A 72,089-nucleotide genomic window follows, 5' to 3' on the forward strand; every position below is an offset into this window, starting at 1 on the left:
GTTTCAAATTTTTGCAAGATTAAATATAGAGCTAATTGCATTAAACAAGAGAACAAAGTAAAAAAAAAATGAAGCAAAACCTCAAAACTTGATTTTTTTGTTCGCTCCTAAATGAGTTTACATTTCACCATTTAAAAAGACATACAAAGAAATAAAAGAAATGTACAAGTTGTTGTTTAGACGACGATGAACAAGCCCAATCGTTGTTGACTCATTAATTTTTTATCACCACTCATCCTCTTTTAAAGCAGACCAGTGAAATATTTATTATATCTCTTTATATGTGCTATTCTTTTTTTCCACTTAAATTAGTTTCCAGTAAAAATTGAGATTTAGACGACAGCACTTGGTTGTGCTTCGTGTACAAAGAATCAATGTGAAAGTTAGAAGTTTTGAACGAAACGCTTCATGTGCTTTGTTCGATTTGTTTTAGGTTTTATTAAATAAAAACTAATTTCTTTATTGTAGAAAGACCGTATTTTTTTGAAATAACTTTTCAAGTTTTTGTTTAGTGTTACACGCAACGTTAGTAAAGAGTTATTTTTTTAAGCATTTTATTTTCACTTTTTTTCAAAATTTTTTTTGTAATAAACGAAGAAATAGAAAACACTTATTACTTTTTTGTCCAGTTTTATTACATGAAAAATAAGTCCGATCGTTTTTAATTCGATTTGTTAGGCGTCAATCCGGCTCGGATGTCTTTCTTTCTTAACTTATTTCATTTTCATTTTCGAAGTAATAACAATAAGCAATTTAACTGCGCATAAGAAATACAAATTAAACAAAAGTTTTGTACTGTTTCTGCTTATTAAAAATAATTTAAATAAAAAATTCACAGAAAAACCAAAAAAAAATCTTATCATAAGCTGAGTAGTCTTTAAAAAAATTGTTTTGAAGGAAAATAAAATTTTAGTGAATTATGGTCTAAAATATTTAAAAAAACACCTAAATATAAACATTAAGAGATAAAAGCAAAACAAATGAGTTTACTAAACTTTTTAGGTAGTTAACGAAGGATTTTTTGTAATTAAACATTTACTTGTAGGATATGATCAACTTATTTTTACTTTTTTGGTTTTTACTACATTCATGTAGTCAGTACATTACTTTGTAGTTAATATTATAAACTTTAAAATTATTATATTTTTTTAATTAGTAATTTTAGACATGAATAAGCTTATTACTCAGGGTCTTAGTTTAACAATTTTATTCGACCATATTTAAATTTAGCTGACGAAAAAAGTCAGTTTATGAAAAAAATAATTTTTGGGCAAAAGTATAATTACAAAATGTATGTTTTATTAATAGTTTATCAAATTTTAGTTTTATTAGTTTGCAACAACTTATTAAGTACTTTTTGTTGCTTAAATATATTTTTTCAAGTATGTTAGGTTTAGTTTATGTTATTTACAGTGCCATAAACATCGTATAAACTTTTTTTTGCCTAAATAAACGATTACCACAGATTGTGTTGTCAAGAAAAGCTTAAAATATGAATATTTACTGGTGTTAGAAAAAAAAGCTCTATTTAATATCTGTTCTATCTCATTAATGGTTGCAAAGTTTTCATTTAGCATATGCCTTGCTTTGCTACGCACTGAAATTACAGTAAGCCTGCTGTGAAAGTTTGCATTTGTTTTTTAATTAGAGAAAGCAGCTATTTGTCGTCAAGTGAATCAAGAGCTTCATGCAATCGATAAATGGATAAAAGATGCGCATCAAAAATTTTGATGAAATTTAAGCTGTCTTTTCTCACCCCGTTAAAGCGATCAAACTTCACAAAGCAGGCACATTAAGAAAATGAAGTTTTAAATGTAGTACAACAACTTCGTTGATTAGTGATTATTAGATATCAAGTAAATTTTTTTACAATGTGATTATAAGTTAAACCTAATAATAACAATGTTTATTGATTGTAAGTATTATGTGACTAGATTTTCAAATAAAGTGGTTTCTGATTTTTAACTATGAATCTTAGAGCTTTTGTCATTTAACACTTTATTCTAATAAAACTAGTTTTACAAGGTGTTACAGTTTAATTTTTTTTTAACAAAGAAGAAAAAATTTGAGCAAAAAACAATTGTTTTAGATTGTATTTAAAAATAATAAAAGATACCAGCTATTTATATTTACCAACTTAGAGTTTTGTAACGAGAAACTTCTTTTTAGAATTAGAAAAAAAAAGACTAACTTTTAAAAGTTTTTTTATAGTCATTTATTTCAACATTAATTAAAAAGAAAAACTGAGAAAAACACTTAAAAACTTTTATGAAAGGAAATAGCTACCTAAATTGTGTATGCAGATTTTTATATAAAACATTTGAATATATTGATTTCTGAGTGGCATGGAATAGATACATACTTCTTTAAGCTCTAGATAAGCTGTTTACTTGCAAATATGATATAATATTTTTGTAGTGTAGAAAAAATATGGCTTATTTGAAATCAAAGCAGTTATAAGAGTGTGTATTAATCTATTTTATAAAGAGAGTAAATAAGTTCTCATGGTTTTATTCTAGTTTTATGTATTGTTTGTGTTACACAGTAAAACTAGAAAAAAAAAGTATTTCTGTAATTAAATAGACTGTAAACAAAATTGCAAGTCAAAAATATAGAAAACTAACTTTTAATTATATTTTAACCATTTTCAAAATAAGGTCAGTATTAGTTTTTATTTTAAGTTTGCAACATGTTTCAATTTTGTAAGAGTTCCTAGGTTTATAATTTTTGTAGGATAAGATAATAAATTCTAGTACAGCTTATCTATCCTACTACTAATTATCTTAAAATGATAAAATTGCTTTTGCGCAAAAAATAGTTTTTTAAATTACTTTTTAATGAAAATAATTAATGTTATTTTAGTAAGATTTTTTTTGTAATAGACGACTATTAATATTTTTTTCAGACTTAATAATATACATTTACAAGACATTTTCATTGAATAATTGTTTGATAAGACTTTAAGCGTTAGAAAAAGTATAAACAATGTTTTTCGTTCAAATTCTGTATAAAAAGCTAGTTGCTAATTTGAAGTAAATTCAAGGATACTCTTTTACTTAATTTTTTTATGGTCACTTCATTTTTTTCCAAAAATTTCAGTCTAGAAAGAAACTATTTTTACTGAAGAACTGTTTTGTAGTTTTAAGACTTAAAAAGATGTATTAGATATGAAACTATTTAACCAAAAAATTTTTTAGTGTAGATAAGACGAGTTAATTGTTGTGTTATCGTTAACTTTAAGTAACTACTAAACAATAATTTAGATATTTGTAATAAACAGTACATTATGCAATAAAAACATTTACAAAATTTAAAACATATTTCCAAAAGCAATTAAATTAAAGCTAAAAAAAGCAATGATTAGAGGTAGAAAATTTAATAGAGCTGTCAGTAGTAGTCCTAAGAAAAAGAAAAATGTTCGAAACATTTCGTCAAAGATCTCAGATTCAATTTTACGGAAGGTAAACTGTATTTTATAAAAGTATCTATAAAAACTATAAAAACAACTTAATAAAAAATGTTAAACTTTATTCAGATTTACCTTTTTCTTGTAAGTAGAGCCATACTTCAAAATATTATTGTTTTGGTTCTTTAATAATTAATACTGTTTAGTTTTTAAGCGTTAGATTGATTTATCATAAATAAATGTATAATAGTTGGAGTTTTTTAAACTAAGTATTTTAAATAAGTACAAAATCAATAAATATTTTGTCTGAAGGAAGCTGAGAAGTATTCTTTAATCATCAACAGAATTAAATCTACTTTTGTCTGCTCTAAATTAAAAAATATTTTATACTAACATTTTTGTAATTCTGATTAGGACAAAGCAAACAAATAAATTTAAGTTAAGTTATGTTTAAAAGTATAACTTTAAAAATAAAGCTTTAAAGAGAGTATGAATATAATTTTTAGACATAGTGTTTAGATAAATTAACTTTGTAGTAACTAAGTATCGTTTTAGAAATCATTAAAGTTTTTAATGTACACTGATTGTCAGTAATGATGTAGTAAATCTTTATGTTGGCGATTATTTCATTTGGTTAATTAAGTAGTCTAAATATACATATTTAACATAAAATACCTTTAAAAAAAACTTAAATTTTAATAAAAATGTAACACCTTCATAATTTAAAAGCTGTTGTATCTAATACAAAAAGCTAAAACTGTGTTTTATATTTCGTTGTTTTAAGTCATATAATTGAAGATTTTTAACCTGTGTTACACATATAAGAAATGAAAACAGCTTTAATTCTTTATTTCACTTAGCAATGAGCTTTTATTTGCTAACTTTCTAAAGTCAATGTAAAACAATAAACGATTTTTTTTAAGTAGCAAATTTATTAGAAGGTACGTTTTTTAATTTATAATATTTTTTAAGATTATTTTATTTTAATGCTAGCTTTTTTGAACTAAAAAGTATGTTAACTATAACGAATTTTATAATTTATGGATTAATAGTTAAATTAAATTGTTAAAAAAAAGTTTTTTGTTTATAAAACTAAAATTCGATGCATTTACAGTTAAAAGTGTTTATATTTTTATAGTTTTGTTAAATCTTTTTTTACTAAAAATATATGAAAAACTTTAAATGTAACAATGTTTAAACAATAAAGTAAATGTATTTAGTTTTCTAATATTTTAAACAGTATAAAAACTTAGCAATAACACAACATTTCAATAAATTTAAAACGATAGTAAGTAATTATATTCTCAAATATTTTTGTAGCCGCGACCAATGGCTCGTTTTAAAGAGCAGAGGAGATTAACGATAGGTACAAAAACAACTGAACCAGTGAGAGTCCCAATAAATGACCCCGACCCGTTTTACAAAGATAAAAACGTTTCTTCTTACTTATATAGTAAAATATGTTAAATAACTATGATAAATAAACTAAAAAAATTATTCTCTATAATCTGGGTTTTTTGAAACTTGAACTTTTTTTTTTTTGATAATACTGAAGTTAAATTTTTATATATTAATTTTTTTTTTACAAAATACTAACGTTTGCTTTTAAAAAGTTAAGGAATTAACTTGAAAATATAGTTAAAGATGCATATAATACTTTTTATCAAAATATTTGTGTTTTTTATGTGGCTAACTATTATTTTTAGGTTAAAATTTCTACACATTTTAATTTTAATAAAAAAAATTATAACACCATAATCAATTCTTTTAGAAAAAGCTTTGAAAAAACACTTTCTTTGTGGTCAATTAGAGATTAGAACTAGTTTAATAAAAAAAATTAAAATGCAATATTTTAATGATGTAATTAAGTTAAAAATTTTCTTTTGTTACAATTAACGATCTAAATTAGAAGAACAACTTATCAACATATCTAACAACGAAAATAGTCATATTAAAACACATTTTTTTAAATTTTGTTGTAACTTTTCTACAAATTTTGTTGTAACTTACACATTGATTAAATAGAACTTTTTTTCACAGACATTTATAGTCCTTAATCAGAATAGATTCATTTTCCGCTTCAATTCAAAAAATTCCTTGTTTTTCCTGGGCAAGAATAGCAAAATAAGACTTGCTTTTATACGAATTCTAATAAACAAATGGTTTAATGCCGTCGTCATTGCTACAATACTTATAAACTGTCTTATTATGATAGTTAATGGAAATAACGAACCAGAATGGAGTGATTATATCGAGTAAGTGTAAAATTAAAGAATTGCCTTTTAACAACTTGGTGTTCATAAGTTGAACTTAAATATAGTATTCTACTCTATGTTTGTTTTTATTTTGCATTATAACTAACTAAAATAATACGAACAACAGCTTTCATTTTCAAGTGACTAGTTTTTAAAGCATCTTTCATACATTTTATAAACTAAGATTTACGACAATAATAGCTGTAATCAAATTTAAAAGATTAGATAATACAATTTTAATTAATGTTTAACTAATACTTATTATTCCAAATATTAGGTTAAAAATTAAATATTCTTTAAAGTGAAAATAAAGCTTTTAGTAATTTAAAGTCTTTATTGTAACAAGTTTACACACTTTTATTGTAAAAACGCATTACTAACTTCATACTTTCAATCTACAAAAAAAAAAAGAATTCTATTTGTTTTTTTACTAAAACAGAAACATATTTACGGCAATATACACGTTTGAGTCAGTAGTAAAGATAGTCGGAAGAGGGTTTATTTTGCACCGGTTTAGTTACTTAAGAGATCCGTGGAACTGGCTTGATTTTATTGTTATCTTAGCTGCGTAAGTTTTTTTCTTACTTTTAAAAACAAAATAATAACACTTTATCCACAAAAAACATTGAATAAACATTCAAATAAATGCTTATTTATTTAAACTATTTGTTTACTTATTATCGTTTTTAAAAGTTTATACTGAAAAAACAAAATAAAACAATTACAGATACACAGTAATTATCTTAGCACAAATAACTGATAACCCGCCTTCAGGACTGACTTTTCTCAGAGCTGTTCGTGTTCTTCGGGTGTTTAAAACTGTGTCTGTGATACCAGGTATGATGTAATAAAAATAAGAAGTATTATAGACTTTTAGATGTTTATTTAAAAAATTATACTGTTAGAATAAACAAATTTTTACATACTTTTATGAGTTCGAAAATATTCTCTACCTAAATTATACTAACTAAAAGCAATTATATTAATGCAATCAAGTTTATAAACATTTTTTTCAAGTTTTTAATAGTTTATTTCTATCTAACAAGAAAGGTTTAAAAATAAAAAGTTTTTTTGTTCAATAATAAACGCTGTTCGAACTATTACATAGCTACAGTTCATTCCCTTAAACTAATTTTTTTTAGTTATAGTTTAAATCTAATAAGGACAATGTAAAACAATTATTGTTAGATTACCTAACAAGTTTTATAATATTTTTTTGCTAGAATGCTACACAATTTTTTATAAGTCTCTTGTTTTAAACAATCAGAATTTAATTGTACAAAGTTGAAATACGAAAACTTTTAAACCATGTTACACCAACCCCCCAACGAATTGAAACAAAATTAGAAATACTTAGAATGAAAATAAAACAAAATATATTATTCATGTATCACAAAAAAAAGAACGAATATACAAAATAAATCGAGTGTGGAGAAAATATTTTTTTATATATCAGTTTTTCTTTGTAGTTCTACCGGATTGTTATCCTAGCTTTACAATTTTAAACAGCAAGTAACCTTTTGAAATTTCGTATGTTATCAAAAATAATTGTGTAACTTCAATTATCCGAAACCGTTTTAAACTTTTTTTAAAGCTGTTGTTTAACAAAATTTACAAAAATAAAAAACTTATATACTTTAGAACTTGTTGGTTTACTAACTAAGTTTTTAAACCTGTTTGGTCAAATTGGAAACCTGTTATATTAACCTAAATCTTTTAATAATGCTGTTTAATTGCACCTTAGAGATAATATTTTTTGTGATAGGCTAAAAAAAAAATATAATTATGTTAAATAATTCTAAGAATTATATCTTAATATTTCTATAGAGTCTTATTGTTTCTTATTTTTGTCATTGAACGAGTTCTACTCATAGGGAAATTAACTTTCATTTGGAGGTATTTTTCTCTCTAATATACTAAATATTGTTTGCGTTATACTTGTGATACATAATAGAATTTTACATAAAATTAGAGGATAAAATTAATCTTACTTTTAGCTATTATATTTTAAAGAAAGTTTAGACCTTTTTTATAAAGAGTTTTGTAAGGATAAAAGAACGCACACTGTAGATGACATGACACCAGTTGTTTTTTAATATTTTCTATAGTAGTTTTTATTACTTGAGTTAGTACATTAAGAAGAAAAAAAAAACTTTTTTATTTACACAGGTTTACGGATGATCGTGTCTGCATTAGTTGCTTCTACAAAAGCTCTTAAAGACGCAACACTACTCAGCTTGTTAGGTTTTTCAATTTTTTCTTTAATAGGAAATCAATTGTTTAGTGGAATACTCCAGGGTAAATGTGTAATAAATCCTCCATGGGAGTATAATTTAACTACGAACAATTCTTGTCTACGAGACCTTTTCAAAGATCTTCGAACAAATTTCAGCTCACAAACTTTTGGATTAGAAGTTCAAAATAAGTAAGATGTATTGCTTTCTACTTAACTTCTACAAAACCTATTTTTCGATTATTTTATTCTTTTTCTACAGTAATTGTACTAAAGGTTTTGAAATCTTTATATTAATTATTATGAAATATTTTTTTCTGTTTGAAATACCTTGGTTAAATATATTACTTAAATGTTGTTTGTATCGTTGTTATATTAGTTAAAATTTGATGAAAAATTATTGCTTTATTTACTTCAAACTAATGATAAAATTTAACATCAAGACTTATTAATGCTATATATAAAAGGAGACTACCAATGAAACCTCTTCTAGTATTACTATTCGTTATCTTGTAGAGATTGAAAACTTTTAATACAAGTTTTTGCATTTGTGAGCTTCTTAAAAATGACAGAAGTAGAAGAGCAAGTTTTCGTACAAACTTGTCGAAACAAACAATAACAAAAATACTTGGCTTCTCTATTTTTCTAACAATTACAACTACAATATTTTTATGTTATGTTAAAATACTGCATAATAAGTGTGTACTTAGAGGAGGTTAAAGTTAGTAAATAATAGCATCGTCAAAACAGTTTATAAATGTTTTCAAATTTTTAGTACAAAGTTATAAAAACTTAAATAAAGTCTAACACTAAAAGCTTTTATTGAAAATAAAAATAAAAATACAAATTTGACAACAGAGTATAAATTAGTGATAAGTTCAAAATACTTTTAATAAATTTTGAAAGCTTGTTACAGACATTGAATTTAAATTAAACTTGTGTTTATCTTTGATGTATCATTTAATATTTATTTCATTTAATATTAGTTATGAAGAATATTTTTTTATAAACAAACCAAAACTAAATTTAAAATATCAAATACTTACATACTAACCAAATTCAGCATGTGTTTAGTTTTACTTTAATTTTTCTCATTTTATATTTACTGTTACACTTTTTTTTTAAACTATTTTACGTTTAAATCAGCAGCATGACTTTATTTCCGCAATATTCTTCAACTTTAAAAAATTTGCATAAGCGTTTTTATAGTAAAAAAAAATGTTTTGTTTCTCCTTAGGTTGCATTTAAAGCGCCTATCTTCTCTGCTGGGCAAAAGTTTACTGATTGTATCGTGATCAATAATTGGCGACGTTCGCTCTATGTCGTCTTTTGTTTGTTAGAATGATTATATTTTCATTCTGATATTAATTTCTAAATTAGTATGTGTTTCGAGACTAAAAAAATATTACTAGTTTACCATAAATATTTTAATACAGCAATTAGAATATCATTAAAGTTATAAATTCTGGTTTGGAACTAGGAAGAGTTAAAAAACATAGTTTTTGTAACCACAAAACAAAGCTTTTCAATGTAAAATCATTATTATCTTAATTTAAAATTTATTAACGGAAGACACGTAACTTAAAAATATATAATGAAAATATAAACTTTTCTAAAGCGTAATGTCTATGTAGTAATCTTTAAGTTATCTTTACTAAAGACCAAGTTTTTGGATATTAACAGTTATTATTACATTTCAAAAAACTTGTTAAAAAGTCTAAACTTTATTTATTTTGCGCAAGATGTTTTTAAGCTAAATAATACGTTGCGGACCAGGATTTTTGTTTGGTGGAGCAGATTCGATCTGTCTGCCGAACGTTACCTACCCCTATATTAACCTTTTAGTAATATCAAAATTTCAACTTAGATACGTTTGATTTTGCAAACCTCTTAACGTGTTTTAATTTTTTGTGTCAAACATACCCTGTTAATTTTTAAGCTAATGAAGTTAATATGTAAGAGTTCTTATAAACACTACGACAAAACCTTACTAGAATTCTTTATGAACAAAGTTGTACACTGCTAATGATCTATACCAAGTTTTTATTAAATAATGTTAGATAAATTGAACAGTTTAACTAAAGAAATATTCACAACCCAATCTCCAAAGGTAAATTGTTTGTATAGCCAATGGTACGGAAGTGAAAAGTTTAGAATCTACCAACATGTTGAAGAAGAAATAAAAGGTCATATAAAAGTGAAATTAATCAAACTGTTAGTAACTCTAAAAAGTAACTATTAAATCTACTCCTTACCGTTTTTAAATCAAATTGAATACACTAAGTTCTGTTTTTAAACAAGCTTAAGTTATTTAGAAAAAAACAATGATTATGCTCTAAAAACATAATTAGCATTAAGGATATTATAAAAATGTAAAGGTGTAGTTGAAATTAAAGAATAACTTAATATTTTGACTTTAAAGTTATATTTAAAATATACAGGCTAAAATAAAAGTGTTTTTTTTTTCTTATATTTTAAGTAAAACGTTAAAATAACAAAATAACTAGTTTATCAATGTCACGCAATTTTCTATAATAAAAATCTGATAAGCAATTATTGTAAATATTATTCTTGGAAAACAAAAATGCTTTGTGTAAACTCATAACATTTAGCATTGTTTCTAAAACAATGATTTTAACGCCAGTTCGTTTCTAGGATTGTTGATGACAAAAACTTATCCAAAACAACAAACTCTTCGGTCTCAGATAACCTTATTAGGTCTTTGGTTTATAAGCGCTGGGAAGAATTTAAAGAAGCATCTAAACATACAAAAAAACCATGGACATTTAGGAACATAAAAAAAGTTAAAATTACTAATGATAGCCTCAATTTAAATTACACCTGGTGGACAAATAATGAAGATCATTTTGTTTTTGACCAGCAGCTTGGAAGTTTCCATTTGTGCGGAAACGAATCAACAGCACTGTTAGTAAAACTTATATTTATTTAATAAGATAGTTTCTGAATACTTTAAATTTAGTTGAATACATTTAGTTTATAAAGTTTTTTTGTCGTAATCTTAAAGTATAAACTGATTATAGCTTTAATTATTTTAACTTGATTAAATTTTTTCAATTTAAAAATAGCTTAAAAACAATTATTTTACAATGATTTTCCAGTTTTTAGTTTTTTAATATTATTTAAAAAATACAACAAATTCTTTTTTAACGGTTAAAAACATTTGACATTAAAGTATTATTCATGTTTAGTTTTGTAGTCTTGTGTTATTAAGCCTATGCAGTGATACTAAACGACAAAACTTTTGTCATGATTTTATTTTTGTAACAACTTTCAACTGTTGTTTCAATTAAGATAAGTACGGTTATAATTGTATTATTTATTTAACACTTTGCCTTTAAATTTAAAGCGTGAGCTCTTAATGTTGTGCTAACAATGAAGTTAGCTAATTTTCATTCTAGTTCATTTTAAATTGTCTTTTTCGTAAAAGCATATCTATCAAAAAAGTTTAATTTAATTTATTTTTTATTTTTTATTTATTTCATAACGTAATAAGATTTTAACCTGCATGTACTTTTACTTAAACCTTAAAAGTTTTCAGTTAATAAATTTTGATATACCGCTACGTAGCTCACATGTTTTAGTACTTAAGTGTATTTTCAAACGATGCAAGACTTTAAACGAAATAAACTAAAATATAGCAACGCATTTTAAAGCTTTGATAGAAACTTTTCAGACAGTGTCCAAAACATGCAAAGTGCCTAAAAAGAGGAATTAACCCGAATTTCGGGTACACAAGTTTTGACAATTTTTATTTTTCCTTTCTTTCTGTGTTTCGTCTTTCAATGCAAGATAACTGGGAAGAACTATTTCTCCAAGTTTTGCAATGTGGAGGTTAGGTTCAAATAAAAAGCAAAAAAGTTAAAAATAAAACTTATATAAAGGGGTCTAACTATTTGTAAACAATTAAAAACGATATTGGTTACCTTAAATTGAAATGTAACAAAATTTAAATCCAACACTTAGCTTTATATGCAAACTAAACTAAGCTTTAAGACACTTAAAGTACGCAATACAGTTTTATGACCAATGTCTCAAACAAATGTTACTTTGCAGGGAAATATTCATTTGTTTTTTTCTTTGCCATGATTTTCCTAGGTTCTTACTATTTGGTTAACCTAATTCTTGCCGTTGTCGCTTCTTCATACGAAGAGCAACGAAAAAACGTTGAAACTGCACTAGAAGACGAAAAACGAGCTTTACTCCAGGAAAATGTTAGCTTTACAAGATTTTGTTTGATATAAATTGAATGAAATGAAGTTTGAATTAAATGAATTTAAACACCTCATGTAACAGCTGTAAATTCGTCTTTAGTTTGAATTAATAATAACACAGACAAAAAGTGAGTTTACTTTATTAAATTAAATAAGTATTTAGTTTTTATAAAATTTAAAGTTACATTTTTTAATATAAGCTACGTATAACCTTTAAATTAACCTCACACAAGTACGTTTTACCCTCGACCAGAAATAAAGAAAATCAAATAGCATTACAACTGCTGTTGTACGTAACAGAACACTTAGCCGAGCCTTTAAGCATGCGCCAGCTCACTTGTGCTTGTTACAAAAGTGTATCTTGTGAATAATGCATCGGGCTCGGTTACCGATGTTTTAGCGATCGTTAAACATTTATACCTTTTGTTCAAAAGAGTGAGTGTTGATTTTTTTCGCAGGAAATTTTGAAGAACCGAAGGCACGGCAGACAGTTGAGCGACCTGGGAAAAATGAGCATAAAGCGGTCTCGCGTGAGAAGTTACCCCACTTGCCTCACTTCGTTCGTTGACGTTTGCTTCAAGTTTGTTCGAATTCATATTTTTATGAAAAATGCAGAAAAAATGCGCACTGCACTTTTGTGTAGGGTGTAAATAAGGGTTGAACTTGAAAAAATATTTTGCTATTTTTACAGTGTTATTGGAATAGTGAATTTTTATTAAAATTTTAAATTTTTACAATAGAAAAGAAAAGCTATATGCTCGTTTCAGATAATTGTTTTTGTTTGAACCACAAGTATATGGTACCGACAGTGTTTTAATTTTAGCTAATTGGTTTGTTTTTAAAAGCATATTCAAAATGTAAAAAGGTTAAAACTTATTAGTTAGTACTAGTTAAGGTGTTTTGATTAAGTTAATATGGTTTTATAAACAGTTTAAATTACTAATGAGTTTGATTAAATTCTATAATCGAAAAACTCCAAAAAACTAAATACTCTACACATAAAAAGTAAAATAAGTGAATAAATCAGAGTATTTTATTAAAAATTACCACTTTTTAATTAGTTATATAAAACTGAAGTCAGTTGTTTATAAGTAGATATAACTATAAAGTAATCGTATTATGTTTATAAACTACTTAATTAAGCGAGAAAATTAAACATAAATTAAGCATATTAGTTTGTTTTTTCCATAAAAGTTATGAAAAGCATAGACACATTATCATTAGTTTAAAAATATAGTTTATTAATCAAAAAAGGGCAATAATAACTTAAAAGTTTTCAACTGTTAAAAAGAAAATTAAATTATTATAAAAATGATGAACCAACATTCTTTGATGTTTTGGTGTGCAAACGGATGAAACTATACTTTGGAATATAAAATCATCTTACTTTAAAAATTTTTAAGTTAATTAAATTACACGTAATAACTTTTTTTTTAACTAAAACTTATAAATAGTATGTTTATTTATTTATTTTAATATACACGTAACATTTGGAATATTCTAAATAGTGTCAAAAGAAAAACGTCTGTTTTTACTTAAAATATCAAGAAATTATTTATTTTTGTTTCATAGACTATTTGCAACTAAATTAAACCAACACCTTTTTAACTGAGTCAAGGCAACCTAATTATTTTTGTGCTACTGGAATGTTACTTTTTTTCCAAAGTGATGTTTTTACATGTTGAAAACCACTTGTCAACAGATGGGAATGCTGCGTTGGAGATAACTCGATATGCAGGGCGAGGGAAAGAATGCGAGATTTTTTTCTCGGTTCGAAAGCTGAAATGATCACAGTGGTGTTGGTGGTTCTCAACACTTTTTGTATGGCGATGGAGCAGGAGCCGAAAACAGAGCGACTTAACAATTTTCTCATAAACTCAAACTATGTTAATAAAATTGTTAAATGTTTTGGTTTTAAGAAAACAAATAGAGAGATCTCAACTACTGGAGGAGAAATAATGAATTTATTCTTTCAATAATTTATTTTACAAACTAAGTTTCGGTCAAAGACCTCGTCAGTGCTTGAATAAATCTTGTTAAAATATAATTTGAATAAAATTTATTAAAACACTGACGAGGTCTTTGACCGAAACTTAGTTTGTAAAATAAATTCTTGAAAGAATAAATTCATTAATAGAACTATCATAAGTTCAAAACATTAAATTACTTTGTTTTAAACAGTTTGTAATTAATTCTTAGATACTTAAGAAAACAATAATTTCTGAAGTAAAGGACATTGATGATTAAGTTTTTTCAAAATGAGTTTTTTGTATTTCAAAGAAAATAAATATTTCCAAACACTTTCATACTATTTTACACTGTTTTATACTTATTCATAAAATCTTCGGTTATAAAAATAACATTAAAAATATTTATACAGGTATTTACTTCTTTGTTTGCGTGTGAAATGGTTTTCAAAATGATCGCTTTGTCTTTTAAAGAATATTTTTCATCAACTTGGAATATATTTGACTTTGTTGTTGTAACACTAAGTTTGCTGGAAATCGCTCTTGAAGATCATTTACCAAGTGGACTGTCTGTACTACGAACATTCCGCCTTATTAGGCTTGTAAGTTGTCCATAAAATTTAAACAAATATACTCAATTCGTCTTTTATTCTTATGATATTTTTTTATAAACTGAATGTTGAAAAATATTAAAACTAAACTTTAGGATTTATTTTTTTTCAAAGTTTTATAGTTTTACGAGCTAAAGTTAATTATTTTCTGTATGCAATGACACGAACACTACATTGAGCTAAGTTTTGAGTGTGTTTACTAGACTTAATACCTTCAAAATCACTATAATATCTTTAGAGTATTATAGCGATAAAAGTCAAAAAAAAAAAAGACAATAAACTTAAATACAAAGGTACGCATACTAAAGCTGGCAAAATCGTGGCCTACTTTAAGTAAGCTGATGCAAATGATAGCTGATTCATTGAGCAAAGTGGGATACCTGACTTTAGTGCTGTTGATTGTTCTTGTGATTTTTGCAATGGCTGGCATGCAAACGGTTGGGAAAGAATTTTACATCGAAGACAAAGATACAGTAAGCTTTGAAAATTTTGATTTATTTCTAGATATAATTTATTACCCATTTATTGGTTAATAATTTTTGTTAAAACTTTTTCAAGTCAACCATTTAAACTAATATTTATTTGAAGTTGGTTTTTGATATAGTTTTAGACAAATGTGTTTAAACAGAAATGTTAGAATTTCAGCTCATAAGTTCTTGTTTAAACAAATTTGTCTAAAATTTTTCACAATTGTCACATTTTGGCGCCAAATTTAATTAAAAGAAAAATATAAAAACGACCCATTTCTTAACAAATCAGAAAACTTTATTTTTTACGTTTACAACTAAGTAAGCACATGATTTCTTAATAGTGACACTTGTGGTCTTTATTCAAGGAAGTTTAATTTTCTTTAATAAAAAAAAGGAATTAGTTATTCACGTATTTATAAATATTTAATATTTTGATTAAATGTTTTATCAAATAACTTTGTTAGGGTTATATTTTTTGTATTGTAATTACCCTAAAGGTGGTAAAGTTTAACTTTAGCTTTTATATTTTATTAATGTTTTATATAGTTTTTGTATGCACAAACGTATGTAGAAAATATAGAAAAGCAAGATTTGTTAGTAAATAAAGTTTTAAAAATGATAGTTAGGATATTTGTTCAATTTTTAAGTTATAAAAAATATAGTGTGACTAGAATCACGAGTTTTTTAAGTTTTACTATTCAAAGTTGATATCTTAAACTTACATCACATAAGTCTACAACTAGTTTTATAGTACTATTCTTCATATGATAAAACTTCTGTACAATTGCAAAACATTGCTTCATAATTAAAACTTAGACAATAAGACTTAAATAATCAAACTTTTATAGTATATTAATCAAACAAACCTAATTATGTTTTAATTTTTTACAATTCAATGTTTTAGTTTATAAAAATTACAACATAAAAGTAGCTTTTAGCATAATATTTCTTATTTGATAATTAATATTTTAAACAAGTAATTAATGTTAAAACAAAATACTAATCATTTTAGTAAAAAGTATATCTTTCACAACTACAGTTTATTACTTTTTAACAATAAAAACAAAACTTACAAACAAAAAGAAAATTTATATATAAAGTATAAAGCTTAAAGATAATAATATTACTAAAAAGTCATGTAGTTTAGTAGATGTAAATTTTCTAGTAATCTAATCTATACATGTATCCGTGGTTGAAGTTTAAGTACTTTATATCTGCAGTTTGTTAATAAATATATAACTTTAAATTTGTATAAACAATATGAAATTCAAAAACACAAAGTGAAAATGTAAAAACAATATAAGATATGCTACGCTTTATATAATTGGTAAAGTTTTATGCTGAACGACGTCGGCAATCAATAATATGCAAAGTTTTCCGGTTTAAACATTCCAATACAAAATTTTGACATAAAAACTTGATTTCAGCAGCGAAATCTTTCCTTCGTGTATCATAGTTTCATAGCCTTAAACAAAAAATACAATAATTTTGCGAGAAGACTTTAGTCTTCTACAAGTTTTTTTAATTTTCATCAGACGATTAGTAAAAATTTGCTTTTCTTAGTTGTGTAGAATAAGGGATTAGTAATTTTTTAGCGTTCTAGTTTGTACTTACAAGCGCCTTTTGAAAAATAGGGTGATTCGAATTTGTTAAAGAAAAAATTCTGATAATTACAACAGTTGTATTTGCACGGAAACGTATTATTTAAGCATTTAGAACATGTAATGCTGCAATAAGGTTAAAACTATAGTTTTATATAAATATTTTTTAATGCATTTAAACAGCTTACATGTTTAGAATTTATTTACTTAGCAATCATCTTGTTTATTAACTAATTAAAGTAAGCTTTTAAAAATTTATGTTTAATAAGCTGCATAGGTTAAAGTTTGCAAATAAAACAATTAAAGCTAAATAGCAACAAATTAAACATATTTCAAAAATCTTTATAATCAATACAATGTAAGATGAACTGATTTTAAATCTACCAAAGTTCATTTTATATCTTTAATGCGTAACTTAAGTTAGCAATTTTCGACCTTACAGTGTATATAAACAATTTTTATGGCTAAGGATGAAAAAAAAAGTATGTGTACATATTTTACCAGCATTAAAGACCCAAAGACTAATACTTTGAATATTATATTTAAGTTATAAATCGAATTAAAACAATTTATTAAATTCTTCATTTGCAACCAGGGTATGCAAACTATGTAAACAACATGAAAAATTCCATTTTGCAATCCTGTAACTCCTTGAAAATGTCGACAAAAAACAAAGCACCTTGTAATGTTTTATTCATACATCATTTAAAACTTTCACAGGGGCTGCCTCTGCGATGGCATATGCACGACTTCGCTCACGCATTCAAAATGGTGTTCAGGATTCAGTGCGGAGAGTGGATACAAAACATGTGGAGGTGCATGGAAAGTGTGGAGAAGGAGGGAAGATCCGAACTGGTGCCGGTGTGCATATTCATATTCCTCGGTGTCGTTTTTGTCGGAAATTTAGTGGTAAGTGGTAAAGTTGCTTGGTGTCAAAGAGAAATTACAAAAACATAACTTATATGTTTTATTATTTGAAAAACGTCATAGATAAATAATATTGCTTTTGTTCATAAAATGCATTTATTAAGAAATTAAACATTTTAAAATTCTAAAAAAGGCTATATTTTTATGAAATACTATTTTTTAGGTCCTCAACTTGTTCTTGGCTTTGTTGCTTAACTCTTTCAACGGTGACGCGTTGAACGGCGGTGGAAGCAAAAAGGGTGGCGCTCGAATAATAATAAAATCAATTAGAAAAGTGGGGAGAAAGGCACTGAACAACATATCGATATCTTCCAGTCGCAAAGAAGTAAGTCTTGTATACAGAAATGCGTATTATATAACTGAAACTGAAATTGGTTCTGGTGGATACAAAGATTACTTTTATCACAAATGTTATATAACTTTTTACGCTTAAATAGAATACTTTTTAAGACTTCTGTATACATACGATTTGTTTTGTAAGTAAAGTTATATACGACTTTAATTTTTTTTTATATACTTAAGTATTTCTAGTATACTTAATTAAAGATTTTTATAAGTTATTTTATACCAGTTTTAGTAATAGTTTTTTTTATTGTAAAAACAGGTTAATAGTGTATCGATAGGTATTGCAGATCCCAAAAAATAATTAAAGTGAGGAATAATAAAATAGATTTTAATAAAAAAATAAAAAAATTGATTTACCAATTATGAAAGTAAATACATTGTCAAATTGATCTTCGGTATTAAGTAAACTGTGACATATATATTTTTTAATTTATAGCTGTAGAACTGTATTTTAGTTTATCTTTTAAAATTTTTCAGAATAATAAAATTAAGCCGATCATAAAAGAAATAAAGGTTAAAGATGACGAAGAAAGTAGCATAAAACAACAAGATAAAAAGAAAAAATTACTTAATGGCAATAATGAAGTAAGATTATTTTGCAAAAAATATTCTCATTTGTTACAATAACGCTACTAACTTTTAAACATTACAAGTTAAACTAAGTTTTCATAAACTTAAGTTACTCTTTAAATTGCATTAAGTTTTTGTATTTTTAAAGTTTTTATTTTCCTTCAACTACATGATGTGTTCAAAAAAATCACTGTTTGTTTATTTGTATAAAGTTGAGCCACAGTAAAAAGAAAAAAACTTTTAATACCACTATGTTTTTGGCGATTACAACAAAAATGCTTAAAACTTTACAAAATGTTTGTATAAAGGTTTATCTTTATAAAGTCATAGCAAACGGTACATAAAAACGGTTTATAAATCAACTTAACTGTCTTCTTTTTATTTTTTTTCAAATGAGTAGTTAAATGATAGCTGTAATTGCTGGTAATAATTAAAGTTGAAAATGTTTTAGATTATGTTTGTTATGATTTCTTATTAAAAGTTAAAAAATATTTTGAGTGACTTTTATGCACTTTAATAAGGTTTTTTACTTTATAAGATATGTTTCAATTTCTTAGTATTTATTACCAGTTTTATAATTTATAGTTTCCAAACAAAAGTAGTTAGTTTAATTTTTCAAGTATTTATTCAATTTAAATGCACAGTTTTCAACTGTTGCAATTTATATTTTAATACTTTTTTTATTATTAAAAGTTAACTTGCCTTAATTTCTATTTTTCGGTGATTTATTTAGCTTGTACTGTTTTACTCATGGAAATTTGTTATTAAACTAACAATTTCATTTACTTAAGCTTTTTTTTCACAATGTTGTTCCTCCTTTCCCTGAAGGTTAACTTTTTAGTGTTAAAGTTAAAGTTTTTTCTACTTTTATAGTAATTTCAAACATGTGGTTTATAATTTCAATGACTGGGAGCTCTTTTGTACACCAGATCCTTAGATTTATTTTAGACATTACCTAAAAAGAACAACTAAAGTGAGGTATAATACAATGCTTTAAAATAAAATAACAAAGGTGGTTCATGAGAACTTCAGCAACAATAGCGGTGATACATCGATAACGTTTTCACCGCAAGACACAGATTTTCACCAGATACGTCAGAAGAACACTCTCCTAAGGACTCTAAGAGAGGAAGAGGTGAGCGGTGAAGATTCGAAAAAAGTAACATTTTAAGCTGATTGTATGAATAAAATACAAGAGGGGAAATTTCAGTTTTTTTTTTAACTATTTTAAAGAGATATACGTTGCAAATTTGAAGCTTATTAGACGCCGTTTCGATTTTTCATCAGTTATTATCATTAACAAAACTGTGCAAAATAACTAAAAATTAGTGTTAAACAACTTAATATTTAAGAAAAAATGATTAATAAGATATAAAAACAGTTATATATTAAAAATTTCAAACTATAGTAAAATTACAGGTTACATAAATATTTATACATGGTAAAAAAACAGTATATATATACAACTAATCAAAAATTCTTTATGACTTATATAATTCTTAAGAGTTTTTGATTAGTTGTATATATATATAATTTTTATCATGTATAAATATTTATATAACTTGTAATTTTACTGTAGTTTATAATTTTTAATATTTATACTCTTACGTTTATACGTTTATATACTCTTATTACTTAATTTTCTTAAACATTTTGTAGCTTTAAACTAATTTTTAGTTATTTTGCACAGTTTTGTTATTGATAATTACTGATGAAAAGTCGAAACGGCGTCTAATTAACTATAAATTTGCAATGTGTGTCTCGTTAAAATGATTATGTAAGTGTTTAAAAAATATTTTTATGATTTTAGTCTCGTAAGTTTTTTAAAATAGTAGTAATTTTGTTGCTTTTCAAAAAAAAAAACTTGTACTAGTTACCGTACAAAGTTTAAAGAGTAAGGTTTAAACTAATTTTCGATATAATCAATCGGTCTAAAAAGGAGTTAGATCAAACATAGACTAAAATAAATAAAAAGTATATATATTGCTTTGCTATATTGAACGATATTTTTAAGAAGAAAATTTATAACTGATCATGCAAAATTACATGATAAAAATTTTAGACTTAGAATTTACATTTATACGAATGATTAATAAAAAATTAATTAGAAGAAATATCATTACTGCACTTCAACCAAATTTTTAAGATACTTGAAAAAATACAAAAGTGTTTTGCGAAAATAGTTTTCTTATTCATTCACAACAGTTAAACTTACATAGCCAAATCAAAAAAAAAATTATTAATTAAAGATTAACAACATAATTCTGATACAGAATTATAGATAAAAAGTAATTTTGCTATATTTTTAATGTAATTTATAAATATTTACAAACTTAATCTAAAATAAAATTAAATTTCTTACATGTTCCAGCTTAAGTTTTTCGGAAACAACGCGAATGAAAATATATATTCAAACGGAAATGGAAAAAGTATGGATAAAGTGAGTGTGACACCACCAAACGGAATGGTTAAAGTAAACAAATTGTGCTCTTGGAAAGAAGTTATATACAAAGCTTTGTGTTCCTGTTCATACGAAAGCGTTAAAAAGCGCTGTAGAAACTTTCAACTAAGAATGGAAAGAATTGTCAATCACAAAGCTTTTGAAACATTTATCATTTTAATGGTGTTTTTAAGTAGCGTAGCACTAGTAAGTATTAAAAAGTTTTTTTTATATTAATGTATAAAACTTAAACCCATCTGTATTAAATAAAAGTTTCGTGCTACAAATGTTCTTTTAAAATTAGACTTCTTTTATGAGGTTTATTTTTCCTAATGTTTGTAAGGTGATTGTAAAACAGTATTAAAGTTTTTCAGCTTAAATTTTTTTCTTTTCTTAACAATTAATCTTAGTAAATAAAGACATTTTTCTTGATTACTAAAATAAATTTTGATTTGTCGATTTTTAAACATTTTCAAGTAGAAAAATTCATTTATATATTCATTTACCAGATTTATTTTTAATTTATAATGCATAGTAGACTGTTTCTATAAAACTTTTTACATTATATCTGATTTTGTTAGTTTGGTTATTTTAAGTAAACTTAACTCTTTAGGCATTTGATGACGTGACAATAAATAACCCAGAGAAAAGAGGTTTAAAAATGTTTCTTGATGTGTCTGACAAAGTATTTACTGCAATTTTTGTAGTTGAAATGCTTATGAAATGGGTTGGAATGGGTTTAAAAAAGTATTTCACAAATGGATGGTGCCTTTTAGATTTTGTTATAGTAGTGGTAATTTAAAACATTTTTTATTTCATTTGTATTTAAAAATACTTTAAAAATAAATCTTTATAAAGTGTTGTATACTGAGTTTGTGTTGAAATATGAAAAATTAATATAAGCAAACAATAAAAAAAATCTAGTAACTGAAATTACTTTTGTTTTATTAATTTGTTATGATATGTTATTCTTTAAACTAAAAAAAAACTATTACTTTTAAATGATAATTTTATAGGTATCAGTAGTTTCAGTTGGTTACGAAATATCAGCTTGGATAAATAATAGCGCTGTAAACCAAAATTTATCCTCACTCAAAGTTTTAAGAAGTTTAAGAGCCTTTCGTCCTCTTCGTGCAATGTCCCGATTCGAAGGAATAAAGGTTCGATCTGTTTAGAATATTATTAGCATTAGAAACTTAATTATACTACCCGTATATTGGAATGACTAAACAAATAATCAGTATCTGATGATTTAAAAGTGAATTTTTCGTAACAATATATTTGATAAGTGGTTTATTTATATATTTATATATTTATATATTTAAGATTACAAAACGATAAGAAAACAACAAAACTTGACTTTAACACTGATACTTTTAAACTAAAATAACAAAATACTACAAAGGTTGTAACAGACGCGTTGTTTCGATCTATTCCTGCAATTACAAATGTCTTCATAATATGCTTGATATTTTGGCTAATTTTTGCAATCATGGGAGTAAATCTTTTTGCTGGAAAGATGTTTAGTTGCAAGTACAAAGAGACTGGCGAAAAAGTTTGGCATCCAAAAGATTGGGAAAGGTATCTTTTATATTACTAAGTTTAAGCTATTTTTTTGAATATAAATTGAAACACGATATTCAACTGTATTATACTTTGAAATAATAAAACATAAAAGTACTTACAAAAATAGTTACTTTATTATTTTTTTTCTGTTTTAAGGTACAACTTAACTGCTAAGTATCAAGTAAACCCGATACCTGTTTTTAATGAAAGCGACTGTGAAAGATTAGCAAACTTTACTAATGGTTCTGTTCACTGGACTAACTTGGAAGTTAACTTTGACAATGTGCCCATCGCCTATGTAGCTCTTTTACAGGTTTAACTTTTGGTGTGTTGTAAATGGCTTGGAAATATTTCTAAACTAAGAAATTTTAAAGTTTAAACAACAATTAATTATCTTATTATTTCACAAAGTGTTTAAGTAAGAAATTTATAAATAAAAACAGGAATAATACATTTTATCTTATTGAAACTATCTTATCAGTTGATTATCAATTTTTTAAAGCAGAGAGATAGTGAATTTGCGTTCAGAGTTTTTTTTTTCTATGTAACCTAATTTTTTATTCATAAGTAAAGCATACTTCATACTTAAAAAAAGCTTCTGAAGAATAACAAATTTAGTAGACAAAGATAGCTTAAAACCTTATTATACCTACAATAAGTTCAACAGTAACAAAAACAAACATTTTCAAACAAAATTAATCATCAGGTAGCGACGTTCAAAGGATGGATGAAGATCATGTACGGAGCTGTAGATGCCAATGAAAACGTTGGACTACAACCGATCCATGACAACTCCATCGCCTCCTACTACTTCTTCGTGGCTTTCATTATTTTCGGGGCTTTCTTCACGCTCAACCTGTTCATTTCAGTAGTGATTGACAATTTCAATCAGCAGAAAAAGCGACTCGGAGTCAAAGGCGACAACTTGTTTTTGACTGAGGTATGCTGTTTTTATCATTCCTAATTACTTACAACTATACATCATAAAAAAAAAAACAAGCTTTTGATGGTGTAAGCTTTTAAACATATTTAATTGTCTATACATTACAAATAGGTAAAGATGTAACGATAAAACGTACTTTTAAGTTGAATTTTTTATTAAATCGTTACAAATGTTTGATTACATGTTTTTAAACTTTTTTAGTATATTAAACTTTCTAACTACTAACCAAAATTATCCACAACAGTCGCAAAAAAAAGTACATAGTACCATGAAAAAGTTAATATCAAAACTTCCCAAAAACTTGATAAGCAAGCCGAAATCTCGTTGGAGAAGCAAGCTGTACGAATTTACTACCAGCGACAAGTTCGAAATAAATATCATAATACTCACTCTTCTCAACCTAGTGCTTATGGCAATTGATCACGACACCATTGGTGCTAGTCAGTTTCAAATCTAAATAGATTTAAAATTTTAAAAATCGTTATAATTAAAACTTGTATAAGACTCTGTATCTTATAAAACTAGCATATTTTAGGTATGAAGTATGGTAAAGTATAGATAAACATATTTCAAAATACTTAAAACTGTTAACTCAACTTACAGACTTTTATGCCTCTCTACAGTGGATAAACTTCGTTTTCGTAATCCTTTTCGTAATTGAAGTGATTCTTCGACTGGTTGCAATGGGAAAGTCGTTTTTTTCAGTGCCTTGGAACATTTTTGATTTCATTGTTATATTTGTATCAGCAGTCAGTGAGTATATCATAAAATTACTTTTAATTAACAGAATTTAAAATGTCGGAACTTAAACATTCGAAATTTGAACTGTCGTGCACAAATATCAACTCCAAAAAGTATACATTACGTTTTATAAAAAATTTAAAAGATAAATAACATTATCAACAACATTTTACAATAAAAACTAAAAAAAAATTACAAATTTATAGAAAGAAATACATACATAGTTAAGGAACAACTTAATATTTTCAAAACAATACCAAAAGCGTGACTTACAATTTTACCAACCCGACAGTAAAATACTACACTTGTCTTAAATTAATTTACCCAGTTTAAAAAAGTTTGCCTTCTCAGCATAAATAAATGTTTGAGACAAAAAATTGCAGGTTACAGACTCAAAAAGACTAATCAAAAAAGTTGCAATTATAACCCATAAAACAAAACTTGGCAAAATGTTTTTATTTGGTAATTAAACATGCGCAAACTCAACGAAAGTTGAAGAACAAAAGTTTTTTAAATGTTCTAGTCGGTAAATTTTAGGCAGCTGGAGTCCGTAAAGTGGTATCTTAATACCAAATAAATGGTACTTAAAATGTAAATTTAAGAGTTTTTACAGTTGTATTAAAACAAACTCAAACAGTTAGTTATAAATAGTATCGAGTTTTTACAAAGTCTTTAATATTAGTTTAATTTAAATATGTTATTCTTAACTTATAACTTAAAAAAGTATATATACGACTTGTAATTTTCTTTGAACAGCCAACATTGTTTCTATTGTTGTTGCTCTGTCTGGAAACGAGAAAATGGGAGTGCCTGGGACAACGTCACCATGGTTACCCATGCTCAGAATGATTAGAGTCGTCAGAACTCTCAGGATTGCCAGGATTCTGAGTGGAATCCGAACGTTGCTGTTTGCACTCATGCTATCGGTGCCAGCTCTTTTTAACGTTGGGTCGTTGTTGATTCTGATCATATATATTTATGCTATACTTGGAATGAGTCAGTTTAATCATATCGAGAAAAAAGCAGCGATTACGGAGACGCTAAACTTTGAAACGTTTCCGAATGCGTTTTTGTTGCTCTTTCAAGTTGGTGACACGGTTTTTTAAATTATTTCAACGCATTTTTTTTAAATAAATTAAAGTAGTCTTTGTATAGCAGTAGTTATAAAATAAAAAAATACTATTGCATTAGTCTAAAGAATTTTAAACTGCCTCAATTTATTATGATTATTTATTATTCAATTAGTTTAATATATATGTCTGCTTTAGTTTAATAAATGTATGAATTTTAGTAAGAAAAATTAAAAATTACCTTCAGACTTCAACTTCAGCGGGTTGGGATGGGTTTATGGAGCCAACTTTGTATGTAGATGGTCATCATGATTGCAAAGTTGGTGATGAAAATGGTGTTGGGAGAACTTGCAATAATTCATCGTGGTTCGGGTATTTCTATTTTATAAGGTTAGCATATAATGCTTTGATTAAAAAAGTACAAGTTATTTTCAATAGTAATATTTGAAAAGCAAAAACTGGTTTAAAATATTTTTAAAAGTCTTTTTTTTATAACAGCTTCAAATTTTTTTTAAACTTAATTAATATATGCTTTACATTTTTATTACGATTATACGTTTTTGAGTTTAATCAAATGTTTTAGCTTCTAATTTATATAATTAAAATCTTAAATGTAATAAAAAGTCGATAAACTTTGTTAAATTCATATTTAGTAGCTTTAAAATTTATTTTTAAAATCCTTATTTTAAGAAAAGAATTAAGTTTCTAAAATAAGTAGCAATAATTAAAATAGCTAGTTAAAAAAACTTTACTACAGTGCTAAATTATTTTTATTTAAACAGCTTCTTCTGAAAAAAAAAACTTTTCAACACTTTGTATAAAAGAAGGGCTTAGTTTTTGCTGACTATAAAAACAAATATGCATTAAATTTGTGTTAATTAAAAAAAAACATTTATTTTAAAGTAAAATAATTCTAACCACTTTCTAGTAAATAGTTTAGTGTTAGTTCGTTAATTAAACTTTTTTTTTCCAAGTTTGTTGTTAGTGCTTTCAGCACATTTGGTAATTAAGTAAATCTTACCAAACTAATTTCGTAGAGTATTCCTTATAAAACAATTATTTCGTTTTTCTTAATTGGTAACATAGAAAATAATTAACATTCACACAGTAGCACATAATAATATATATAGAACTAAATCCAATAATTTTAACAAACAAAAAACAGCTACGTTTTAGTGACTTTTGTCATTGTAACGAACATGTACATTGCAATTATACTAGAAAATTTCGACATAGCAACCAAGGACAACGAGGAAGGACTGACTGCGGATGATTTCGAACATTTCTTCGATTTGTGGCAGAGACATGATGATAATGGTGACGGTAAAGTGAGTGGAACTTTTAAGTGAAGTATTAAAAAAAGTATAAAGTAAATAAGTTGTACATTCACTTAAAAAAATCATACGTTTAAAAGATGTTAAAAACTTTAAAAAACTTTTAAGGGTACAAAAAAAACTAAAGTCAAGTAAAACGTGTAGTATGCTATTTAAATTACATATAAAATATTAACAAATCAAAATAAAGCTTTTTTTATTTTTTTTAACTATTACAACTTTTACAGCTAACAAATGTACACAAAAATTAACATAAAAATGAATAAACTAGGTTTAAAAATGCTCTTACCAATAATTGAAAATAAAAAATATAGATATGCATCTGTCATTTGAGCAATTTCTTTCACAATTTAGATGTACCATTTACAATTCAGAAACCTAATTTAGCAGCTATTTCAAATATGAGAATTCCGGTAGACGAGAATTACCAAGTTCACTTGCTAGACGTTGCTTCTTCACTAATGAAATCAATACTTGGTAAGATTTTACTAATTAATTATGAAATTTTTATTAATTTTTAATTTTACTGAAAATTTAAATTTTACTTTGTACATATTTGAAGTTTATTAATAAACAAAAATTAATTGATTTAGCACTGAAACCTCGTAACATATATCAATAAAAAAAAATATCTTCAATTCTTTTTAGGCACAGAAGGTTTTACATCAGAAATAGAGGACGAACTGAAAAATTACTTTGAAGTTTTGGCAAAGAACATAATGAAAAAAGACACCGGAAAAAGAATATCATGTACAAGGGAGATAAGTTACAAGAACACGGAGTCTCTCAATTTCGAGGCTGGTCTGCTCGAAGACACCGTGTTTCCCTGCAAGACACACGGTGAGTGCAAGTCGAGACCGGCTGTCGTGAAACCACCAACTTTACCCTGGCAGTCGAACGCCGAAGGTCCGAAGGTGGCAAACGACAAAAAACCGCTGAGAAGGACGAAAACAGAAGCGAACGCGACCTCCAAAATGCTCGGAAAAGCAACTGTTGGTGGGAAGTGGTTTTCCTCAAAGCAATTGCCCAGTTTTATAAGTCCCCAGATTAAGCCCAAATCAAAAGAGAACAAAGAACTGGGAATGGTCGGCAAACAGTTGACTGTAATTGGTATGAACGCTACCAACGTCGAAAATGGCAACAGCGATTTTGAACTTAAGAAGCTCGAAAAAGCTGCTGTTACTGAGTTGGATAAAACACTTTTACATCTGAAGGCTTTTAATGAGAATGGGTTTAATAACACAAAATCAAAAGCTAGTGTTGTTTTACCGCCGAAAACCAAAAACAAAAAATCTAGCACCTTGAAAAAGAAAAACAATCATACTAAAAAAAAAGTGACAATTAAAAAAGACGTTTTTAGCACGCATACTTTAAATAATTTTTCAAAAAGACACAGTAGCTAGTAGTTACAGTTTCTTTTTTTATAATTATGGTTTTTTATAAGAATGAAATTGTGGAAGTTTGCCTTATACTATCTTTTTGCAAAACTTTTAATGTTTTAAAAATTAATAGATAATTAATATAATTTTAGAAGTTATTAAAAAAAAGATTATGTTAATAAAGAAACTTATTAATGAAAATTTACGCTTGTATGTATAGATACTTAAAATTGAAATAGTCTTTGTTATACAGATTTAAAATAAACATTATTTTCTATACTTTTATTATGATGTAAATATCAAACAACTGTTTAATTAAAAATCATCAAAATTATATTTTTTTATAAAATAACTTGTTTTTAAATGTCTCAAACCATTGAAGCAAGTTTCAGATATATAACTAGTGTAGCTTGATAAAAATAAAACATGTTTTTTAATGATGCTTTGATAAAATTCTAATGTATTGTTCCCGTTTTGATTTTTTAAAATTTAAGTCAAATAATTTTGATGTTTACAAAAATTTTTATTAAAAGGTTTTAATTTGAAGCGTTTCAAATTCAAAAAAAAGTATTTAAAGTTTTTAAAGATTGTCTTTTTAATTTTTTTTATTAACTTCTAAAGGCTAGCTTTTTTTTTAAATTCTATCACCACTTATTCCTAACCTTTTTGTGCTTTGATGCTTTTACGCCTTTAGTTTTTTTTTAATAGATTGTTTTTAATAAAAAAAAACAATAACAAAATATTTATTTCAGTAAGTAAGTTTGCTAAGTTGTACCTTGTTTTTAGTTTTAATTTATATACTCCTATAATTACATAAAACGATATTATTGAGGAAAACGGGAAAGAATAATCAAATTTACTAAAGCATTAAATATAAATTTAAAGATCTTAAGAAATGTATAAAAAATTAAATCTGTAACGTCTTTTAAACCCAAACAAAAAAAAGTTCTGTTGTTTGCAACTAATTACTTAAATTAATTTTACTATGTTAAACGTTAAATCTGTCAAAAAATTTTTTTATAAAATTCTTGAGAACTTCGGTACATTAAGTTGTAAAAAAATATTTTAAGTAAAATTCATTGTTTACACTACTAAAAGAATACCTAAGACAAACAAAAAATTTTTATTTAATTGTAGTTTTTTTCAATATATCATTTTTAAATTATTAAAATCTCTGATTTAAAGAAATAAAATAAGTTTATACAGTATTAAAAGCCTTCCAAGCATGCTTTTTAAATTCGACTCTGTAGAGCTTTTTATATTTTATGAGCAGTGTAATGTCGTCATTAAATATAGTATTTACGTAGAAAAACAGTTGTTTTAATTTTCCGACGTAATCTTTTTGTTTGGATTTATAATATTTACACTTTATTACGTTATTTCTTATGAAATTTTATTAAAAAAATTAGAAAGGGAAAACTTTAAATATAATCATAAAGTAAAAACTTCAATTCAGAAATCTAATATACTTTAGACGTTTTAAATATTTTCATATAACTTTTTACATGTTTAAATAGGTTTCTAAAGAAAAATTGTTAAAGATCTAAGGGTCTGTAGAGTTTTAGTTGGAAGTAAATATTACTTTATACAAAGTAGCTTTTTAAAATTAAAAAAATAATTATCACCCATTTACAAAAAAAGTCTGTTTTAAAAAGTTCTGTTTGAAAAGAATGATAAAAATACTCATCACGTAGTAAATATTCTATAGAGTCTTATTGTCTTAAGTAATTCAGTTGTATTATTGTTACTAGCGTAGTATAAACTTTTTACACTTTAATACAATTTCTTTTTAAATAATACGAAATAATAACAATACAAAAAATATTATAACTAAGGATAAGCTATATTTTTTTTTTATTTTAAGACAAATGTAATCAAAAGATAGATAACGATTATGGTGTACAGACAGATTATTTTGAATAAGCAAGTAAATTATGTAAAAGACTCATTTAAATCTTAAATCGTATCTTGTGAATTGAAATCAAACTTATGCTATGTTTACAATAGTTAAAGTGTTTCAAAGAAAAATTAAGGTTGTCGAACTTACTATTTGACTAGTTTAAATTGTAGCAAAACTTTGTTTTGTTGACTGAATAGTTTACAAAAACTCAGACTTGAAAAAAATTAAGCAATTAGGATTGAAGTTATAAGTTTATTTAAAATATTTCCTTATTTCAACTTAGGAGTCTAACTTTATTTTACTAAGATCAACGAAAACAAGTTAAAATAAACAAAGGTTTTAAGCTTTAACATGAGAAATATATTAGATAAATAACGCTTTAGATTGGTTAAAAAATGTTAGTTTTTTGGTTCTAGATAACCTAAATCAATAATATTTTTCTATATTTAAAGCAAAATCATTTTGATTTATGGTAATTATTGGTTGTCGAAGTTTATAAATTTTTATGTTAGCCTGAGCATTTGTATACTACAGATTTAGTTTTAACTAAAACAGTTACTAGTACAACTACATGCATTAAACGTTTTTTAAGACAACAAAATGTATTTAGGTAAATTTGATAATTTTCATAGATGTTTTAATTTAAACAGCAGTTTGTAAAAATCTTTTTTTTTTCAAGATAACGTGGTTTCTCTATGTTAAACTAATAACATATGCTGCAAATTTTCGTTGTGCGTTCCAACGAACTTGTTCCGTTTGAAGTTTTATTAGCAATCATTGTTAGCAATTAATAAATTTTGAACATTCGTTTCAACTATTGGGGTTTTTTTAGATATTATTTTTGGTATATACTATTTGTAATAGAAATTGTCTAAAGTGTTTTAAAATGTGGTTGGTTTTTTAATTAAATAGTATTTTAATTAGGAATAGGTATTCATTTTAAGTAGTGATGTACCGGACTCACTATCCGGGTCCGGCCGGATATTGCCACTTTTGTCTGATATCCGGATCCGGCCGGATTCTAATTTGAAAAAAAAGTCCGGATCCGGTTCCGGCCGGACTCTAATTTGAAAAAAAAGTCCGGATCCGGTTCCGGCCGGATTCTAATTGGAAAAAAAAGTCCGGATCCGGGTCCGGCCGGATCCTAACAGAGATCCGGCCGGACCCGGATCTTGTTAGTATAAAAGAGCATACTGAAAAGTATTTTTTCAAAAACAAACCCTGTGTAAATTAATAAGAGTCATTTTTGTCAGTTAAAATTAAACACCTACCGTGATTGGCTCATTTTGTACACGTGACTAATTTACATTTGTATACATTTAAACTATGAAATAAACATTTCAGAAATGCAACTCTTTATATATGTTGTGAAATTGAAAACTTTGGAATGAATACTTGCATTATTTGTTGTTTAAATTTGAGCTCAGAGAATATTTAGAGTAAATACGGTTGAATGTACGAGCTAATGAGAATCATATGACGAAATGTTTCAAACTATATACTGATGCAACAAAACATCAGAACTTGACAGGCAGATTATATGTAAGCAGTTAGTTAGTTTGGTTTGCAGCTTGAAGCAACAAAATATCTTGAACTTTTTTGTGAATGCTTATTGTAAGTAGTGTTTTGTTTTAAAAGTGAATATTTCAACTGGTGTTTAATTGTATAAATATTTAAGCCAGGTTTATAGTTTAATAGTTAATTAAAAATTTTACAGTTTCTTGTTTACTAAAAGTTTTATTTAATTTTTAGTTTATTGTTTTAAGTCTTTTGATATAGATTTAAATAGCTTCCAGTTTTTAAAGTGTTACCAAATTAATTAATAGTTTTGTATATGCTAGTATTTCTTGTTGTGTTTTATATAAAAGATTCATCACTCAAAACTGTCGTGTCTGATTATAGAAAATAGTCTCAGTTAGAATTTAGAATTTTTTAGATATTAAATAAATAAGGTAGGATTTAGTTATGATGGGTAGTACTAATAAGTTAAGTGTACCACAATCAGTCCACAACTTTACTACCAAATTGTCAACCTTTGCTAGCTGTTCTACTGATTATTAGGTTAAAGTATTTTTTTCAGTTTTTAAAAACCTCATTCTGACTCAGGCTGGTTTATACTCACTCTAGCTAGTTTTGTTGACTTAAACAGTGGCAACACTGCTAGTTTGAAAATTTTTGGGAATTTTAGAAAATCTTGGACTGCCTAAGGCTAGTTTAGTCTTTTATAAAACTCAGGCTAGTTTTCTTTTAGATTTTGAATGAGCTTGAGCTGATCCAGTTTTCAATATTTTGTAATTTTCTAGTGTATTTTGTTCGAGAACTTGATTTCAGATTTTTAATTGTAAATAACACCTAAATTTGTAAACCTTGTGGCTAGCTGTTCTACTTATTATTAGATTAAAGTTCTTTTTTTTTCAGTTTTTAAAAACCTCATTCTGACTCAGGCTAGTTTATAGTCAAGTGATGTACCCGGACTCACTATCCGGGTCCGGGTCCGGCCGGATATTGCCATTTTTGTCTGATATCCGGATCCGGCCGGATTCTAATTTGAAAAAAAAGTCCGGGTCCGGTTCCGGCCGGATTCTAATTTGAAAAAAAAGTCCGGATCCGGTTCCGGCCGGATTCTAGTTTGAAAAAAAAGTCCGGATCCGGTTCCGGCCGGATTCTAATTTGAAAAAAAAGTCCGGATCCGGGTCCGGCCGGACCCGAAATTGTGGGTCCGGTACATCACTAATTTTAAGTTACTTGCTTGAAAAAACTACTTTATTAAAACACGAAATACAACCATTTATAGTAAAAAATATATAAATGAACAAAGTTGGTATCTGTAACAATATATTTTGGATAAAAATTTATACACAGGAAAAAACTTTTTGTAAAATAAATATTAAAATTTTTAAAGCTATTTTGTTTTATTATTAATTCGAAATAGAACTTAGGAGTTTATATACTTTTAACAACTATAAAGTAAGTTTTTTGTTTATTAAAAATCTTTTTTTGAGCTAGAAATATCAACAGACTTTGATATAAGACCTAAAAGTAAACAAACGCCTACATTTAATAATCTTTAAAATCAACGCATGAATTTTAATTAAAATATTTTACTTTGTTCATTAAAAGTACTTAAATCTTTGTTTTAGCTACTATACTCATAAAAAAAAACATTATTAATTTATTTAAACTTATAATTCAGAACTGTAGTTGTTTGTAAATATTTTCTAAACTAAAATATTAAGCTGTTACTTATTTATGTAGCTTTATAACTAAATAATAAGTTATAACAATGAAGAGACAACATTGTTGTTTTCTATCTGTTATACTTCTACTAGCAGTTTGTACTGGAGGTTATAAGTTTCCAGACTTTGGGTTAGTTTTTCTTTCAGACGTTATATATTTTTTTTTTTTTTTGTATTTAACTAAAGAGTAATATGTTATAAAAACAAATTTAAATACTTAATAAGGTCAGGTTGAAAACAGCTAGCTAAAAAGTTAATATGATATACGACTTTTTTATAAATAAATCAATACAATGATAAAAGTTTTACTTTTGCTTTATTTTTATTTTTTAGTTTCAAATTAATCAATTTTAAGTTTTATGTTTATTAAACTATAACGAATTTATGAAATAAGTTTAAGGCTTTAAGTTTTAACTTTTTAAAATAAAGTTATTCTAAAAACTATAAGCACTTGTTTTGATAAAAATTTAAATATTAATACTATATCTTGATAAAGTATAAATATATAGTTTGTTACAGATAGTAAAAAAAAACATTTTTTTTTAAGTATAGCATTCAGTTGCAGTAGTTTAAAGATTTTAATATGATAACTATCTATATTAAAAATAGCATTGAAATACAGAACCCTAACTATAACTGAATTCTTACCGTAGTTATATATGTTAAAATGTATAAAGAAATTTAAAAAAACATTTACTAAATAAAAGTATTTTTAATCACTTAAGTTTACTTGATATTGTTTAAAAAATTCTTCCTTTGAACATCAGTTGTCTTTTCTTGAGTAGACAATTCAAACGTACTACAACTAAGCCATCGATTAGCCTTCTTTTATTCAGAGTAAATACTGAATTAACCATTTACAGCTGCATTCAAGAATAACTTTTTCTTTTTCACGCTTTATACTTAAAGTTTTATGTAAATTTCGGTTCAAGTTTTTTTTTACTATTAACGAATTAAGACGAATTTAGTTACCTACGTTTTGTATAAAAAACTACATTTTTTAGTTTAAGATTTTTATAACTCAACTTTGAATTTGTAGATTTCTTTAGTTTAGATTATAGCCTAAATTTTAAAGTTGTAGTTGCATATAAATTAACTTTTTTAAGTCAAGTTTTGAAACTAAAGATCATATTTCAGCTTAAAAAACTAAAATCTGATCATTAATTTTTCTGTAGAATTTAAGATTTTCCATTTGAGTTTTAAATGCATAATTCTTACTTCAATTAAAGGTTATAGATTGTATTCATAAAAATTAAACAATAAATCCTAAACAGATTTTACTATTAAAGAATAAGATTGTTATTAACTTAGCTTAGATTTATATATAATACCTACTTTTAGATAAATTAGTTCAGTATATAGTTTAAGTGTGTTTTTTTTCTTTTGTGTCTATTCACAAAGTTTATCTCATTACAGTATAATGTCTATGTGTAGGTATATATATATATTAACAGTTGTATAAATTTAAAAGCTGAAAATAAGTTTTAAAGAATTCAGAAAATAAGACTTTAATTTTATATTTTACGAATTTTTTAAGCTATAATCAATTAACATGCCTAAATTTATTACACTTTGCAAAAAAATTTTATACCATGCAAATAATATATATTTTATTATTTTAAGTTAATCTAGGTTAATAATATAATATGTTTTCTTTTAAATTTTATGCGTATTTATTTTTTTGCTTTTTTAAAATTAGTTTTTATATAGTTCAAAATGTTTAACTAAATAAGTGGTGTCTAGTCCGATGACCGAAATATCATTTACACATTCAGGCCCTTTGACACATTTAGGCCTTTTTAAGTTTTAATTTCTTTATCGTGTACAACAAACAAATTAAAGGGAATACTAGCAACATAATACAAATTTTTCTTCAAAATTAGTTTTAAATTAAGCTTCCTTAAATCTAATCTAGATGTTTTAACTCTTGTTTTTTAATTAGTTCGTTAAAACATTATTCATTACAATCTAAAAGAAAAAAATTCCGAAACAATTTTTAGTTTCTGGTTTTAAAAGTTGTAAGTTAAGCTAACAAAATGTATAAAACAGTAATATTACAATTAAAGAATGAACTTTTCAGCGATTATGGTTTGGATAAAGAAAACTACAACAATGATTTTAATGAATGGGATGCAACAAACTATGACAAGTATGTTGATTAGTTACTTTTTTCCTGAGAAGTTTTGTTTACAGATTGAGTAGTAGTAACATGAAAGTTATATGAAAGTAACATGCTTAATAGTTCTACTTTGTTTATAAAAATACTTTAAAGTTTCACAGCTGTATATTATAAAGTTACATTTGTTTACAATTTTCACAACTTTTTAATAAATGACGAGTTTAACTTAAAAGTTCCAAAAATTTTATTTTAAAATCGATTTTAATATACAATACTTTTAGGACTTCATTACAATTTTTCTAAAGAAATTCAGTAGTCTTACTAACTTACCATACTGTTGTTTATAAAGATTTCATTTGACTTAGTCATTATTGGTTGGTAGAATTTAACAGATTATTTTCACAAAACTTAATGCAGAAGTATCAAAAACAATTGTAATATATAATTAAACTTTTAAAAGTAAAATTTGAGTTTTATTAATTATACTTTATTTAATCTTTTTCTTTAATATTTAAACGTTTTACATCTGTTGAAGTCAATATTCTTAGAAGCAAACGTTATCCAGCTTTGTTTTAGGTACCTGAACATATTTAAAAACAACTGGTTTTAATCACCATAAAAAGTAAGTTTTTAAACTTAAAATTAATTAAAAGTTAGATCTAAGTTAACTAAACAGAAAACTGAGAGACAAGAAAACTCTGCATGAAATTGAATCGGAGTTGTATGGGTATGATACATGTTGTTTACAGAATTTATCAAACTGTTTTTCATGTTTTCAACATTACAACTGTGCAAATAGTGTTCTTAAATATTTTTAATTCTTTTAATTATAACAATTGCTTTAATTGAAAAAATACCAGCAGTATAAAAATATTTGTTTTAATATTTTTACAGAAAAGAAGAACAGCCGGAGCCTGAGCCTAAAATGGGAAAAGCTGAAAAAGTTGAACAAATTAAGGAAAAACTAGTTAAGAAAGCGCACATGAAGGCTTTTAAATCTAAAAAAGAAACTGCACAAGGAAGGAGTATGAGCCACGGAAGAAGTATTTCAGTAGCTAAAAATACGAAGAAAGCAAGCTCTAAAAAGACTCAATCTAAACATCAATCAACAAAAAAAAGTTCAAAAACACCAGTCGCTAAAAAAAGTTCAAACCATAAAAAGCCCTCTACAAAACCGTCTGTGAAAAAACAACAAAAAGGAAAAGTTGTGATAAAAACAGTTTCTATCAAGGTGACTGGCTCTAAAAAATCAAAGAAACTGAAAACCAAAAAGAAGAGTAAAACCCCAAAGATTAAATCGAAAACAAAAAAGTCTTCTCATAAAAAGTACTTTTTAAATTGATACAAGCTTAGCGTCAGTATAACTTTGTTTTAAACACGATTTTTGTTAAATGTTTAAATGTTTTTGTTTAAATTAAACTAAGAAATGTATTATAATTTGTTCTACTTACAATTTTTGTTAAGAATATTTACAGATTTAGTTGACAATACAAAATAAAAAGTTTAAGATAAAAACTCTTTCGAAACTATTTTCAGTACGAATAGTTCTGCAACATAAATATATAACTAATTTTTTGATTTTAAGTTTTACTTTTTAAAGTAGTTACTTCTAGCTACAGTTAGTAGAGTTTTATTATAATTTAATGTTATGTTTTTAAAAATGTGAATTATTTTCTAGAGTAAATGAAAAACATCAAAAGAAAAAAGCGTCTGGGAAAGTAAACGTAGGAGATATAGGGTTAATATATCAAATATTATACGCATTTTAAAAACTTCTAAATAATTTTCCTCTTTTAATGAATTTGTTATACTTTTCATCTTATGCTAGTAAAAACATTTTTGTTATTTTAGATTTTTTTTTTCGAATTTTTAAAAGTTCTTGTTATTTTCAAGTTTTCCTTGTTTTAATCCATGTATTACAAGTGTTATAAACAAATTAATTCAAAGGTATTGTTGTATTGATATAAATGTCAAATTAAAAAAACAAAGCAGAAAAAACAAATTATACCTAAACTTTGTTTCTTTAGAGATTATACAATAGTGTTTAATTAGAAATACATATTTTTGCTTTGAGAAACAACAAAAGTCATTTATATTATTCTTTTCTGATAAAGTCTGTCAGTTGTATTTATAAAAAAATTATTGTTTGAGATTTTAGTAATGTTTTATAATTTCTTCTACAGATTAGTTGGACTTCAAGTTTTAATGGCCTTGTTTGTGATTCTGGCATCAGTTGTTATAGTTCTTAATTCACTTGCCTTGTGGACTCTTTTCATTGATTCAAGTGCAGACAAACTAAAATTTAATGTTTTAAAAAGCTGGCTTGCTATTCTTGATTTTATGAGTGGTTAGAAAAAGTTTATACCTGTATTTTGTACTTTTTTACTGATTGCTAACTATTCCAATAATCTTTTTTTAAATTCTGTATGTTAAAGTGTTAGTTTACAAATATTTGTATTAAAATTTGAAAAAAAAGTATATATACTTACCTATCCAAAAACAATCTGAGCAATTAAAAAAAACAATTTTTGATTATTTTAAAGCTTTTTCATTATAAATTTTGTCATTTATATAATCGGCTCAACCTTTAGTCGATAAAATTAATTAAAACATCTATTAAGTTTAGTTAAACTAAAATTAGAAAAGTACTTTGAAAATTCAATGTACTTTTATGTAAACGAAAACATTTGTGTATTGTGTTGTTTAAAATGAATTATCTTTCGAACTAAAATTTAAATGTTCAAATTACCATTAAATTTACTACTACAAATCGCTTTCCTAAATTTTATGCTTAATGAATTTTTCAGGTGTATATGTGTTCGCTGTAATTGTGCCGAACGTGTTTTGGACCATCGACAACCATTTCAAGTCTGAGGATCTCAGCCAACTGAGTCAGCCTCATTCCGTCAGCTCCAACGCTCTCGGTGCAATTTTTTTGTTTCTGTTCGTTGCATCGTTGTACCTGACGTCATACTTGGCTTTGTGGAGGTACAGCTCGTTGAGAAACAGACATTACGTAGAAAACATGACGGTGAACAGAATGAGGTTCAATATTTCGATCTGCGTCATCCTCGCCCTCGTCGTGTCAACATTTCCCCGTTTGTTGTTTTTTTTTTAAATTGTTTATTGTAATTTATATTTTAAAGTATTTTTGATTAAGTTTTTAAATAAAGTTTAGGTAAACTTTTACTTAATCTCTTTGTTTAAGCCATGGTTTAAGCAGTGATTATAGACAAAAACCCTCAACTGTCTATTTACATGACACCTTTAAAAGATGTTTAGTAAAGCGAACAAAGGATGAATTAAGTTTGATAATAAACATTTATTTATGTATATTTCAATTTCAGTTTGGTTTCCAAAGCACTTTGCGTTCGATTACCAGCATAACATATTTGTATTTTGGTTCGAGGCACTCGGAAAATCAACTTTCCACTTTAGTGTGTCTGTTTGTCTTCTCCTGTCGATTGTTCTACCGATGCTAGCCATTGTGAGTTTGTTTATAAACTGTATCATTACGTACCAGATATTCATTGAATAATTTAATAATCATTAGTATAGTTTTGTTTTTGTGTTACTATAATAACATTTAATAAGGTAGTGACACGTGTTATTTTTTCATTACTAATTGCATAGATACTATAGAAATCTTTAAAAATACCAATGTTACAACATCATTTTCAAAAAGTTAAAGTCTTATTTTCATAGTTTCGGTAGATTTCTAAGTCAATTATTTTTCATGTTTTCTAATGTTTAGTAACTACTAAACTCAAAAAAAAGCTAATTACTTGTTACTTTTAAGTTTTAATTTAATGATCTTTCATTAAGTTTTAATGTTTAATGTTTTTTTAACTTTTGTTTTATTTCAACATCACTTAGCTAGTAAGAATTACAAGTCTTCTATGTAAATAGTTTTCGTCCAAAGAAATATAGCTTTACTTTAACATAGCAACAATTTTTCTTTTAAATACATCGTTTTACTGTTTAATAAAAATACTTGACAGTTTGATAAACAATGTTGTCAATATTTTTAGAAAAAATAGCATGTTATAAGTTTAAAATTGCTGCATATTTATAACTGAGGTAATTTTATTTTATTCGTTAAAGTGGTCCTTACAAAGCTTTGAATTTTTGTTTTGTATGTTTGCTAGACAGTTTTGATGTTCATCTGTTATAGTTTTCAATTTCGTAATTAAGAACTCTATGCCAACGAGTCACATTTTTGTTCAATTAAAAAAGTTCTCATTAGTGTTTAAACTTTAATTATATTAATCTGTTTAAGAAAAACACCTTAACTTTTTAAAGGATAGAGCATGACTATGTTTTTACAGTATTAACTCTTATTGTAATAAAAAATTTCTAGACTTTTAATTTTTTTAATCAAAAAACTAACTAATATACCTATACAGTATTAAGTTTAGCTTTAGTTGTTTTATAGTGTTAAATGTAAGTATATTTAAAGTTATTAATTGTTACTGTTAATGAACATAATTCTTTATTCAAAAACACAAGTTAAAATTAAACTCTACCACTAATAGATTTATTTCATAGTAAGGCAATTATGAAATGGTAGTTTTTCGGATAAACTTCAGAATAATAATTTTCAAAAAAAAAGTCTTTATCCTTTATAGATTTTCATAACAATAATAACATGGATTCTAACAAAGAAGAATACTGATGCGAACATAGGAGATGTTGAGTATATAGATGAAGAAGTATCTCTAACAAAAGCAACATCTTTTATGGGAATTGGATTCGTACTTTTAGTATGTTAGTAACGTTATATTTATTAGTTTTATAACTTAATTAAAAAAAATAGTGATAAAAAAATTTTCGTATTCTAACTAAACTATTAAATTATACCGTGGCATGTTTGCTTAGTTTTAAGATTTAACTTTTATAACAAGTCATAAACTAATTCATAGTGTTAATACTTTTAATAAATTATATTACTTTTTGTTTTTAAACTTTTGATATACAAGTTGTTTCTAGATATATAAGAAAAAACTTCTTTTAAATTGTTAACGTTGTTAAAAACTTTATTTTATTACAACTTATTGGAAAAACACTTTTAAAATTATGGTTCTTAGTTTCTTCTTAACATTTAGACGTATTTTGCGGCTTTTTTACATTTTAACTTCAGCAACTAGATATTTCCAATTAGATTCATCGTTACCATTCTACTTTAGTAAAATATTTAAAACTAAAACAAGTTAACGAACAAATTTTAATAGTTTAAACTGTATAATAATCTTTACTAAAACTATAAACATTTTTGTTTAGTTCCGTTTCTTCTGGTTTCTTACTTATATGTGGGCAAGATTATTTCATATGAAAAGACTTACGTTGCACACATTGTTCTATTTTTTGTTTTCTGCTGCAGAAGGTTTGCCAATTAAATAATTTTCCAACAAACTACGTTATGAACTTCTAAAAACTTACAACTATTATTTTACCTATATTTTAACATTTGAAAATACTGTTATTCAATTTAAATATGCAGTTTGCTCAATGTTGGAGTGTACACTGTGACAAGTGTGCAAGATGGAGGCTCGTTATCAAAGACTTTTGGACATGAAACATCATCAAACCATAAATTTATGGGATCAAGATCTGATGAAGAAGAACCGATGCTGCAAGAAAGCGATAACTAAGTGTTTAATGGATAAACATACACAGATAAAAAAATAGTGGCTAACAATATTGTTGCAAAAATAACGTTTAGATTTTAATTTGTAATAAATCCTAATGTTTATTGTTAGCATAAATTATAAATTATTATTGTTTTATAAATCAATCTTTAAGAAATGATCAATTATCCAGCGTTAACTTTGCTGTAAAAAAAAAGTAGTAAACACAGTTTGTCAGAATTTTTAGTTTTATTGACAGTTTGGTACAGGTTTGAACGAAAAACATCTAAACCTAAGTTAAAAATTTTCTAAACTTTTATTTCTATTGAACAAAAACTTCAGCAACATAATAACGTTCTGTGTAGTAGAAAACTATAAATTTAGATTTGTACTACAACGCTTCTTCGTATTACTGGTTCAATAACATGATATGCTCAGAAAGGAGCACCCCGAAGCTAAAAGCACACTCTGGTCCAGCAGAAAAAGGTTCGACGACACTCCTACACATCTTCGTAATTATTGCTTTTATTGCTACTGTAACTACTGTCTTCGAGTCATGGATACCAGGTACTTAAAATGTTATCAAAGATGAAACTTTAGTATTTAAGTCATGTGAATACACAACCACCACTGATCACACTTTAGACAGAGCAGTTTATTCTTATCCTTTGTACCAATCCTTAGGTCAAAAAATGTAGCACATATAGAAAACTAATAAAAAATAGCATATAGTCTTAGTTTTAGCCTAAAATATCCATAAAACATTATTATGACTATAAAACAATATACAGATGTGACAACAGTTATTTATTTGTTATACAAAAAACTCTAAAACTTACTCCTTAACCTCTTGTAACTTTAAAGTATATGTAACTACTGTAGTAGAATATTATTCTTGTTAAACTTTTTAATTTATAATTCATCTAATTTTATCTACGTAATAGTGCGAAAAGATATACTTTGTTAATATTTCTCAAAGTGTTCTTAGAAGCATTTCATCTTATAAACTTGTCAAAAGCTGTTTTACATTAATTCGTTAAAAGTTCTAGTGTATTTTGTAGGATAAATTAAGAAAAAAAAATTAGTAATTTTGGATAAAAATGGTCTATTTAATTACCTAGAGCGCAATGATTAAGTGTGCAAAGCTTAAAAAAGTTCGAATTTTTGTAATATACTAGTTAAAAAAGTCTTTTATGCGTAAGCATTTATTTTACTTTGTTTTTTGATTATAATTTTTATATATTTCATACTCAGTTTATTTTGTGTTTTATTAGTAAAAGCAATGCTAAGTTTGTAAAACTGCTCACAAGTTGTTAGTACTTTTTTGAAAGTTCGGATTTATTAGACTAAGTCTTTTGCGCAGGCAAACAAATTTTCGTAAGTTTACATCTAAAATTTAAATTAAATAAAATAGTCATTAAATTTGCGTTATAGCTTATTTAAAATACTTTTCAATCTTACTTAAAAGAACATTTACGTTGTTTCGATAAGTTGTTTTAACTAAAAGATAAGTCGCTGGCGGAGGTTTATGCTTAACGGGCCCAAAATACTTAGTTTGCCATTCCCTTACTTTGTTTAAATTTATAACATATTATATTCAATTTTTTAAATAATAACTAACACTAACACTAACACCTTACTGACACTTACTGCATGCACTTTAAGAGTCCTTTTTATTATATTGTTCTTTAAACTTAAAAAAAAGCTAGTTTAGTCTAGAAGTTGAAAACAAACTAAGTTATATTTAGTTATATACTTATATACGTACATTTTTAAAAATCAATCCGAATTTTTATAAATCTAAAACAAAATAATTTAATGTATACATTCATTATACTAAATGTTTTAATGGATTCTTATTAACTTAAATTTGTTATAAAGAGAGCTAAGTTTCAACACTAAAATAGCTACGAACTTTGATTTATGTTAAAAAACAGTAATCCAAGGAAGGGTGTTTGTACTTTTATTTAGTTGATTCAGCAGTTGTAAACTTTAATTGCGCAAAGTCCATAAAACGAAGTGCCGCAGTCTTCGTCGTTAAGGCCCCCATTGTCGCCGATTGTGACGCAATCTTCATCAAAAAAGTCGTTGGGCTCGCCGCTGTTCCACTCGTAAAGGTCAGGGTTGACATATCTTGGATCGTACCAAGAGCCGTCATTCAATCGAAACTGCCCCTCCATGCCACGGTCCTGGAGACCCACCCAAAGTTTTTGGTTCAGTTGGTCTACTAGATAACGGATTTCACTGTGTTGAAATGTAAAAACATTTTAAGAGTAAAAATAAATAAGCTCAAAATAAATGGTATGGTACAAAATGAAAAATATTCGGATAAACGTTTATTAAAAAAGTTATTTTAAGTTTTTAAAAGTTTATTAAAATGTTAACATATTTAAGAAATTTATATTTATTATAAAAACTAAAAACGTGTGGTATTGAGCTCCTTCACTTCCCAAGTTTTTACTTATCAGCTGGCCACCCATGTCAGCACACTGAGCTTGTGCGTTGTCCCAATTTCCTTTGTTTGTTGTCATCCTGAACTCATATCTCACTGTAAAAAATACATTTTACTTGTAAAGCGTATTTTTTAAGTGTTTATGTAGTCCTAGGTCTGTGTTAGGGGCTACCTTTAATTGGGGGAAGTCTCCTTTTTTGTGCTAAACGCTTTGAGCGTTTAGCTCTTAAGGCTTTTACTGAATTTACCTTACTCATTAGGTTTAACTTAGTAATTGTTAAGTATGTAATAAACTTAATATAAATAATTTCTTTAACGAAGTGAGTTTATTGAAAAGTGATTTTAAATGTGAAAACTAGAAAATAGAAATGATAAAGCAGCTAATATATCAATAGAATAAAACTGCGAGTATAAACACAACAAGTAAACACCAAATTCTACAAATTAAAACGTTCTTAAAGTGTCTGAATGTCACAATCTTAAATACAAAAATAGGTCTTACTAATAATATTACTAATAATACAGAGTCTTAATATATGTCGCGCTTCATGCACAACGACGGCTAAACTGAGCACAAAACAATACAACAATACAAATAAGTATAAAGATCTTATAAAATAAAAATCATAATTTAGTTTTCAAATTCAATTAGTGTCTTAAGGTCTTGAATTTTGTGTGCCTTCCGCACGGTCTTCTGGCTGAACTGAGCGCAATTACAAACATTGTTAAAGTTTTAATGTGTGATGATTTTATAAACAATCGTCTAACGCCCCCTGGCGGTCATTTAAAAACAAAAAAATATACAATTGTTACATTTATATGTTTGACTAGTTTACTAAATAAAATATTCTAATTTGATGGACGAAAAAAAAATAGTTATACCAGCTTTGTACTTATTATGTGTTTGTTTAATAAAACTATATAATCTAAAGACATTATAAACACATTTCTAATTTTTCTTTTGGTTTAGTATTTTAAAGTTGGAGCAAGAAAGGGTATTTAAAATTTTCTAAGTTTTAATCGTTTCTGTAAATTAAAAAAAAAAATATGGTTTAATGTCGCAATAGAAGATAAGTACAAAATTTAGACAAGTATTTAAGTTCTATGCATGTATCAATTTTAAAATGTACATGAACTTTTTGAGATATTGTTTTAATAAGATTTTAATTTGTACTATTATATGAAAGTTTTGTAAGTGTTTATAGTTAGAATAAATAAATTTAGAATCCTCATTTTCTTTTTTTTTACAAACATTTTCGAAGTTGTACTAAATTTATTTATCAAGTAATAAATCATTTTCAAAATTATCTAGTAAGTAGATAGTTTAAAAAGTTAATTAAAAGTTTTATGATAAATTAATATACTTTAGTTACAGACCACTGTGGAACAGACAAAAACTATGCAATATACAACCGCCTATTTAGTTGCACACACTATAAAAGCTATAACATAGTTCAAAAGATTAAATTTTTTAAACGATGTAAGCCAGGTTTTCGAATTTTTTTTGTACTACCCCCTTTGAAGAAGCTTTAAAAAGTAATGCCCCGTCTAACATCATTTCTCAAAAACCTACTGTGCGCAATATATTTTCTCGTAAAAAATACCCTTAATTACGCCTAAAACCTTTTTTTTATTTCAATGTCTCCAGAATATCAAGTATAAGTTTCAAACTGTGGTCTTGTGGTATCCTTACCGCCCCTTTGCGAGTCATGGTCCATTACTTTCTAAAATGACCCCCAAGGGTACCATATGATCCACCTTGAGAAATCCTGATGAAAACAGAGCAAACTCTACAGTCTGTGATCAACATTCATAATTGAAGAAAGGCTTAAGTTGAACACGCAAAAAACATTAAATGGAAAGCTAAATTATAGACAATTTACTAACTAAAAACAAACTAGGTCTTTTACTAAACATAAATATATTTCAACAATTTTCATTAGTGTGTTACAATTGTTACAAAATAAAGAATATTTTAAACTTGTATAGCCCTATAATTTCATCAGAAATTTATTAATCAAGCAAAACACAAAGCAAAAAAGGTAATTAAAATTTTAAATAAACAAAATAAACATAATATAAAAGCACTGATTGACTAAACAAGGATAACGAATAATCAAATTCTCTCTGCTTACATAACTTTGGTTTATTTAAATGAATGAAAAAAGAAATGAAAATGAAAAATGAAATGAGAATGAATGAAAAATTATTTTAATTAAAACCTTATTTCACAGAGCTAAGAAAACATGTTCTCCAGACGTTTTTGAGATCGAGCTTTATGTTATAAAAGAATTGCTAATAAATAAAGGGTATCCTAATCCTTTAATTGATAGAGTTTTTAAAACTGAAATCAATAGATTAAATTACATAAAGTCTTACGGTCCTGAGAAGTTTCCAGTTCTTTTAATTTTGCCTTATGCAGGTGAAAAATCGACTCAGATTGAAAGAAACATAAAGAAGTTAAAGAAAAAAGTATATCGTGCTGCTAAACTTAGAGTTATTTTTACATCAATTTCTGTTTTGATTCCTAAAGGTAAAACCTTATATCTAACAAACATAAAAGTTGCGTGGTTTACACGTTTGAATGCTGTTGTTTAAACAGTTATATTGGTCAAGCTATAGGCACCTTGAAACCAGAATTAAAGAGCACATTCCAAAAAGTGTAATTGATCATATTAGCAATCAGCCAAAGACTATTAGTATAGCAACTTCAAATGCAATGAAAATATTTTCAAAATCAGAACCTTTTTTTGGAAAAAAATACAATGAAATGAAATTTAGAAAATTTAGAAGTTGTAACAATATTTATGACCTGATCAAAATAGAAGCCATATACAATCAATTAAATAAATCAAAGTTATGTAAGCAGAGAGAATTTGATTATTTATTATCCTTGTCTAGTTAATTTGTGATCTTATATTATGTTTAATTATGTTTATTTAGAGTTTTAATTACTTTTTTTTTGTTTTTTTTTTGCTTGATTAACTAATTTCTGATGCAATTATAGGGCTATATAAGTTATTTTTTTTTGTAACAATTGTAACACACTGATGAAAATTGTTGGAATATGTTTGTGTTTAGTAAAAGACCTTGTTCGTTTTTAATCAAGTACAATAGCAGACTAATGTTTAAAACTTACTAATTAACATATCTTTTACTCAAGTTTTGTTTGCTCCATGTTAAAATTCATATTTTTTAAAATCACATATACATATGTCATAATACTTTGAAAATACATTTTAAACTGTCTACTTATAAGATAATTTTCAAATTATTTATCACTTAATAAAAAAATTTAGTATAGTTTCTAAAACGTTTGTGAAAATAAAACAAAAAACAAAATGAGTAATCTAAACTTTTATAATCTATTGCAACAATTTTTTTTCTACAAAGATTTATTTACAAAGTTTTTGGTAATAAAAAACAAATGAAACTTCCATATGAAGATTGCAAAGCTTGTTCGTCTTTTTCATAACTGTCACATTGATACTCATAAGAATTAATATTCATACACGCACCATGATGTACAAAATAAATAATAAAAATCAAATGTAGTTTCATTGCTCAATTTAAAAATCTAATTTTTAATTTACTATAATTTTTTCTTAATAGAATATTCTTAAAAAATTCAAACTTAAACTAAAATAAAATAGCATAAAGTAAAAAGCTGTTTTCAAGCTCAAGTTCGATTAATTGAGAACGTTTTACACTTTGATATTAAAAAAAATCATTTAAACGAAAACTACATAAAACAATCTAAATTAAAAGATAAATACTTACGTTAAAATTTTGAAACTTTTAAATGCAAAAGAGGTTTTAAAATTGTTAATTACTAACAAGTGTTCAAAAACTTTTTTTTAAAGCATCTTTATGCTTTATCTGCCTGAAAGCGCACAATATTACAACAGTAAACTTTTTTATAAATGTATTATTTATACAAACGCAATATGTTAGCTTTCACACAAAAATTGAGCAAAAACATACATGAATATTTTTTTACGTTGTTTATTGAAGGAAGCAAACAAAGTGTTTACTAAAATAAAATATAACAGCATGAAAGTCATAGGATATAATAATTTTATAGCATTTTTTCAATAATAGATTAGTTTTATATTTAAAAAAATATTCTTAGTATACAAACATTTTCAAAATGAACTATGTATAATTATGTGTTACTAGTAAAATTTTTTTTTTTTTGTTTTATCAAGTTCAAAAAATATTCTTGTAATAGATTATGAATCAGAAATTTATCTAAAAATATGACCATTTAGAAAAAAAAGACTTACAAAAGATTTTGTAATCTTGATATAAATTTTCTTACATTTTTAGTTTGTTTGTGAAAAAATGAATACTTACTAGAAATAATTTTTATTAGTTTTAATTCATAAGTCATGTTTTTCCAAAATTTAAATTATTTAAATTTTTGACTTAAACAAAAAAACTTCAAAACTAATTTTTAACATTAACAATCCACCCTTTTCGTTCAATTATAACTTATAAGCAATGTGTTTTTAACTCTTTTTGATTCAAAAAAGAGTATTTTTATTATATTTTCTACTAAATGAGAAATTTAATAAATAATATAGCAAGACTATTTAGGGCAAGTAACGTACGGACCGCGAGCCTAATTCGGCCTGAAATACTTTTTAGCTTAAAAAAAAAGTTGTTAAAAATGTTTAGAACTGCGGAACTTGTATTAAGTATTTTGAATTTAAAATCTGTTTGTTATTTAATGCACTGTTCAGTAGTGTTTAAAAACTGATCTGTTAATTACGATTTTGCTTATAAAACAGTTTATTAATTATAGTACAATAGTATTTTAAATTTTTGCATCCACCAAAAATTTTCTACTATGTCTTGAATGCCGATTAGAAGAGTTTCCAAACCCTAGTATAGATTATACAGCACATACAGAAACATGGTTAGGACAGCCTTTCAAACAGTGAAAAACTATTTTGACACAGCATTTAGTTTAAATGGAATGTTTAATTCTGAATAAAAATTTAAACCAAGTTGACAATTTTTATTACTTACAATTTATTAAAATATTTTTCATAACTATTTTACAGCACCAAAGGTTGTTAATATAAGTTATGTGAACTTAATTTCGAAACAGTTTTAAATTTTATGTTTAATACGGTCAAAATTTTGTGTAAAACTTTGAGCTCAAAATTTTTCATGAAAATTCAAAAGTTTTAGTAGAAGATTATGTGAAAAGTTGCTATAGTAGGGGTCGGCAAACTGGTATGTATACTATCAAAATCTACCCGCGTTCAAATTTTTTTTTCTTTTTATTAATTTATTTTATGTATTTTTTGCATTTCTAAAATTAATTTCTTATTTGTTTTTCACTATCACTTTTACCCCTAACCCTTACCCTCAATCGGTAAGCAGTTCTCGAATTTGACTGGGTGGACTTTGATCGGCAAACTGTAGCCCACGAGCCAAACTTGGCCATCCAAGCAATCAAGTTTAAGCTATTTTACAATAAAAGTTTATAATTAAGCTGTTTTATTTTTGCTTGTGCGTACCTATGCTATCTACTTTTTGTAAACATTTGCTCTTCTATTTTAGTTCTTTACTTAAAAAAGATTTAAACTATAACTCACGGAAATTTTTATTCTATTTTGATAAAGCCTGCAAAAAACTTTTTTTGTAGTAAAAACGGTTCGTTCTATCATAAAAAAACTGTTTCTGAGCTAAAACATTCTTTTTAATAATTAAAACAAATTCTTAACAAATAAAGTTTAGTTGGTTTTTGATTATTTACTATTATAATTTAGTTTGTTCCTTATCTTAACATGCTGCTTAAAATTATATCCCAATAACTTTGGCTGTCTTATATTTCGAGATACAAAGTTCAAAATACAAAATTACGCGACAGGTTTTTGAACATTTGTTTTGAAAGAACCATTTTTGGTTTATTATAAAAGCTTTGAAAGCATCGCAAAAAAAAAAACAATTGTTATCAAAAGTGTCATACTACGTAATTAAAATGCTTAAAAAAGTTTTTAAGTCTACTTTTTTACCTTTAATTATCTAAGATGTAATGTTTTTAAGCTAATAAGTGTTTATACCTTAATAAATGAGGTTGATAAAGTTATAACATTTTTTTTCAAAATAATGAGCTACAAAAAAATAACTAATAGACTTTTGTAAGATCAAGTAAGTTTTACATATTTTGTGTATTAATATGCCCTAAAACTGTATAGATTCATGACGTCAATAAAATTTTATGTTTTCATAACTAAGTTTTAGTTTTTTACCCTAATCTTAACTAAGTTACAAGATTTTCTGTAACTTAAAAATTTAATTTCAATTTAACAAGAACAAAACTTCAGCTATATTTTTGTATAATTAAGTCTGTAAAAAGCTATTAAAAAAAATTGAATTAAATATTAATTTTAAACATAAATCATCTTAAGGAAACACTATCGAAAACTAAGTAAACTAATAATTTTTCAACTTTTTTGTAGGCACAAAAAAACATTTCTATCCTTACTTTTCAAAGCACAAAGTAAAACATAAAAATAGAATATTTAGTTAAAAAGTAGTAAATGTTATTTAAATGTTTTTGTATATCTATTTGAAATTTAATTTGAAATAAAAGTCAAACTGTTATCATTAGTTTACAACTTTTTTATTTTTTAGCAATGTTTTTAGACCAGATACAGGTATAATGAGCGTTATAATTTTAAGTGATTTTATGACCACATTTCGTACAATTGCTTTTAATTATACAAAACATTTTCTTCAAAATTTTGTTTTAAAAAGTGTTGTGGTATTTGAGTTTGTTCAAATAAGAAATATATGTTTTCAAAGAGTAAGTTTAAAATAACTTTCTGATTTATCCCTTTTTGATAATTATTCTAAAACAACCATGGAAAATAATCTTTATACCATTGTTTTGGTTTGATAACTTTGTTTTTTTATAAAACAGATAAAAATTCTATAATTCTTTTAAAAACTATAACATTGACTCTGTTTACAAAGTAATACAAATATAAAGTTTTGCTTTTGCTAAGATATTTCAATAAGTAAACTTAATCATAATTTCTTGATTATTTTGGTGTTATTTCTCAAGCTATCGCAGAAACAATGTCATTTTTTGATTTTAATCTATTAAAATACATGAAGTCTTGAGCTTATCCCAATTCAAATAATTAAATTAAGTTATTAACCAATTTTTTTTTCACTTTTAATATATCTAGTTTGATTTTGCTCCATATTGTTGTAAAGTTTGTTTTTAAAACACAACTTTTGGTTAACTATTTAGAGGTTAAACTTTCTACTAAACTAAAATATCAAGCTCTTTTTAAATGTAACGAAAACTCATTAAACAAAAACAACATTTTGTTTATAAAATATTTTCATTCTCTTTTTTTTTATTAATCAGCACTTGTAAGTTCTAATAGCGCAAAGTCCATGAAACGCTGTATTACAGTCTTCATCTTGAAGATGACGTTGACCAAGTTTTTTGTCACTGATTGAAACGCAGTCTTCATCATACAAGTCGTTTGGCTCGCCGTTTTTCCATTCATAAAGATTATTTTCATTGTAATTCGGGTCGTACTTAGTACCGTCATTCAACCTGAACTGACCTTCCATACCACGGTCGTTGAGACCCACCCACATTCTTTTGTCCAACTGGTCTATTTGATCACGTAGGCTTCTGTGATGAAATTTAAAACTTTTACAACAAAAAAAAATAACCGTCACTGTAACTAAAAAAAGCATCTTATAGAAAAAAATTTCATAATGCCTTTTAGTTTTGTAACTTTTTATAAAACTTTAGAAAAGTTGTAAAAGCTAAACATCTCAAACTTATGGTACTGACGCCCTTCGTTACCCAAGTTGTGACTTATTAGCTCACCACCCATGTCACCACACTGAGCTTGTACGTATTCCCAAGTTCCTTGGTTTGATGTCACTCTAAACTCATATTTCACTATAAAATATACTATTTATTAATACACTTTTACAATTTTTACCATAACTTTAATTTGCATAAGGCACTGTTGAGTAAAACTAAACTAAGATAGTTATGCTAGGTTATGATTTTTACAACTAATACATTGTATTACTTATTGAAGGACAAAAAAAGCGATCAAAAAAATGTCTAAAGACCTGGTGTACGAAAAAACAAATCGGTAACCTTAGTTAGTTCATTAGTCTAAAAATATTGTAAAACATAATTTTGAAGTATGTTAGTGAAAAAAGTTTTAACTTTATGTTTTAGAACTCATTTTACCTTTAAAAACTTTAAAAAGTATAAGATAAACAAAACCTTTTAAGAAAAGTTTAGTAGAAGCTGTCACTATACCACTAGCTTAAAATAGCTCGATTTTTTTTTTGTGAAAAATAACTTTGTTATAATTTAAAATTAAATGTTTCAAGTGTTCTTATACAAGGTTTTTACATTTTTTTTGCAATAAAAACAAAGCAGACCTCCATATGAAGATTGTAAAGCTTGTTCGTCTTTTTCGTAGCTCTCACATTGGTACTCAAAAGTATCAGTTTTCATACATACACCATGATGTACAAAACAAATAATAAAAATCAAGTGTAGTTTCATTTTTTAGATTATAATGTACTTCTTTGTAAGTCTATCTGATAAGTATATTATTTACTTAGTACTAAACAATGTTTGAAATTTATAAAATCAGAACTACTACAAAATAATCTGAACCTTACAAAAATTATAAAGCTTAACTGCGATAAGTAAAGACTACACTCCGTTTTAATTTTTCTTACAATATATCCTTTATTATCTATAAAAGTATTAAAAAATATAAAAAAACAGCTTTATCAAAATAAAAGCTATAATATTTGTAAATAAATGCAAAAATGTCTACATTAGCTCTTAGAATAAAGTTGTTGCAAAAACTGTTACTACAAAAGAAGCAATCTGTAATTGTTTTTATATACGTTTCAACAAATTAAAAATGTATAAAACTTTTAGATCATATCTATCTCAAGTTACACATCACATTACAACAGTAACCTTTTGTATAGAGCTATTATTTATACAAACGCAATATGCTAGTTTTCCCACATAATTTAATCACAAACAGAAGCACACAACTATTTGTTTTAAACTGTTTGAAATAAAAATGAACTGTATTTATTTTTTAAAAGTTTAAAAAGGTTTAGAAAGTTGACGGAAACATCGGAAAAATTTTTAAGAGCCTAAGCCTAGACTTTTGTATACCGTAACACCCAGACTGTGTAATTTAAGGTTTGATCATACTAACTTGACCACCAGACCACAAGCCCTCGGTGGACTGAGCTTGTCTGACTCATTCTACCGAAGGATTTTGGTATGATGATCGATTTGGTATGCTCAAACCTTTTGTTAATAAAATTATGAAGACTTTACGTATTATATTTTTAATTTTATATTATATTTTCGAAAATAAAAGCAATTGAAAATTTACATATATCTAGCATATAAAAAATACAAATTATAAAACTTCTTTTTGTTTTAGTTAGATTTTAAATAACTATTTAACCAATTTTTCAAACTTATAGTTTAAAAACTTTCTTCTAAAATATACAGCTTTGATAAATAAATATCTATTGAAGTTGTCGGCTTTCTTTACAAAACTTAGTAAACACTTAGTTAGGTTTTATGAAACTAAGATAAAATATTCTGACATTCTAATATTCTTTATTGATTCTATTCACAGGTTGAGTTTTCTACTTAAAGCAAAATAATAAATTGAAGTTTTATATTTTAATTGGTAAAGAAAGTATCCAATATTTTCATCTGACTTCTAATAGAAAACTGAAGTAGACCTTCTCTTTTATTTAAATAAAAGCTAAGTTTTTTTTTTCATCGTTAGTATTAAAATAGCATACTTTTTTTATTGATAGCTTTATTCTAATTAGATATATAAATTTATAAAATATATAAACATGGCAAAGTATTAACAGTAAAAAAAACGTTAATAACACGCTTATTAATGTTTAACAAATCGTATTCAATTAATAGTACACTACAAAAGTGATTTTTATCTGAAACATCTACCTCAAAGTAGTTTATTTTTCAAATTAAACTGTTTTTTATTAAATTAAAATAATTTAAACAACCTAAAAAGCACTTATATAACAGAAGTAAACTTAGTTGTATGAATTTAAAATTGATGAAAATTTAAATAAGAATTAAGTTTTAATTAACTTAGAATGAAAGTATCTAGAGTTTGTTTTGATTAATAATCAAATAACATTTTAATATTTTCTGTTTTAAATTATTGTAATTTTTTAATAGATAAGTATTTAAAATAAACAACTTTGTATTAGACAATAAATTTTTTTTTTTTTAATTTGTTTTTTTTTTTGTGAACTTAACTTTTACTATGTTTCAACAAAAAAAAAATTAAGTTTTGTAAAAATCTAACTGCGAAAAATTTGTTTTGATAAATCTAGTTTTGTTTTTTATATATATAATGCTAGTTGCTTTCTCTTACAAACAATAAACTTCAATCATTTTTAAAACTTATTTAATTGCTATATTTCAGAACTGTTTGGTTGTATTAGCAATCGAAATCTATATAGACTCATATATAACCCTTTCTTAATGTATAATATACCGCAATACATTGCTTAAGAATTTAAAACGTACTTTGTTACATAATAAACTATATTATTAAAATCTTAGCTCTAGTGTTTTAATACAGAAATGAGACATCTCATTTTGGTATATATTTTACTAAAACAACTTTTTTGCTTTTACAAACACCATATATAATATCACTATCATTAAGTTACTATGATAGCTTACACATAAACAAATGTTGTACCTTTTTTTGAAATCCAGTTTTTCTATTCTTAAAAAAAGAGGTCTCAGTAAAAATAAGTTACTTGTCGGGCCGTATACTACTGATCTTTAATCTAAGATAAACTATTTTTTGAAACCCAGAAATGTTTATTCTTTTGTAATTTAACTTAATAAAACTAGTTAAAACTTTAACCATTTGGTGAGATAAAAAAAAACTTCAAGTTAAATAAATTATATTAAACCGCCCAAAGATCTATTTATGATGAGACGTGGTTTTGTTTTTTAACGTCCCAAGAATGTACGCGTTGCAAAACAAATGTATATGACTCTGAACAAAAATAAGAAAAGTATTTAAGAGCAGTAAGTTTTACTATGGTGTTTTAATACTTTTAAACCGAATATAGAAATGATAAAAAATAATTAAGTTCTGTAATCGTTCTTTTACAATCCTTGACTTAAAAAAACTTTTGTCATTATTAACTCTAGAAACTTTATACTACTGCCTCTTATCTTTAATTTTATTACTATCATTACGTTTTTAAAATTAAAATCTAAAACTCTATTTTTTGAAAAAAAATACGTACTTATGAGACATGGGTACTACCGTTGTACGCATTGCGTAGTTACGCTGCAGTTTACTGTAGTAAATTTACAAATTAGATAAATTTAGTTTTTAAGTTTTTTTGAAACGTAAAAATAGAATTATTTTTTGTTTTAACATTTAGTAAAGTATAAACTATTGTCTTGCCTTGTAAATGTTATGAATAAGCAAATCAAAGCAAAACTCCTAGTAGTTGTTAATAATAAGATCTCGAGTTTTGACAAAAACGAACTTACCTTCTGATTTTTTGTTTAACAAGTAATTTTAACACTTTTTTCTGTTATAGTTAAATAAAAACAAATTGAATTTTATATTATTGGCTTAAGTTTTTTAATAATGCTAATACTTACCATAAAAAACGTTACCATGTGCTTCGGATTTATGATAGAAAACATATTTTATCTAAACATGACAAAAGGATTTTATAAATAACTGAGTGTGTAGTTTTTTTTATAACTCTTATTTTGTTATTATTTTGAACTTACGGCTATGTATTTGAAACATAAACTAATACTAGAACTTTAAAATGCTTAATTAAAGAAAAAATTGTCTCTAAAGGAAAAGTATGAATCATATTGTATCTTTTTCTTTCATTTACCATGTATTACTTTTTTCTTCAGGATGAAATGTCATTTTCTTACACTAGTTAACGACTATTAATAGTATAGTTTAATGAAATTTTATTGAAGTAAAATTCAATTTTATTATAAGTATCTAGTTAATTTAAAAACAAGTAATAAAAAGTTGTTAATATCTTATATATCATGTAATATTTGTTGGGTATAACATTATCAAAAACATGTTGTTCTTATTTTAGTTTTTGAAATATTATGTTGGTTTAATGACTGTGTTCTTAAAATAAAACAATGCTATAAATTATAACTACTATTCAAAAATATAAATTAAATCTATATTAAATTCATTATAAAGTGATTAAAGCATAAAAGTTTCAAAGCTTATGACAGTAATAGTTTACTGTACAAAGTTTAGTAAGTTATTTATAGGCTTGTTTAATGAGAATAAAACAAAGAAAAAATATATACGTCAATGAAAATTTAAAAATTGTTAATAACAACAACACAGTAATTAAAAACAAAGTGAAACTGATTGTAAACCAAAGTTAAAAAAAAAGGCTTTTTAACAAACAGTAGTTTGATGATACAACAAACAGTTTATAAGTAAGATAAACCAAAAATTAGTTATAGTATATAATTATTAATAATTTTTAATAATTTTTAGTTTTTACAAATAAAACAAAAACTAATCAGTGTTTAAAAGTTTAATATGCTAGTATAGACTCATGAGTTAAGTAACATTAGTCATAATTACCAAGCAAAAATAACAATAAAGAGTCTTCATTTGTTGAGTTTATAAGTAAACACGAGAGCTTCATAATTAAATGACACATTGTAAGAGTTCGAACAATAGACCTAGTTTGCTTTAATGACAATTTGATGGTGATTTTATAATAATATTTTCTCAAGAGTACTTAAAAGATAATTGTCAATTTTTCTTTTTTTGCGCAGTTCGTTTTTTCGTTTGTAGACTCCGATAGTTGTATTTCAGGAATTTAAAGTGGTGTGCTTATTATTAGCAGGAAATTTAATTATGCTTTTATAAAGTTGATTTTTTTAAGTAATCATATCCTGTCATACTTCTATCAAAGCAATGAGTTTAGAAATAAACGTCAGTCTGTTTTTTAAAACTTAATTAATTTTTAGTTTTTTTTTAGTTTTACATTTAGTTATAGTTTTCAGTTTTGATTTTTTATGTTGTGTATAAGGTTTTAACACAATATAAAGCTACTTGATCGCTTAAAATTTGTACAAAAACTAGCATAAGTGTTTATAATCAAAAAAATAATAAAAATAAAAGAAAGCATACAATTAAAGAATACACTTTGGTATAAAAACTTGAATTAAAAGTACAACTGTTACAACCAATAAATCATAAACACTTTTACGCGTTATTTTTTTGATTTAGTTCAACTCTTTGTTAAACTTTAAAACTTGTTTAATATATACTACTTTTTTTGTATTGATTACTATACAAACATGAGTATTTTTAAGAAAACAACTAATAGACCTAATGAGCTGAACTTTTTAATGTATATAGTATTTTTGCATTTAAAAATTTTAACAAAAATTTATTTTTAAAACAATGGTAGTTTTGCTTTTAGGTTATTTTCGTTATTTAGACGTTTTTCGCTTATTTTTATTACCTATTATTGACTATATCGTGTTATTTTTTAACTTTATTTGAAAAACTTGTTTTTAAAATAATCATTATCTGTATTTAATTTCAAAATAAAAAACTTGCAAAGTAAAACCATAATCAACATAAAACTAGGTTTACTATAAGAGAAATATTTAATTATAAATTTAGTTTAAAAAAAATAAACTATAAATCTCGTCAACCGCTTTTGTTAGTTGAAGTATGCAAGTAAGATTTTCCCATGAAGCTTGATGGTAAGTAATCTATCAAATGTTGCCAGCTCTTAGATTGCACTGTTAGCACCTGTTCAATTAAACAGAGCTTTATATATATTCAATATCGTGATTAATACGGCCGATGGTTACATTAAAATATTAGTTTTATTTTAATGATGAGCTCTAGGTTTATTGTAAAACTAACTATTTTGGTTTTTTAAATATTTAATAGTATCATTTTCTTTATTTTTAACTATTTTAATGTTAAGCTTTTGTTTATTTTTTTGTTTCTAATCTGTCATGATGATAATTAAAAAAAAAAAAAAAGTTTAAAGAAAGTTACAGTAGTTTTTAAAAGCAAAACAAATTGATTTTATTTGTATAAGAAAAAAATCTTTAAAAGTTAACAAAATTAGTTTTTTCTATTTGAACTTTAACTTTTAGACTAATGCTAAAACACAAATAAAAAACACCTTTTTTTCTGAGCAAAAACTTTTAGAATGAGTCGATAACCCTTATAAAAGATGGTCGTTTCTTTTCAGAAAATGACATCAACGAAATCGGATCAAGTTTGAACGGTTTCACAATTGTGAACCTATTAGTTGCGCTCGACTGGTTTTATCGGCAGTAGCGTTGCCCGAAGCAATGTTTAGGAGCATGCATCTCGTATATAGGTGGTCTGCCTTCGTCAAAACAAAGTTGAAACCGGCGGCAAAAAGTATCGCAGCTTAAAACAACAAGATCTTGACTGACAGTAGCTTATCAAAGTTTCGTGTAAGATGCTGTTCACGATTTGTTTAAGTTGGACGCTGTGAGTGTGGTAATTGTTGTTTCAGATAACTTGATTATGCTGATTACGTTACTTTTAGTTTTATGTAAACCAGTCTGTTTTAGACTTCAGCTTTTTTTACCCAAAGGCGATTTACAGCCTGAAATTGAATTTATAAACAAAACCGGCGAACTTTTACTCACGACTTTACTAATTTTTTGTGTTCATAATAGATTTTAGTTAAAGTTTGTAAAACAACTGAATTAGTCATTAGAGCTCGCTAAAATCACTTTATTAAGAACATGACTGAATTTTTCAAGTATGTTTTCGTATACTACAAAAGCCTTATATATAGAAACGTCACGTGCCGTACGTTTGTTATAACAAGTAGTTTTGAAACTAGAAAAAACGTTTACAAAAACAAGTTTCAAGTTCAATTTTTTACAGTTTTTTTTTATGAAAAAAAACTTTGTTTCATATTTATGTTTGACATGACAGACAAGCTTGTTGAAGTGTGAACGAATTGTTAATTAAGTTGAGACTGAATTGAAATGCACTTTGCATCCTTTCCACTTGGGAGATCGCAATCGTTCAAATAATTCAATTAAGTTCTCAGCAAATGAAGCTAGCGCGATTCTCCCCATTCAACACACAAATTCTCAACGTTTACTCAAATTGTTTATTTAAATTTACTGTGTTTATGCTCGGACTGTCGACCCCTTTCGATGCCCTCTTGTTTTTATACTCTTTTTTTAATTTTTAGTAAAAACAAGACGGATCTTCCGAAAAAGTCGTTAGTATGTTTACACGATTTTTACACTGTGTAAACAGTTTTATTAAAGCTTTATACAGAAGAGCAGTTGATTTTTTTATATTGAAAGATTATTTAACACTAGCATTATATAGCTGTTGTTTTTTTTATTTCAGTTGGATTTTACAAAGATTTTTCTTTGAATTAAACTTTTTGTGATCTCGAAATAAAAGTGTGATTAAAACGTATTTTTAATGCTAAATTAGATCCTTTCGGATTATAGAAATCGTTTTGTAAAAAAAATCGAAATAAAAAGTACAGAGTCTAGCCATAGTGAAAAATAATAAATTATTAAATGAATTTCAAAGAAATATTGCACCATTTTCAATTCTTATTTTAGCATTTAATTCTAAAGTAAATTAGACTAAAATAATGCGATTTATGCGAATAATAAGAATCTAGGTAAAAGTTTTAAATAATTTAATGTTAATTAACTTTTAAGCTTAGAATTTTAGAAGTTTAAAGAAATTTTAAGCTCAAACGTTATAATTTTTTTATTGTAAAAATGTTTTAAGTCGAGTATTATAAAATATATATATATATAATACTGACTCTTTAATAAAAAAATCTTTAATAAAAAGTAAAGCTTGCTAGCAATTTAGATTATCGAAAGTATTTGAAAATTTAGTATTTTACAAAAAAAAATATAAAAGACTATTTTTAACTAAAAATTTGTAGTTTAAGGTACTTTGTTAACTAAAAAAATATATCTTTAAAAAAAATAAATTTACACCTTTTGTAATTATCTGATTTTTTCAAAACTTTTAAAACTTTAATCAAGTGATATTAAATTTTTTATTTTCTTATAAGTTAAAGTAAGTTTATTTATTGTCTACTAGTTTAAATTTTCCTAATTAGTCTTTATGTGTTTTCTAAATCATTTAAAGTTAAAAAATCAACTGTAGGTCTTGTTGTTTTGAACATATTTTGTATGAAACTCTTAACACTTAAGTATTAAAACTCTTCTCAAGTTTCTCAAGTTTGTTAAATATACGTGTAATAGATACAAACTTGAAGGTTGAAAAAAATAGTTTTTTTATCAAGCTATTCGCAGTGTTTCCTTCTTAATATTAAGTTTTTATAAATATTAAACAACCGAATTTTTAAATTTCATATATTTGTAACATGTATAGTTTTAGAACAAAGTAATACCGATATTAGCATAAACACAAGTCTTCGATTATAAAAAAGAAACAGTTTTAAAAGGTAACACGTAAGAAATATTTTTTGAGAAATATACTTTTTAGTTAGCTTTTAATAAATTATTCGTTAAGTGCGTAAAGCAGTTTAATTTTTTATAATTTTTTATGTTAGACTCAAGTTTATAAAGTTTATTTTTCATAGTTTACAATGTTGATTAAAGTTTACTTTTAGTATTTATAACTTATCTACAAATAATGTTAAATTTAAAAAAAATTGATCAGGACTAGTTAAACTATTACCGATGTCAACCTGAGTGGTAAATCAACATTAAATAAATTTTAAAGTATATTTTAGCAACATTAAGACGAAAAAGTAAACACATTAAACTGATAAAACGTTGACAATAGTACAAAACGGACGGACGCCTAACACAAGCACACATAATAAAGCTGTCACATCACACAGTTCAAACACACTTAATAATTCATTAAAAAGAAACTTTCTTTCTCAATCCAAAGCAAGCATTAATATTAGCACAATTAATTAGCCGAGTGAGAATTATAAAAAAAGGATTTGCTCCTACCATACGGCGTAACAATGAACAATTTTTTTTTCGATTGTTTTATGAAAACACATTCAAAGTGGGGTTAAAAGTTCAAATAAGGATTACGGTGTAGAATGGCCTTTAGTTTAAATTGCTGTCATCAGCCTCAATCAATCAAAACCAGTCTTTTCATAATTTTTTGTACGAATTACACAATAAACATAAGATACACTGTTTTCGTAGATAAAAACAAAGCTTAGCCAACAATAAACTACAACTATAATCTTTTGTTTAGCACAGTGCTTCGAGCAAAACTTTAGATAAACATTTAATGAAAAAAAAAGTTTTTTAAATGTTATATACATTATTAACAGTTTCCACAACCAAGTCAAATGACTTTTTGAATAGTATTTAAGTAAAGCTTTTAAGTGATGGGATGCGCATATGTATTCATTCAATTACAGTAATTTGTGGTAATTGTACAACAAACGTTATTCGTTATTTGTGTAATGTATATTTTTTTTACAAAGTATAACTTTAAGACTGATATGAATCATCAAAACTTGTTTCAGTCTCATAAAATTTATCTTAGTAGATTGTTAAAGTTCTTTATTTGTAGCTCTTTAAATACAAGTTTCATTTAAGTAATTTGAATTTTTGACTAAACTATTTTACGTTTATTTATATTGATTTAAGTAAGCTAATTTTTATCACTTTAAAATCATTTCAAAGATATGTTTCAACAAGCTTTGAATTACAACATTCCTATCTAAACTATCTCTGGTTAGCTGTAAAAACTACCAAAATTATCACGGAAGCTTGCGACGAAATTTTAAATTTATACTGGTTTACGCGTAAGCATAACAATCTCGAGAGGCTAACGACAGATGATTGTTTGCTTTAAAATGTGTCAAAGTGCCGTTTTAATAAGTGTCACATACTCCAAACAAACCATTCGTCGATAAACAATAATCGATCGCGTTGAGATAATCTTTCGTTGAATTCAAAAGACACAAAAAAATTGCTTGTAAAAGAAAATAGAGCCGACGCTTGGCAACAGTGAAATTGTGAACGGTCACGCACTGTTGCACGCAACAGAGCTGCATTGGAGTCCGAGTTTCGTAGCAATTCGTTTCGCATTCAGTTCATTTACATGTTTGAGCGAGAAGCAGTGTAATGCAACATTAGCAACGGACGGTCTCTTCAGCGCCAACATGTGGTCAAAACGCCGTTCTTTTGCCTTTACCTTCGGCACAGCGAGCAGCAAGTACGAGAGAGGCAGCTTTTAGTTGGTTTATGTTTTTTTTCATGGCAAAGAAATAATAGGCGATGCTGAAAAAAGCAAAATAAAAATAAAGTGCTGGCTTTCGCAGGTCTTGCAGAAGTTAAATAATTACAGCAAACAGTTGAATTTAGTGCTTGAAAGTTCAAAGCATCACGAACAAGCTGCTTGCCAGACTGTTCTCATGTTTCTTGTTTAACAAGTTTTTTATGAAGTGTGTTTATCAGTTTGCTGCATCAGTACCGATATTATTTTGTGTTTCGTTAATGAAAGTTAACTTGTTTTTAAAGTTAGTAACTACAAATAAACATGTTATATATGGGAGTTTGTTGATAGTAGTTTACTTCAAATTTATATTACAGTTAGTTTTTTTCATAATGTTTTTTTAATGTATATATATGCTATTAAAATTTATTCTCAGACATTTAAAGTATACTGCATAACATAGAATGCTATTTTAATTGATATAGCTTTAATTGCTTTAGACTAGGAAGTATTTTTGATTTCTACACTTATTAATTACAATTTACTATTTCAGGTTTACTTAAATACTGTTTTAAAAATAGTTTGCACACAGTATGAATAGAGCTTCAACAGGTAAATGTTTTGGTGGTCTTATACAAATTAATGTATAATATACTCAACAGAGTTTATTTTAAATGAAATTTCTTATTTGAAAATTAAATCTATATAAAATTATACAAAATAATAACTTATTGCTTACAAGTAAGTTTTGTAATCTATAACTTATTGTAAAAAAAAGTTTGTTTATTTAATATACATTCCAGACGCGATGCACATTGTTAGCGACATAGCGGTGGAGCGACTGCCAAGACATGAATCATTGCAAAGTGAGTTTGTTGTGGTTTACATTGCGTTGTTCTCGTTGGTATTGTGTCTCAACTTTCCCGCGATATTTCAATGCGATAACAAGACATACGCTGGGTTTTGGCGGCAAGATTACACACGGTAGTCGGTTGCCTTTTCTACACAATATATGTATAGTGACTCATCTTAAACACGTCGTGCCTTTCCACTTGAGACTTCACTAAAAAAAAAAACTGCCAGTTTTTGTCCATGTGCAGTCTGTGCGCTGAAAAGTAATTGATGTGGAGTGCCATTGACAAAACAGAAGCCCCCCGCGCCGCCGGCCTTGCTTTAATGAGAAAATCTTTGTTTTTTTTTTTCGTTTTTTGAGTTTAAACATATGCCCGAAAACCATTGTAGTTTTATTTCAACGTACAGATAGTGACATCATTTTGAAACGAGCGATCGAAACAGCTGTTGCGCGACAAAACAGTACGTGTGAAAATGAATGTCACTTCAAAAATGGTCTCGTGAAAATAAGTGAAGCCGAAACGAGCCGCAACAAAAATATCAACTGCGAAAGTGAGAGTTGTTTCTAGTTTTAATTACATTTAATTTTTTTTTAGAGAAATTGTTTTTTGATTAAATGTTTTTAAATTCGTATTTCTAAATAGTTTACTATTACTTAGATGAAGACAGTTTTAATGACAACGACTCTGGGTTCGACTCGAAACGGTCTTCTGCTTCTGAGCAGGAAATTAACGAAAACGAAAAGAAAGAAAGTCCAGAAAACATCACATCTGATAATTTAGTAAATGATAATTTAAACGAATCCTCTGCTTTCGAAAGCCCCGAGTATAAAAACGAAGAAAATGAAAAATGCAAATACTCAAGTCAAGATATTGCCGTGAGTTTTGTTTGCTTTTGGATTACATTGCTTTAACATAACACTGCTTTTAAGTACTTGATTTTTCATTTTTAAGATAGCCTATCTATTTCTATTAAACTTTAAGACAATTTAAATTCATAGAATTTTGACATTAAAGTTGTTTAGTTCTTACCTATTTCCCCTGCTTCATTATAAACCTAAATCTTACTTGAATATTAGCTTGTTATAATCAAAATAAACATATTATTTGGAATATTTTAGTTCGTTATTATATTATTTATAAAGATTGTAAACACAAAACCAAAAAAAACTCGTGATCGTTATTGTTTAGGAGTTTGTGGCTAAAACTTTATTGCCATTAATAAACTTTATGGTGCTATCAATAAAATCTGCGCTAATTTTCTCAAAAATACATTTTGTACCGCAAGACAATAATGCACGCGGTATAAAAAAATTTATTAATCTCGGTAACACGTTTATTGTAATAAAAAAAAGTATTTTTATAAGAAACAGCTATGTTGTTTGTTAATAATTATTTTTATTTCAGGCGATACTACACACCAGAAAGCGAATTCAATCAACGAGCGACGATCTGCTCCGGCAGCTCGACTCCAGAATAAACTCCGCTCCATCCAACAATGAGACAGCAGCCAATCAGGATAAGCCGAGATCGCGCCTCTCCAAGCTCCACAAGAGGTACACTTCCTACGGCACCATCGGCAGAAAGAGCGCATCGAAGCTTCCCCCACCCGCCTCCCCGAGCACGGTTGTCAAGGACGACGCTGCGACCCGTTTCTCGTTCGAAAGCTGCAGCAACAATTTTTCACCCGGTTTCAGGTGTGTTTGAATGACAAGCTTAAGTTTACTTTGTTTTAATTTAGTTTATCTTAGTTTTTGTAGTAAACTAAAATTTGAAGTGTATTTAAATTTTTGAGCCGAACTTAAAAATTATAAAACAGAACCGATTTTTTAAAGTTAATTAATTTTAAAATAGCTAAAAATAATAGCTGTAAAAATATATTTAACAACTAAAAATAACTAACTGCTTTTTTAATATCGTCTATAATTGCTCTTAGCTTCAATACAGTCGGAAGAAGGCGTTCATCGAAGCCACGAAGCAAGCTGACAATTTCACACTCCTTTTACACTGCCCAGGAAGCAGAACAAGACTCGGAAACAGGCAGGAAAATTTGGAATATTGAAGAGGGTGATGAAGATGTAATTAGAAAGGAAGAAATGCTCGCTCAAATGGTAAGCTGCTGGTTTTTGTTTGTCGACCAGTGAACACTTTAGAATGAAATAATAGATATGGTAATTAAGGTAAAGTTTAAATCTCAATAAAATTATACGTTTTAAAAAATAAGTTGGTAGCAATGATAACATAACTGTTTTTTGTGTACTTTGGATATTTAAAAAAAAAGTATCAAAACAATATTATTGTGCGTTTATAAAACATTGTATAAGTTCAATTTACTTTTTAAGATATAAACTACTTATATTTTAATCAAGTACAATTTTTTTAACAAATACCTACTTTTTTAACATTTATCTCTGCAAAACTGCTGTAAAAGACTTATTGAACGGTTTAAGACGTATAAATTAAACTTTTTCAAAGTTATTTTTCAGATATTGTTAAAAAAGTTTGTATCTAAATATAAAAATTACACTTTTTCAATCATAGAACTAAAAATTGAAATTAAGCTTTTAGGGGTATTACTGAAACAAATACAAAACTAATATTTTTTGTTAATCTTAGCATTTTATATTATTATATGTAAAGTTAAGGCGTATATGTTTATTCCATAAATTTGAAATTTACAAACTTGTTAGGTCGACAAACCACCAAGACTTAGCAAAAAGTTTAAGTCTTTCAGGAATATGGTTAGGAAAAATCCTGATAAAAACAAAGAAGCTTCCTCTTCAAAATCATCTACTCCAATAACTCCGAATGGAAGAAAAATTCCTCAGCATTTCATAGAAGAAATAAAAGGTTACGAGCTAAACAATCCTCTCAGAGATGAATACAACCATCCTCAATACAACATTGAAAATAAGGTATTTAAACTGAAATATATTACAATAGAAATATCACACTTTATAAGAAAAATATGCATTGTTATTTTTTAAGTTTTTAATATTTGTTAAGTGTTGTAAAAAATGTTCACTTGTTTAGTTTCTTATTTAAGTACTTTTTTCCAAAAGTTTTTTATAAGTTTAAGACTTGTTTTGTTCATTTAAAAAGTACTATATTATTTTAGCTTTAAATTTGTTTAAAAGTAAAATCTAATAAATAACTTAAAATCAACAAGTTTAAAACATAACAAATAATTTTGAGTGCTATTTTTACTATTTCAGCTTTTAATTTTAGTCTTTTATCATCGGTTTATTATAAGTGTATGTTTTTATTGCTTGTTCATAAAATGTGAACATAAATATTAAAAAATTACCAGGCTTTAAAAAATGTTTTTATTGTTTTCTAAGAACAACTTTATAGAACTTTGTATAAGAACTAAGTAATTTTAGTTTTTTTTTAAGTTTTTTTAAATTGAAACAAGACTTTATTTTCAGGTTTTTAACAGCATTTGTAAGAACGCTTCTCAAAATAGCGGTGAAAATAAATTTGTTAAAGATAAAAGCTCCTCAAAAAAGAAAGGATTTAAAAAAGCTATATTATCGTTTTTTAGTAGCAAAAAGAAACGCTAATTAAAATTCAGCTAGTAAATAGTTATGAAAGCAGCTTCCAGAATTTATGAACACAAGTTTTTGATATCATACTATTACATGAAACTTATTGAAATTAATTTTTTTGTTAGTCAAGTCATTTTACACTTATATATAAGGTTAAACTTTTTAGTTTCAACCAAAGTTTTTTTGTTGCTGCCGTCTTACGCTTAATAGTTTTCTGTAAACTCAGTATACTTATATTTATAGGTAATTATTTTAATTTCTGTTGTTTATTGTTTATCAAAATATTTAAATACAATTTTAGTTTTCAATTTCTTATACAAACTTATAAATTTTTTTTTTGTAAAGTGTTTCTTTTTGTATATTTTTTTGTGTCGTATGTAATATTGAATAAACAGTTTTGTGTAACTAATTGTATTTGATTACTTAAAGTTTGGAATATATTCTTATGTTTTTGTGTCTGGCTTTCTCAACTCGAATGATGCTATTTAAAAGTATACAAGGTAATTTGTGAAGTTTTAAGAAAGTTTGTACCACATTTTAAGCAAATATTTAATTTAATTTGTCAATAATTATTTTTTTAACAGCTGTGTTATTTTATATAAAGACTTAACCTTTTTTATAATAAAATATATGAATATACTGAAAGAAATTTAACTTTAAAATTTTTAGCTATAAATTATAACTTAATTTATCGTAGGATTAGTATGTGATCTGCTATTGAAAATACTTAAATGTTAATTATCTTATTTTTGCTAAACATTACAAAAGCAGATATTTTAAAAGTTTTTTTTGTTGAAAATTTGAGAAAATTTAGTAAATGTTAAGTTCGAAATGGTTTAGAAAAATCAACAAAGGGCATTTATACAAGCAAGTACTTATCTAAATTTTAAGATTTTGTTTTGGTTGCTTGTTACCGTGTACTAAAGTACTTAAAACACACTTGAACAAAAACAATTATAATTTAAACTATTTTTTTAGTTTAACTAAATAGTAAACTTTGATTAAACATCTAGAACCTGAATCTTTAGACGTTATTTGAAAGTATATATATTTTTTAGTTATATTTATATATGCTTTTGAATCAAACATATAGGTTTAGTTTTAACTATAAAAGTGTCTAACTATTTATTGTTTTAGTTTAACTGTATTCATTTTTTGTTTATGTCTATCAATATTTTCATATTTTTTATTATAAAAAAGAATAAGTCTTTATATAAACAGTTTTATGAAAAGTTAACTAAAGATTATACTAAAATGTTATATTTTTAATATAAACATCGTTAAAAACAGTTTTTATTCGAGCACAAATCTTAATATTTAAAAAAAATCTTAGCATTAATAGTTTTTACAATAAAATAGTACAGTCCTTGGTTAATCAAATGATACTTGAAGTAATTTTAGTTTTATTTTTATTTTTATGATATAATTATTTATTTAAATCGTTATTAGGTTAAATGTATAATAAGTTAAGGTATTGTCAAGTTTTAGTTCCAATTGTATCGACATTAGAGATTTAATTATCTAGTTGTTAAAAAAAAAACATTGTCTAATAAAATGTAATTTTGTAATAAAAATATGTCTAAATTCAAAAGCTAAGATACAAGTTTTATAAGCTAACTAAAAGCACTTAATGATAAAGTTTTACCATTTAATGCAACTACCTTCAAATTTAAGTGAAATATTTTCAACTATATGCTTTCTAATCAAAATTTCTCGATTCTGTCGAAAAACTTTGGAAACTTATGAGAAATTAAAAATAAAATATTTTTATTACGAGGCTGTGTCACTATTTTATAAAAATTACATTGTTTACTTTAACAGAGGTTGAAAGAGTTCAGAACACAATGTTGTTTAAATATTTTAAACCGTCAAACAAACCCCTTTAAGTAAATTAATACGAAGGTTATGAGTTTATACGTCCTAATGTTACTGTTTAAATTAATTGCTAAGTTTAATTAACAAACTGAAACTTAGTACACGCTTAGTCATTTTGTTACTAATAATCCGTTATTAAAAATTCTTGAAACAGAAAAACTTATACATCAATGCTTTTAATTAGACAATCACAAAAAGTGTTTGTGTTTTACAGTAAACTTTTCCTCAGGTTTTGTTTGAAGTTTATCATAAGATAAAAAACAATATTCACAAAGTTGCAGAGAAATATTAAATAAACCAACAACAGGTGTTTTTAACAATTCTTCTTAGTTGTTATTTTATGTCCATGTGACCTACAACATGTTTTTCAATAGTTAAAAAGGTCAAACAAGTACGACCGATGTTATAGAAAAATTTAAATATAATTAAAAGTCTTTTGTCCACAAATATACATGAAATATAAAGTAGTTATCAATACTAAAAAATATATGTATAATGCTTTACAGTTTAATAGTATAATATCCGAAAACGAGTATTAAACAATTACAGTACACTTAATTAAAATGAAAAACGTTACTAGTAAACTTTATTATCTCTGACAGTTTGTATTTTATATAAGTATTTCTAAAAATTTATAGATTATTTCGCAATAAGTTTTGACTTGTGTCAAATATTTTTAACTATAAAGAAAAGTGATTCTCGTCTAAAAAAAGTTTTAGTTTAAAAGGTTATTTTTCTAAATTATAAAATCGGTACAGACTTTTAAACTTCTGAAGTGTTGCTTTAAAATTCAAATATTAAATTATTCGATTAAAAACTATAAGAAGTTTATAGTAAATGTTTTAAATAACCTTATATATCAAAAATAACATTAAAGCTTTAAACAACTTCATTAAATACCATAGTTCATACAAAAATTAATAACTTTATACATACTTATATTAATTTTATTAAGTTGATTATTTACGAAAAAAGATCGTTTTTACAAGTGCACTGCACATAATAACCTTAAATATTTAATTATTTTTGTTTTCTCTTAGCTCAGTTGAATGGAGAAATTTTCAAGTTTATTAATATTTCATAAAACTTCTTTTATTACGTATATACTGTCTGCTTTTATTGTTATGTCATGATAGTATACTTAACGTGAACACTTCAACTTTAACTTGAACTTATTATTGTTTGAAAAATCGCGATTAACATGCGTTAAATTAAATTAAGCCACTCAAAATTTTAAAAGTAATTTAGTTTTATAAACAAAAGTTTAATTAGCTTTTTTTTTACTTCTATTCTAATCAAAAAAAATTAGCGATTAATTGCTTAATAAATTACATATAGCTTGTATATGTTTGTTAAATTCTGATTATTTTAGACAATAGAAGCCTAACAGCGATTTGATTTTAAAAACAATACTTTGTAACTAACTAGTTTTCATACTTCAACAATAAAGTTTTGAGTTAGTAATATTTTATTCAAGTATTAATCAGTAAAGGAACTTATTTCAAATATTCAATAATTTTGAGGAAGATTTTTGATTATTAAACTAAAAAAAGAATAGATGCGTGTATAAATAAAGTTTGGTCGTTATATTTTTGGAAAAATATAAACAAATTATCTGAAAAGCCCGTGCTTTATAACAAATTTTCCTGAGGAAACAATTAAGGCAAATGAATTCGTACTATTAAAAAACTTTCCTAATATTATCAACAATATACTTAACATACTAGGTCATCTAGAAAAACTATTATTTATCTTGTATGTTTTAAGACTTTATAAAACTAATCGATTATTCATATAATTTAAATAGTTTTTCTTTCTTTTTTGGTTGAATTATAGCGTTATAAGCAAATTAAGTATTTTTTAAATGAGCTTTTAAGCTTTTATAGTAATTTAATTTTGTAAATTTTGTAGAAAAAACACAAAGCGTTTTTTTTTATGTTGTTAGAATAAAAAACGTTTTTATTGAATTTATTTTACTTTATTCTACATCTTTTTTTAAATCAAAAAGGTAGGACTGCTGCCAACTAGTATGAATAATTAGCTGCTTTTGATAATTTCAAATAAAATATGTAAAGTTTCAAAAACATAACTAGAATTTAGATAAAAATTTTGCAATATAATCATAATTATTTTTATTATTCTGAATTCATAAACAAATTAAAATTTACATATAGAAAACGATATAAATTTTAATTTTTGGTACAGTCATTGGTGATGATTGAAATATTTACCTGAATTGTCACATACATTTTAACATTTATAAACAATAAGAAGTATATAGTTGAAAAATTATACTTTATGTTGTTAACTAAATTGTCCGTTATATTGTAGCAAAAATATGTCAAAAGAGGTAGAGTAAGACTTCAAAGTTATCTTTTAAAGCAGTTAAAAACATATGGTTAGTATTTCGAGTTTAATTATAATTTTTTAATGTACTGAAACTTGAAAATATATTGCGTTTGATAAGTCAATAAGTAGGTTAGAATTTTTTTGAAAACTTTTTTGTTTGAAAAACTTTTAACGAGATCAAAACTGTTTAAAATTTTGTTTAAAAAGTTAGTCGTAATAAACACTTTAGTAAAGTTAAGCAACTGATGTAATAAACATATTAAGAAAAATAACAATAAATTTTAAACTATATTTGTGCAAATAAATTACTTTGGTGCCCATCAAGTGTATAAATTTTTGTTTCTTGTGTATAACGATTGAAAAGTTTTCAAACTTAAGGTCTTAATTAAGTCTTAAAAAGAAGTTACTTATATTTTATGCAGATTTTCTTTCAAAGTTGTAGTAGAATCGCTATTTTTACAAAAGAACATTTGAGTTATTGTATAAAGTTTTGAAATTTAAATATGTATAAAATTTACCTGAAAACAGCAAGCTAAAGTTATTAATAATACAGCAAGGTTATTATTTTTATTATCTTTTGGATTAAAACAAAACATAAGCACATTTGTTAAAAATGATTATTTCCAATTGTAAGTGATTGAAAACACAAGAAACAGCAAACATTCGATTTCATGGTCTAAACAACTTCTTCACTAAAAATTAATCTACTTTACTTGGCTTTTTCTTAGCAGGGAGATTTTACTGTTTAACCATTTTCACCGACGTCATTCATTAAAGAAATATTGCGCTGTTGATCCTTGACTCTGGGCCATATGTTGCCATTGTGATTTCATAAAGGCGAATTATACTCCCCAGCGTGTGGTACGGTTTTAACAGATAAACCGATTTTGTTTTGTACCGCTAAAGTGTTGCTTTTTTGACTTAGAACACTATTTTAGCAGCAGATTTCATGCTCTGTAATAACATTTTACAAAAAGTTTAATTTTTTTTTTATATATATTGTTTTTATATTGAAGTATAAAAGTATAGTTATGTTTGAAACTATACAGTGACGTTCAATTTTTTAAAGGAACGACAAAAGTTAAAATTTTCATGTAAATATTTAAAAAAATACTTTTTCAATAACTTTTTTTTTAAGTTTTAAAACTTTATGATATGAAGCTATATAATATTCTGCTCTAATATCACTAAACGCAAAAACACATATTTATACCCATTTGTATTTTCATAACCGGACTATTTTACGTGTTTAGAAATAAAATAGAAACTTATTACTTTTTAAACATAGTAAACGTTAAACTAATTTCCTAATGGTCATACAATTTTATAACTTTTTTCATCTACAAAGTGTTAAAAACACTAACTTAACCATTAATTTCATAAGTATTAAGATATCTGAAGAGCTAAAGTCGAAGTTATTAGACATCAAATGTAGGTAATTAAAGCATAAGATCTATTTTTCATACCATGCTAAATCTAATAAAGTGAAACATTTTTGTTAACAGATTGTGATCTTAAAAACCTCTATAACTATAATATGAAAAAACATTATAAAAATGTTTACTATTACCGATGTCTACCTGTAAATTGTATAAATGTATTGCTTTAGATTGGGAATTAATTTTAAACTTATTTATTTATTTTAGAAGTTATTTAGTTATTATTAAAAACAATACTTAATTATTAGCACATAAGATC

The 72,089-nt window shown here is 25.6% G+C and overlaps 3 protein-coding genes across 3 annotated transcripts; all 3 read left to right on the forward strand.

Annotated features, from left to right (window-relative positions):
* The first annotated feature begins 4,735 nt into the window (after nucleotides 1-4,735).
* Nucleotides 4,736-28,849, forward strand: LOC145838386 (sodium channel protein type 4 subunit alpha B-like). The gene is given in 30 exon segments (XM_082945970.1): nucleotides 4,736-4,840; nucleotides 5,447-5,661; nucleotides 6,101-6,229; nucleotides 6,389-6,498; nucleotides 7,831-8,086; nucleotides 9,968-10,108; nucleotides 10,718-10,819; nucleotides 11,589-11,746; nucleotides 11,969-12,126; nucleotides 12,585-12,706; nucleotides 13,829-14,012; nucleotides 14,507-14,695; nucleotides 14,998-15,177; nucleotides 17,496-17,684; nucleotides 17,866-18,027; nucleotides 19,630-19,776; nucleotides 20,989-21,264; nucleotides 21,671-21,850; nucleotides 22,074-22,217; nucleotides 22,463-22,657; nucleotides 22,799-22,936; nucleotides 23,330-23,563; nucleotides 23,811-24,006; nucleotides 24,170-24,319; nucleotides 25,064-25,392; nucleotides 25,625-25,767; nucleotides 26,543-26,705; nucleotides 27,026-27,188; nucleotides 27,360-27,942; nucleotides 28,843-28,849. Coding segments are annotated over 30 exon segments (5,448 nt in total).
* Nucleotides 28,850-33,230: 4,381 nt separating this feature from the next.
* On the forward strand, nucleotides 33,231-41,011 carry LOC145844129 (uncharacterized). Its single transcript, XM_082951493.1, has 11 exons — nucleotides 33,231-33,356; nucleotides 35,307-35,375; nucleotides 36,022-36,072; nucleotides 36,240-36,671; nucleotides 37,024-37,083; nucleotides 37,529-37,692; nucleotides 38,153-38,443; nucleotides 38,693-38,832; nucleotides 39,974-40,112; nucleotides 40,626-40,728; nucleotides 40,846-41,011. The coding sequence occupies exons 1-11, from the start codon at nucleotides 33,274-33,276 to the stop codon at nucleotides 40,994-40,996; spliced, it is 1,683 nt and encodes a 560-aa protein (XP_082807619.1). The 5' UTR covers nucleotides 33,231-33,273; the 3' UTR covers nucleotides 40,997-41,011.
* A 21,308-nt stretch (nucleotides 41,012-62,319) lies between these two features.
* Nucleotides 62,320-66,358, forward strand: LOC145846694 (uncharacterized). Its single transcript, XM_082953343.1, has 8 exons — nucleotides 62,320-62,380; nucleotides 62,572-62,634; nucleotides 63,029-63,172; nucleotides 63,280-63,497; nucleotides 64,027-64,316; nucleotides 64,556-64,730; nucleotides 65,310-65,534; nucleotides 66,048-66,358. The coding sequence occupies exons 1-8, from the start codon at nucleotides 62,362-62,364 to the stop codon at nucleotides 66,180-66,182; spliced, it is 1,269 nt and encodes a 422-aa protein (XP_082809469.1). The 5' UTR covers nucleotides 62,320-62,361; the 3' UTR covers nucleotides 66,183-66,358.
* Nucleotides 66,359-72,089: the final 5,731 nt, after the last annotated feature.

This window comes from Thalia democratica, chromosome 1 (assembly GCF_965202585.1).
Source record: "Thalia democratica chromosome 1, ktThaDemo2.hap1.1, whole genome shotgun sequence".
In the NCBI taxonomy this organism is placed as follows: domain Eukaryota; kingdom Metazoa; phylum Chordata; class Thaliacea; order Salpida; family Salpidae; genus Thalia; species Thalia democratica.

Bases quoted from the DNA above. Each gene is read 5' to 3' on its own strand.
- LOC145844129 (XM_082951493.1), top strand. From the start codon at position 33,274: ATGAAGAGACAACATTGTTGTTTTCTATCTGTTATACTTCTACTAGCA. The intron at 35,376-36,021 runs GTATGTTGATTA...TTAACTAAACAG, and splicing joins GATGCAACAAACTATGACAA to AAAACTGAGAGACAAGAAAA. The intron at 38,444-38,692 runs GTTTGTTGTTTT...TTTCAATTTCAG, and splicing joins CGTCGTGTCAACATTTCCCC to TTTGGTTTCCAAAGCACTTT.
- LOC145846694 (XM_082953343.1), top strand. The intron at 63,498-64,026 runs GTGAGTTTTGTT...TTTTTATTTCAG, and splicing joins ACTCAAGTCAAGATATTGCC to GCGATACTACACACCAGAAA. The intron at 64,731-65,309 runs GTAAGCTGCTGG...CAAACTTGTTAG, and splicing joins AAGAAATGCTCGCTCAAATG to GTCGACAAACCACCAAGACT.